Genomic DNA, 72,089 nt, shown 5'->3' on the forward strand with positions numbered 1-72,089 from the left:
CCTGGCCGTCAAGGAAACGATTAATGCTAGTCAGCTGGCAGATCTTTATATGTCAAGAGTTGTTTCACTTCACGATATTCCGTTGGTAATCAGTTTGGACCGTGGCAGTTTGTTCACTTCAAAATTCTGGGAAAGTTTTCAGAAGGCTATCGGGACTCATCTGTCCTTCAGCACTGCATTTCAACCTCAATCCCAGGGACAAGTTGAACGAGTGAACCAAATTCTCGAGGACATGCTTCGAGCTTGTCTCATTTCTTTCGCTAAGAAATGGGAGGAATCTCTCCCGTATGCTGAGTTCTCTTACAATAATAGCTATCAAGCTAGTCTGAAGATGGCCCCTTTCGAAGTATTGTATGGGCGAAGGTGTCGAACTCCTCTGAATTGGTCAGAAACTGGGGAACGATCACTCTTCGGTCCGGATATTATTCAACATGCCGAAGATCAAGTCCGCATTATTCATGAGAATCTGAAGGCTGCTCAGTCTCGTCAGAAGAGTCAGTATGACCATCATCATCAAGATATGGTCTATCAACCTGGCGAAAAGGCTTATCTTCGTGTCACACCAATGAGAGGTGCTCACCGTTTCGGAATCAAGGGCAAGTTAGCTCCTCGTTATATTGGTCCTTTCACTGTTCTCGAAAGGCGTGGGAGAGTGGCTTATCAATTGGAACTGCCGGCGAACCTTTCTCAGGTTCACGATGTCTTCCATGTTTCTCAGCTCCGTCGCTGCTTCAAGGACCCTATTCGAGCAGTGGATCACGATATGGTTGAACTACAACAAGACCTCTCTTATAAAGAGCATCCGGTCTGCATTCTCGACCAAGCTGAACGTAAGACTCGTCGCAAGGTCACTAAGTTCCTTAAGGTGAAGTAGTCAAATCACTCTGAAGATGAAGCCACTTGGGAACGCGAGGATCATCTTCGTGATGAATACCCCGAGCTTTTTCCTTCTACCTCTTAATTCTCGGGACGAGAATTCTTGTTAGTAGGGGAGAATTGTGACATCCTCGACTTTTGCAACAGTAATTATTGTAATTAAGCTAGAGTGATCACCCGCTAATGATGCCACATCATCGAATTCCCATCTCAGACCCGCGTTGATTCAAGTCTATCCGGATCCAAAATTTGAAAACAAAAGAAAAGTATTTTATAAATTCATGTTAAATATCAAAAGAATATATATAAAAAAAGTATTTAAAAAGAAAAATCAAATAGTAAAATAAATAAAGAAAAGAAATTAAAAAATAAAAAATAAACTCCCCCCCCCTGGCCGAGCTGGGCCAAAAGGCCCAACTGGCCAGCCCACCCCGCGCCAACCCCCCTCAAACCCTAGGGCGAGGCACCCCCTGCCCTGCCTCGCTCCCCCCTCCCCTTAGCCGCCGCCAGCCCCCTCCCGCTGGCCCCACCCCCACCGAATCTCTCTCTCTCTCTCGTATCCCACTCCCTTCCCACGCAGAGGCTCTCCCACCTCACGCTCTCATCCCCCTCCCCACAACCACGACAGAACCCCCCCCCCCCCACGAACCTCCTCTCCCCCGTCGCCCCCTCAGATCCCCCCCTCCCTGGCCGGCGAGCTCCCCCACCGGCCCTCCCGGGTTCCTCCCTAGTCGGCCGACCCAGGCCAGGGGCCTCCTCCCCCCCCCCCCCCCCCGTCGCCCCCCCCCCCTTCCTCCCGCTCGGTCCAGGAGGGACCGGGCAGGGAGACAGGCCCCCTCGGCCCCTTCACCACGCGGGTGAGCCCCTCCCCCACCGGGCCTCCCCTACACCTCTTCCTCGCCGGAACCGCGCCGTCACCGTCCCCTTCACCACCGGAACAGCGTCGTCACCGTCACCGCCTCGTCCTCCTCCTCGTCGTCACCTCCGCTTCCCGCGAACTCCGGCTTCATCGGGCCGTCTCATCAACGTTGGTGAGCCCCTCCTCGGGCTCCTCCCACCGTCGCGTTCCCCTCACCGTCCCGGTTCCGTTCCGGCAAACGGGACCCCGATCCGTCGACGGTAGCGACCGGTAGGAGGATTTGAAGTTGGCTCTCTCCTATGTTGAGTTAGCAGAGAGAACCCTCTGTTGAGTTCTCTGTCTCTGTGTTAACAGAGAGAGAGATGAGAGTGTTGTTGAGTTAAAAGTAAATAAAATAAATGATGTATTAGACGCGTATGTATGTATGTATGTATGAGATGCGATGTATGTGTTTGCGTATATGGATATTTAGAGGAATACGATATTCGCCCGGTTATGTATCTATAAAGAAATGAGTAAATAGCCTTAGGTCACTTACCGGTGGGGCCAACGCAACCACTGTCTATGACAGGGAGGCCCCATGCGATAGTTAAAATAATAATTAAAATAATAATTAAAAATATATTTATATATATATTAAATAAATAAATAAATAGATATAATAATTAATTAATGAGTTAATGAATTATTTAAATAAATATATAAGTTAATCTGTTAATTAGTATAAGTAATTAACATAATGAGAGAATGCCACGTGGGCCCCTCATTAAATTAATCTGATAAATCAATATTTAATCGATATTAAAACTTGTGCCTATGACGTTCGGGACCCACTGGTGAGTTGACTAGTCAACTGTTGATGTGAGCATGACATCGCGATGATGTCATAATAGGATTTTATTAAAATAATTAAATCTGTTTTTAATTCCTAATTATTAAATAAAACATTAAAAATTAATATTTAATAATCCGTAAGTCAGATCGAAATAATTTCAACATGAAAGTTGATCAGCAGAACGAGACGAACCCGGATACACGGTCCATTCGTCTGTCACGCGTCCCTAGCATAGCAAACATGGAACATTTCCATCGTTTCCAGTATAACCGGTAGTAGCCCAAGACCCGGAAAATATCGTCAGATATTCTTCCGACCCGTCTATGACGGATGTTGCTGCGTTAGCTCATGTCTAGCCTGCATCTTGCCATGTCATGCTTTGTGTTGCATCGGTGCTATTATTTATTGTTTCTTCCCCCTCTTCTTACCGATAGACCTCGAGACTGACGCTGTTGCCGGGTACATCTACGACCCTGCCGATCAGTCCTTTGCCGCACAGCAGCAAGGCAAGCAAACCCCCCCCCCCCCTTGATCATTCCTATATCACCTATGTCTTTCTTCCTACTGCTTGCATTAGTATTTTGCTACTTTTGTAGCTAGCTCCTATATCTGATGCATAGCCTGTTTTTGATGAACTGCTACTTTCAGTCTTGTAACTTTAATATGCTTAGCATAGGTGGAGCAGTCATCCCCTCTGACCCCGTAGTCCAGTTGCCCCGCTTGTTTTCAAATCTCGATCTCTGATCGACGAGCCAGACCCGACACAGCACATTCACCCCCTTCGTTGTACGATGCTACAGAGATACTATCGGGTACCGAGGGTGACACCTCACTAAGTACTCCTGATGATATCTCTGTAGTATAGCTAGTCGGTCGTGGTTATCGAGGGTGATTCCTCTTTCACCATTCCCGATGATGCCTCTGTCATGCAACCCCTCAAGTGTGGGACCCCCGAGGGTGATTCCTCCAAGCCACCTTGACGGGTACATCGTTCGGAGTCAACGAGGGTGATACCTCGGATTCCCCCCGATGTTACGACCACACAGTTACTCGACCATGTTACTGGGATCATTGGTGATTAGTTGTAAGATGGGTGGATTCCCGTGAGACTGTGTTGATGGCCTAATTAAAATGCTAATGGATTTGGGTATTTGATCTGGGTTGGTCGGAGACCTTTTCGCACTAACCGGCTACGCGGGAAGAATTATGGATACTCGGCGTCGCGGTATCAGCCGAAGCTTTTCAGATGCCAGCAATGTAGCGGCGCGCGCCCGAGTGGTCCCGAGATGCATCGCGCTTGTGATTAAGGGATTCTAGGACTAACGTCGGCCGCCCACGCCACGTGTAGGAGCGTGAAGGGGAACTGGGCCCACGAACCCTTTGTGCTTAGGATTTAGACCGGCGGGCTGGCCTCTCTGATTAGTCTTAGGTGGGGCTGCGACGTGTCGATATTCCGAGGCCGGGCAGGAACCAGAAAAGTATGTCCGGCCAGAGTGTTATCGAGCGTGACGGGACATGTGGTGCACCCCTGCAGGTATGAAAATTAACTATTCGGATAGCCGTGTCCACGGTTACAGGACGACTTGGAGTTGTGCCCCGATCTTTTACAACTACAATTGTTACTTAACTAGAATTAGTTTGCCTCGGGATTGCTTCCTCGCAGGGAGTCGAGGGAGGATCCTTAGGCGTGACCCCACTTTAATACTGCTGCAACAATATGATTATTAATGTTTTACCCGTGTTCTACTCTCGTCTATTGCTGCAAGACCCTGAAGATGCTACTCTTCGATAGGACTAGGCCTTCTCTCTATTCTCGCATTGCTGCAGTCAGTCCACATATAACCCCCCCTTCTTTGATACTGATGCATAATTAGAATAGTTCTGATGTAAGACTTGCGAGTACTTTGGATGAGTACTCACCGCTGGTTTGCTCCCCCTCTTGTCCCCTCAATCCGTTTGCTGCGACCAGATGATGGAGCCCGGGAGATGGAGGTCCCCGCCGCCGACGACTGCTACCCTGACGGTGCCTACTACTACGTGGAGGCCGCTGATGATGAGGAGTAGTTAGGAGGTTCCCAGGCAGGAGGCCTCGCCTCGTTCGATCGTTGTATCTTTCGTGCTAGCCTTCTCTAAGGCACCCCATGTTTATGTCTGTACTCAGATATTTTGTTGCTTCCACTGACTCGTGTGTTTTTCGAGCTTTCGTATCCTAGCCCTTGAGGGCCCTGGCTTGTAATATGAAGCTGATGTTATTTTTATTTGTGTCTAGAGTTGTGTTGTGATATCTTCCCGTGAGTCCTTGGGTTTGATCGTACGCATTTGCGTGTATGGTTAGCGTACGATTAAATCGAGGGCGTCACAGCACCCATCACCCTTGTTACTTGGCCCGGGACGATAATTTTATTTTGCTATGCTTTTAGTAGACGGGGTTTTGGATGAGTGTTTATCACGAGTGTTGTGAGAATTTAATAATCAAGACCGGAAGATTTCAAGACTTCTCAAGACCACCCGATGCAATATACCTCTGGGTGAAGGACGATTTTGATGGGCTCCCTGGGGAAACCAGTGGATGACCCGGGATGCATGGGGAAGCGCCATGACATCTTGTGGAAAGCTTCACCCAGGCACGAAGAGATGGATGGATAATTCAAGACCTGAGGCTTACCTGCAGAGCCACAAGTCATTATGGGCTCTGGCTTGGTTGGACATCGTGGTGACTCTGGACGGGCGGTGCTACGAGATGTAGAAGAACAATAGGATTAGATGGGCACCGACAGTGGCTCAGAGGAACCCTTTGGAAGACCATGTTTTGATCATCTGGTTCTCAAACACTCTGAAGTGCGAGGACTCCAACGGAGGCGATCAAATCTTGTGGGAAACGTGTGCAAAACTCTGCAGAGTACTCCAACCTAATCGATTAGCCGTATCCACGGTCATGGACAACTTGAGCCAAAGGAACTGAAACTATCAGGAATTCTCAACACCATTAACTTATTGATATGGGTAATATTGATAACTTGGGTATGAGAAATGGTTGGTGGAACCTTTCTCATTAACAACCAACAATGTAGTAAATTTTTCTTTTACCTCTCTCTTGTTGTAGGAAATTTTTTGCTTTACGCAAAACTTTAACTACAACCCCACTTGTCATATATGCATATAGTATAGATGATATTTTCACCCCTCTCTTTTGTGACTTGCCGGCATATTCAATATGCTGACCTACACGGCTGCAACGTCTTATGTTGCAGATACTTTCTATGACAAGTAAGAGTACGATTCAAGGTTACGGTCTGCACTCAACCTGCCGTTGGTGTTTATTGGGACTCCACTCCCTTTAACTGTTTCCGCTGAGATTTTTGAGGTATATATCAATTTAACGTTATTTACATGTGATTGCACTTTGATATATACATTGATGTATTGTGTGTGCCAGCATAATGATCTAGGGATGGCACAGATACACAGAGGCTTGACTCGTTTTTTAGTCAGGTCGCTACAGATATGGTATCAGAGCACATGTTGACTGTAGGACGTGACCCTAGGAAATGGCTTAGAAATAGGAACAACTTTTGTTTTCACTACTCTCGTACCTCTTAATTCTTTTACCGAACCTTCCCTATTTCAAAAATATAGATGGAGAGCTACACTGTGAACGAAAGAGAGCACTACGAAGATGTTCTCGGATTCCCATTTCTCATGGAGCTGGTGCATATGATGAAGTTGCTGATACCTGAGATCAAGGTGACCAAGAGGAAGTCTGGATTTTAGGGTGTGAGAACTAAAATTTTTGGACGTAAAGAAGACCCCAAGACTGAAGACATCAACTATGGCACATTGACCCTTGACTGTGATATGGGAATGAACACTGTTGTTCGTGATGCTATCGCACGTTTGAGCTATCGTCATCGTGTTGAGTTGGGTACTCTCTACTTTGGAAGGCTTGGATGGCAGAAGTCTGAGGGAGCACACATCATCCTGGCAGACGAGCAGAAGGTGAAGTTTTCACCTGTATTGGTGTATAATCAAGAACTGGAACATTATATCAAGAACCTTCAGATGGACCTTCTCTCAGAATTGTTTGAGAATGAGGCACTCCGTGAGAGTCTCAAGACCGAGAAACTAAAGGTAACCAATGTAAGAAACACGATCCCGAGATTTAGAAGCTTCGTCAAGACTTGAAGAATAGTCAAGCCATGGAACATGTTGGTGATGTTGAAATCTAGAAGCTCAAGAGCCAACTCCTGGAACTACAAGGACGACATCGGAAACTCCCGTCAACAGGGAATAACTGGCAGAAGAACTTGAGAAGATCAAGCCTGACCAGAAGAAGTCCACTAATGATGAAGACATGATATGAACTAGCTTAGTAGTAGTAGCCCCACCATGAGAGAATTAAAGATGAACGTTATTGCGTATTGTGTGATCGACCATACCAACCTTATGTGGGTGGCGATACTATATTATTGGTTGAACTTTATGAATGTGTGGACTTGAGTTCAGATACGTTTGTGTCTTTGAGATGTTTGTATCCTTTCCCTCTCTCTCTTACTCGTCTCATCCCCAGAACCTTGAACCCCGGGACAAGATGCCCACTAATCCTTTTTGGAAGACAACAATATTTCACCAAGGAGACACATACATTCTTCTGAGTACCCATTTTCTGACACCCGCAGATGACAACCCTCTACGAGTCCTTCCTTAAGGGCCCAGAAACGATCATGACCCTGACTAGTGATCATGATTACCCAAAAATCCTGAAGGACGTGATGAAGCACATTCATCCTGAAGGATATGCAGTCTACAAAGGCTACCCATTCATGGAAAGTGGAGTGGAACTTTGGTATGTGGACGTACACCTCCACCATGTGAAAGGATTTTGTCCAAAGACTATGCGGCAATACTTTTTCATTTCACGTGTACCACGAGCAACCTTCTTTGATTCTGTTCGTGAAGCTGTCATGGAAGCCATATGTCAGATTGGAGAAATACTTGAAGCAAGACTCCGTCATACCCAGTAATACCTGAGTGAAGTGCATGCGGAGATGATGGAGACGAAGCTCATGGTCACCATGATAAAGCAAAATATGGATAATTTCAAGGAGCACCTCGGAAAGTTCTAGTGGGACTAAAGTATCTCCAAGGGAGACAAATGAATAAAGTTGGCAGAAATACTTGACCATACCGAACAATATGGATGGCAGCATTTTTAATAAAGTACTTTTGAATTGGAGTTTTGAGAAGAAATTAAGGATATAATAAAGGATTGAATATGAAATGAATATGATTTATGGATGAACCAATACCTTTTAATGGTAAACACACCAATGGAAAAAAAGTATCCCACAGATTGGAGTGCGTACCAAAAATAAGTCTAAGGATTATTATTATATGATGGTTACCCCAAGAGTATGATGGAATGAAACACTATAGGATTTAAAGGCGGGGTAATTCTAAGTATGAGTTAAAGTGGGCTTGCAACCCACAGACCCCGGGACTAATAAGGATCAAGCACTACCTTTATGAAGAAAGAAACTTGGAAGAAGCTATGATGGATCAACAAACGTTTTCTGAGGAGCATACGAAAACCTGAGAGTGGTGAAGAACACGATAGATGTTTTGTTCAGCTTGTAGAACCAACGGATTCGTATGAACTTCGTTCTTGTACAAGAGAAATTCTGCAACGCTTGTGAGGATGCCCGAGTGTTAGAATACGAGATTCTCTAAACCTTATACAGAGTAATGATTTGTGTGCGGAATGGATTGATCACCATGACAACTTACTCTTATCATTCTCTTGCTATTCGGAATGGTAAATCTGAGAGACTTACCCATAGCGAGATATGATGCTCTTTGAAGCTTTTGTTTAAGCCTTAGAATGGTATGATGAAAGCCCATGTACATGGCAATTTTTGTCACGCATAGGAAATTTTACGGTGAGGATGAAGCCAAGACCCTTCTCACTGCAGGATAACCACACATGGTAGACCACCATGAGAATCATCGATATGTTATTTAGGATGATCACGAGAGTTATCAGATAAGAAGACTCAGTGACGGAAGCAGCTTATATCAACAGAAGAACCCTCGATTTTGATGGAAACATTATGAATATAATGGAAGAGCATCACCAAAGAAGTTACCATGAAGAATGTGAGTAGCCAGATGCCAAGACCCTTGAGGACTGTTAAAAAAATTGAGGCACCGGTAACTCTCATTTTAAGTGTGGTAGCACCCCACCTTGCACGAGACTGGATTTGTTAGAAGACCCCCAAACCCTAACCTTTTCTTTCTAACCTCTTCAAATCTCGAGGACGAGATTCCTTTTAAGTGTGGTATGTTTATAACATCCGAATTTTTGGTATTTTATAATAATTACTAGATTGTGATTGTTTGATTGAGTGATAGAAACTTGAGTGAAATTTGATTTTTTTTAAGTTTGGAATGAGAGGGAATAAAATGACTTTCCCATTTTCTTTTGAATTCCAATTTCATCCAATACAAATCACTGAGAGAAGATAACGTGACTTCTTCAAAATAAAGGACTTGGAAAAAAGGTGGTGTGTGAAAATAATTCCTTTTGCAATCTATTTTATATTTTGGTCCTATTTGAAAGTTTAAATGAATTCAAATCCCCTTACCCAAAATTAAAAATCTTGAGAGGAGCAATATGACACTCCAAACCAGGGGCCATTTGAAATTTAATTTTAACTTATGAAACTCACAAGACTATTTTGAAAATGTTTTATATTATGTTTCAAAAACAATTTTTGAAGTGGTTTTCAAATTTATTTTTCTCCAAAAATACAATACATGGAAAATAGGGTAAAATGATTCCCTTCAATATAAAAATGGAGAGAAATTGATTTGAATCCATTTTAGTATTTTCAAAATGTTTTCTTTGCCTTTTATTTAAAACAGTAGCACTATTTGAATTATTAGAATTTGTGAGATTTTTGTTTGGCCTTGAAAATATGTTCATATCGTAAGAAATCTTTTTCTGCAAATTTTGATATATAATATGTCTATATAAAAGTATTATAGATTTTTTATTTATAATTTCTTTCTTGTTTTATTTAATAGGAAATAAATCGTTTTTATTAGGAAAATGACTTGGGCCGAGATCTCTTTCTTCTTCCTCCAAACGATCTCGTTCCTCTCCACACTTACATAACCTTCCATGGCGAGGAGTAAATCAAATCGACCCGATCTCCTCGCTCCTTCCTTCTCCGACCCTCCCGAGGCCGCCTATAAATAGAGGATCCTCCCCTCTCTCCATTTTCCCCATAACCCCGCCCCTCCCCTCGCCGCAGCGCCCCGCCCCGCCCTCGCCGGAGTTTGCCTCCAACAGGAACTCCCCGGAGCTCCTGCATCCTCCTTGCATCGCCCCCACACCCCTCCGGCACCACCAAGCTTCGCCGCAGCTCCCCCTCCTCCGCATGTACCACTCCACCACCTCGACCGGCCACCGGAGCCACCTTCCCATCGTCTTCTCCAACTCCGGCGACTAACTCCGGTGAGGTTCAAAGATCCCGTAATAGTTTTTTTCTTTTCAGAAAAGAGCAAATTTAGAAAATTCATATCTATTAGTCTATAACTCCAAATTAGGTGATTCTTTTTGCGTTGGATCACAATTTTTATGTAGTTTCTGTAGATATCAAATTTGTCCATGTTTGAATATTTAAATTTAGAGTCTAAACAGATTTGGTTTAAACCTTGTTTTATGAATATCGGGAGTTCAAAAATAGCTTTTGAGTTGATTCTTTTTGCTACTGATCACTGGTGATATTATTTATTAGTGGGTTAAATTTCAGAATTTTTAGGATAATTTAAATTAGATTTTTAAGCAAAAAATATTTTGTTTAGTTCTTTTTAGGATTATTGCTAATTCTTTTGCTATAATTGTTTTTAATTTGTTTTCTTTTATACTTGTGAAAAGTTATATCTTGTTTTATGTTAGTTAACAGTAGGTTTTCAACAACAACAAAATTTTAGTTTATTTACTTTTATTGGATAGCATGAAATCAATTCTAGTTATGTAATAACTTGCAAATTGATCTCGTTGCTAGTTAGATTTCCTATTTGAAAATACTTTCAAATAATTTTGTTTTGTAAGTTTTACTTCTGTTTTTAGTTGTTTTATATTTTTATTTTCTGTTATTTTGACTATTTTAGTGTTTTATTTGGTATTAAGTTTAATTAGGACAAAAACTATTTTGTTTTGTTGAAGTAGAAGACTCCATAGTTTTCTTGGGAGTTTCTTTTTTATTCGTGTTTGATTTGATTTACTGGATAATTTTAATTGTTGTTTTGACATTGATTGTTAGAATGATTGTTAGTATGATTGCTTATATGAATACTATGTTTGATTATATAGATTTCATCGGAGAGTGACGAATAGTTCTATCCAGTTTTTCCTGTGAGCGATATCTATCTTCAACAACCTTACCAGGCAAGTCACGTTGATCATGTTTTACCTATGGATTTATATGCATTGTAGTTCAACCTTCTCCACCCATTGCATGCAAAGTAGGTACTTGGAAATTTGGATCTTGATGTAGTATCATGTGGAAGGCACCCATCACCCTTGTTACTTGGCCTGGGACGATAATTTTATTTTGGTATGCTTTTAGTAGACGGGGTTTTGGATGAGTGTTTATCACGAGTGTTGTGAGAATTTAATAATCAAGACCGGAAGATTTCAAGACTTTTCAAGACCTCACGATGCAATATACCTCTGGGTGAAGGACGGTTTTGATGGGCTCCCTAGGGAAACCAGTGGATGATCCGTGATGCATGGGGAAGCGCCATGACATCTTGCGGAAAGCTTCACCCAGGCATGAAGAGATGGATGGATAATTCAAGACATGAGGCTTACGTGCACAACCACAAGTCATTATGGGCTCTGGCTTGGTTGGACATCGTGGTGACTCTGGACGGGCGGTGCTACGAGATGTAGAGGAACGGTAGGATTGGATGGGCAGCGACAGTGGCTCAGAGGAACCCTTTGGAAGACCATGTTTTGATCATTCGTTTCTCAAACACCATGAAGTGCGAGGACTCCAACGGAGGCGATCAAATCTTGTGGGGAACGTGTGCAAAACTCTGGAGAGTACTCAAACCTAATTGAGTAGTCGTATCCACGATCATGGACAACTTGATCCAAAGGAACTGAAACTATCAGGAATTCTCAACACCATTAACTTATTGATCTGGGTAATATTGATAACTTAGGTATGAGAAATGGTTGGTGGAACCTTTCTCATTAACAGCCAACAATGTAGTAAATTTTGCTTTTACCTCTCTCTTGTTGTAGGAAAAATTTGCTTTACGCAAAACTTTAACTACAACCCCACTTGCCATATATGCATATAGTATAAATGATATTTTCACCCCTCTCTTTTGTTACTTGCCGGCATATTTAATATGCTGACCTACACGGCTGCAACGTCTTATGTTTCAGATACTTTCTGCGACGAGTAAGAGTATGATTCAGGGTTACGGTCTGCACTCAACCTACCGTTGGTGTTTATTGGGACTCCACTCCTTTGACTGTTTCCGCTGAGATTTTTTAGGTATATATATTAATTTAACGTTATTTACATGTGGTTGCACTTTGATATATACATTGATGTACTGTGTGTGCCAGCATACAGATCCAGGAATGGCACAGATACACAAAGGTTTGACTCGTTTTTGAGTCGGGTCGCTACACCCACACGCTGCACGAGGGAGCAACAAGATCATAAGGAACGCCCTATGAGCTTGTGGACCCCTTGTATGTCCTCTTGACCTAATTCCACTTCTATAAATCCTACAATATTCCAAAAACCCAAAGATTAACCAGAAACACTTTTTCCGCTATCGCAAGTCTCTTTTCCGTTGTGATCCCATCTGGAGACCTTTTTAGGTTCCTTGTCGGAGGGGGAATCGATCATAGAGGCCGTCTACATCAACCTTGGTACCTCCATGATGATGTGTGAGTAGTCCAGCACAGACTTATGGTTCCATTAGTACCTAGATGACTTCTTCTCTCTCTATGATCTTCAATACAATGTTTGCCACAATTCCCGTGGTGATCTATTCGATGTAATCCTCTTTTGCGGTGTGTTTGTTGGGATCCAATGAATTATGGGTTTATGATTAGATTTTCATTGAAAGCAATTGAGTCTCCTCTAAATTCTAGTATGCATGATTATTATAGCTTCATATTTTTCTCTTATCTATCTGTTTGGTTTGGCCAGCTAGATTGACTTATCTTCAATGGGAGTGGTGCGTTATAGTGGGTTCAATCTTGCGGTGCTCTATATCCAAGTGACAAAAGGTGTAACAGCCCAAGTGCTTTTCTTTCCCCTTTTGTAACCCTTTCCATGTTTGGCTACTCTGTTGAGGCAATATTATGGATGTGAGGCTTGTGGCATTGTCATTTCATGTGCATCTCATGCATTATGCATATCTTGTTTCTTTTTTCCTTTTGCCTTGATTGTTTGATCTTGTGTTGGATGCCACCTTGATGATCATGTGGTGATGTGTTGTTGGGATCTTGTGCATGTGATTGGGTGCAACAAAGCCAGTCAAAACCCCTTGTTGCACCATAGTTTAAAAAAAACTCCCTCCCTTTCAATTAATTGTGGAAAATTTAAGAGTTTCTAGGTTTGTCTCAATAAAATGTTCCTCCTCTACTAAAAATCATCCTAATATTGTGGAGGCAACCCCTCTGGTTTCCTTTTTATTATCCTTTTGAATTTATTTAATAACAGCGCCTCATTTTCAAATAATAGGGTTTTGTTTGAACTCTTTCAAAATTGCCCAATTTATTTTTATAAATTGTAGCATGATTTTAGAAGGCCTCCAATATATTTATTTTATTTTTTAGCCTTTTCCTTTTAGCCCTATGGGTTATTTTTTTTAACTGCTTGTATGTTTTTTTTGCCAAGCCCGTTCAACTGAGAGAGAGAGGAGACCAGCCTTTTAGGCCCAGCAGCTTTGGTCTAGCCCGGTAGCGCGATCGTCTTCCTCCTCCCGACATCATCTCTGTAGGAACAAAGCTCCTCCATCAGATCTTTCTCCCTCCTCCATTAGACGGCCCTAGCGCGTCTCCCGAGGGCCATAAGAGCAACCCCAGCCTCCTGTCAACCCTAGCCCTTCATTTCTCTCCCTCCTCTCTTCCCTAGTGCCGCCGAGGGCGAAACCCGAGTTGCTCTTGCCATGGCCAGCTCGAGCACGAGCTTGGGACTGAGGTGATCCGGCGTCTTCTTCCTCTCCGTAAGCACCAGAAGCAAGAGGACACTCGGGGGTTCCATTTTCGCGAAGAAATCGGCGCCAGGACCTCCACCTCGATGTCCTCGACGGCGGCAACTTCTTCAACTCGGGCGGGTCTTCTTCCGCTCCAGCTCGTCGTCCTCTTCATTTCCGGCGTTGGATCGGTCCTCTGCCGCTAGGTAAGTGAAGATCTGCTCCCCTCCGTCTTCTCCTTCCTCTGTAGTGCGTGCGTCGAGTAGGAGCATGGCTGTCGGTGCTCTGCTCTGTGACTTAGCAGCAGTAGCAGCAGCTTCAGAAGATAGCGGCGGCAGCAGTAGTTAGCATCAGCAGAAGTAGGCGGTAGAGCAGTGGCGTTGGCAGCAGACAGCAGCTTCGCAGTGCGGGCTTCCCTCTTGTAGTCGGCGTTGCTCCAGCGCGCAGGCAGCGTCGGGCAGTAGAAGCAGTAGCTTCAGGTCGTAGGGCAGCTCCGGGAGTAACAGTAGAGGCGAGCGCTGCAGCAGTAGCTTGCGGGCAGTAGCCGCGCAGCAGCATTCAGTAGCAGCAACCGCGCACCGATGCGTTCATGTGCGTGAACGTGTACATGTGCACCGGCGAGCTTCGCCGTTACCGGCATCTCTCTACTCCAGCAGGTAGACGCCCCGGATATTTAGTCTTCTGGCGTGCTTCCCTACCTTGAGCAGAATCTCCACGATATCGTAGTGGCAACCGAGTCGTGCTTCCTTCGAAGCGTCGTGGCATCGAATCTGGCTGCACTTTTTGTTTCTTCCTATGTTTCTTTCTATGGGTGCATGCATGTGGTGGATCTGGTGTGGTTGTGGTGTAGCCGTGTGTGGATATGACAGACCCACATGTCATCCACTGAGGGGCCACTGCCAGGTGGGTCCCCTCCTCATAATATTTTCCCTGTGTTTTTATTATTTTTTGTTTCTTCCTATGTTTCTTTCTATGGGTGCATGCATGTGGTGGATCTGGTGTGGTTGTGGTGTAGCCGTGTGTGGATATGACAGACCCACATGTCATCCACTGAGGGGCCACTGCCAGGTGGGTCCCCTCCTCATAATATTTTCCCTGTGTTTTTATTATTTTTTGTGATTTGTCCTTGTGCTAAATTGGCATATTTTCATTTCTAGAAATGTCCAGATATGGAATTGCCAATTTGGGCTGGCTCAAGAACAGTTCCTGCTCTTGACTATATGTTGTAGCTTGATCCTGTGCTATTTTTCTTTTGCTGTTTGTGGAGTGTTTCCGTATGAAAAGGTGGCAGTATGATATATGGATTTGGGGTAGAAAATCTCAATGAATCCAGTGGTGTAGTTGGTTTCTGATTTTGAGCATCTCTTTAGAAGGTCCCCTTGTGGTGAGGTGGCAATAGTTTTATCAATGTAGGGTTATTTTATGTGCTTGTTTGGATCAGTGCATACATGTGCTTGTTTGGATCAGTGCATACATGTATCAAGGAGTCCGGAGAGTTCGTGCAGGAAGAACAAGAGCAGCTCCAGTCTGAAGAAATCACACGCAAGATGATCGTGACCTTGACACCGTTTCTAGCTTTGTTATGCTTAGTGTTACGTTTCCTTCGTTACATCTCCGCTGCCTACCACATGATATATAGGCCATCAAACATTGCCATGAAACCTCAAACACCTCCCCTCCTAGCAAATATTGTTCGGCTAAGTTAGCCTTGCTCGACCACTAATTGATAGTGTTGCTAGTTGCAAGTGCGAGCTGGTCCATGTGAAAACATGTGCAATTTGATATCATCTTATATAATTGTTATTTAATTAATACACCTATATACTTGGTAAATAACATAAGACCTAGCCTTTTGTCGGGTGATTTGTTCCGTTGTTGTCACCTTAGTTTCGGCTATCGGTGTTTTATTCCATAATGAGTGCTCCTAACACGTTCGGGGTTGTTATGGGGACCCCCTCGATAAATCTTATAGTGTTAAGACTTGTCTGGCAGGACCCAACTTTGGTGTTAATTTGCTAATAACTTAATAATAAAAGCATAGGGAATAGCTACCCCGAGGAATTAAACAACAACCCGGGCCAGTGCTCCTCATGAGTGTTGGTCCAAAATTGTCAACCGCCGGTGGCTACCAGGGGAAACTATGCGATTGGCCTATCGGAAGTTTGGACAATCCGCCGTGTCCTGAGAACGAGATACACGGCTCCTATGAGGATCGTCGACGCGTCAGGAGGTCTTGCCGGACTTGTCTTACCTTAGCGATATATCTTGCGCATTGGGATTCTGGTGAGACTTTGGGTCTTCTCAGAGTTGAGGTTTTCCTCGAAGGAATCCGACGAGATCACGAGTTTCGTGGTAGAGGATTACTATGCGTCCTGTGGTAATTTGTGATGGACTAGTTGGAGCACCCCTGTAGGGTTAAATCTTTTGAAAAACCGTGCCCGCGGTTATGTGGCAAACATGGATATTTTTTTAACATCCGGTTCTAGACAACTTAAAGTAATCCAAATAAAACTTTCCAACTGAGTGTGTAACCGTGATTGTCTCCTTCAGAGCTCCTTCTTTGATCGAGAACACGGTGGGGTTATGAATGACGTAAGTAGGTGTTCAGAATCACTTAGTGATCATTCTAGTCTGCGACCTTCTTGCGTAGACCACCATATTTAATTGTTCTTCATCATAAGTTAGCCACCATATATGCTTAGGTCGCTGCAAATCCAAACATTTAACCTACCTCACCCATTTAACTTAGTTAGACTCTATACCAAGGTCATGAGATTGTTGAGTCCTCATGGCTCACGGTTTACTACAAACACCCACAGGTACAGGTACCCCTGATGCAGGAGTTCTCGATGATAGCCAGTTGAAGTGGGAGTTCAATGAGGACAGCGGCAGGTTGTATGTGACTTATCCCGAGGACTAGAGGTCGTGGTCGTGATCGTGGGACCAACATGCAGGATATCATAGTTTTTTCCGTTTATCTTGTCCGTAGTCGGACCATTCCATGTTTTGAATAATGTATGACTATATGACTATGTACTTTATCAGATGGCAAGTGTATGCCCTACTTGTTACTCTTTCAGTTATTTATATTGCTATGACCATCTTCCTTGCGAAACACGTAGATGCGCCTCTTTCCCCTTTTTGAGGTCTCGCCCCCAAATAAGGAAAGGGTCGCATCTTAGTCGTTACAAGTTGGTAATCAGAGCCTTACGACCATAGGAGCCTTTGTGTGATCGAACTTGGCCAAGTCGAGTCTAGCAAAACTATTTTGAGTCTTAGTTATATCGGAGAGTAGGTTTCTTTTTTGTCTTCTTCCATGCTCTGGTGAGGTTCACGACTTAAGAAATTTTGATTCTACTCCTCTTCTCGCTCAAATTTTTTTACGATCACGCGGATATTTTTGGAATCTATATGATGCCGATGTGATGGAGTTCTGTCTTGGTGCCTCCTGTCTAACTTGATTTCTTCCGGGGAGTTAAGCTCCAGGGGATTCTTGAGCACATCGCTATCATTATGATTTCTTAGTATCTCGGGATGGAGGATGTTCAAAATTGCTTCAATACTAGTAGTGACGAGAGGAGTCCGGCTTCCCGGTACTGGTGCAGATAGTTCCGGATGTATCGCCACACTTAGTATCATTGTGATTACGAGGGTCTGAGATAGATGAAGTTCCAAGGTTCTGGTTATGTGTTGATGGATGTGATACACTGGACGAGTTAGTATAGGAATTGAATGATATATTACTCCTTGTATCCGTGAACCAGATTGCATGACCAGAAATTTAGGGAGTTCTTAGGTGGGAACTCAGGTATTTACTTATAGCACAATCTTCCAACACATGCATGACGTGAGGTTGGGATTCGACATTCAGTGGATTCGTTTGTTCATGGTCATATTACATCGGTTCTCGTTGTGTCTTAAAAGAGTCCTTGTAGCTTGCTACGACTCAGGGACGCTTCGTATGTCGTGTGCACTGCCTTGTACATGATGGCCACTGTAGGATTGAGCCTGGGCGATCATATCCACGAAGATATCAGATGGAATCTATGTCATACATTTGTTCCGAGCAATCCTAGCTCATACTTGCTTTGTGAGTGGCTTTTAATCAGATGTTGTCGGCAGTTACCTCGAGAAAGCATTCTTACTAATTATTGTTCGAATGCAATTGCTAAGTATTCTTGTTCAGACGTTTTTGTCTATTGATTCATCTTAACCTTTGAATGTCAATCTCTGGTCTAACGTATTGTCCGTCTCCAGGATGGCTCCACCAACTCGCCAGAATCTGGGTCGTGAGGGTGTTGATCCTCCACCACCTCCTCAGCCACCTCCTCCGTCGTTGCCTCCTCCTCCAGGGGCATGGCAAGCGGTGATGGCTGCAACAAATGCTAACACTCAGATGTTACTTCAGTTGTTGCAAGAGAGGAACAATCAGTAGCAGGGAAATTTCAACCATGGTGGTCATCAGTTTGCAACTCTGAATCAATTCCTGGCGAACTAGCCGAAGTCCTTCACGTCTTATGACCAGCCATTTGACGTTGATGACTCGATTCGTGACATGAACAAGCACTGGAGTGTAGTAATGTGTGACCAGAGGATTTCATCAAGTTTGCAACTTTTCAACTCAAGGGACAGGCGGCAGAATGGTGGCAGTAGTTGAGGGACTCCAGAGGCGACAGAATGATCAGCTAGGATGATTTCTGCAGGGATTTCAGGGCTCACTATATTCCGTCTAACTTCATGGAAGAGATGTGTGAGAAGTTCAGACGCTTGAAGCAAGGAGGATCTTCTGTGTACAAGTACAATGTCGAGCTCCATGAGCTGGCTCGGTATGCTAAACAGGACATCCCAGATCAAAAGAGCGAGATTTATCAGTTCAGAGGTGGTCTGAAGGAAGACTTGCAGTTGGCCCTTGCCTTGCACGATCCCGATGAGTTCGATAACTTCTACAACTTGGCTCTCAGGGCTGAAGCAGCTTTGCTCAAAGTGGAGAATTCAAGGAAGTGTTTCAGAGATTCCAGTTCCTCGTCCTCAACTCAGGTGGTCTAGAAGCAGCAAAAATATTGGGTGTCTCCTCCTCCTCGGCAGATTCAGAAGTTCAAGCAGTCAGGTGGTCATGGTTCTTCCCACCCACCCAACCCAGCTTTCCAACAGAGGTTTCCGTGGCAAAAGCAAGGGAATCCTCAAGTGCAATTATGTCCCCTGTCAAAGGTGAGTTGTCACAAGTGTGGGCATAAGGATCACTACTCCAACAAGTGCACCACTCAGCAGCGTCTTCCGCCCCCTCCTCCAGTGAAGCCTCCAGGAAATGCAATGGTGAAGTTCAATCCAAAGTATGCAAGGGTCAATATGGTGAATGCAGCAGAAGCAGAAAACTCCTCAGATGTGATAATGGGTAATCTCCCAGTTAATGATATTCCTGCAAAGGTTTTATTTGATTATGATGCGTCGCATTCTTTCATCTCAACGCCTTTCATTTCAAAGCATGAGTTGTGTTGTGAAGAGTTGCCTAGGTCTTTAACTATGGTTTCACCGGGGTTGCAAATGAATTCTCGCTTCATCGTTCAGGATGTCGCTGTCAAGATGGGTGACTATTCCTTCACGGCTTCTCCAATTGTCCTTGGCAAGTCTGATATTGATCTGATCCTTGGGATGGATTGGCTGGCTATGAACAAGGCATTTCTTGATTGTCAAGCTAAAGAAGTCAAGCTAACCCATCCTTCGGAGGACGTGATTATCTTTGCTGCGTGTGATGACACGATCCGTCTGTTTTCCTTGAATGAGAAGGGTGAGATCTCTCTAATTTCTCAGGTCCCAGTGGTCTGTGAGTATGAAGATGTCTTTCCGGAAGAACTGCCAGGAATGCCTCTGCACTGGGCAGTTGAGTTCGTAATTGAGCTTGAACCGGGAACAGAACCATTATGCAAGCGGCCATATAAACTGGGTCCAGAAGAGCTAAAAGAGTTGAAGAAGCACCTTTATGAGCAAGAGCGTCTGGGTCTGATGAGACGAAGCTCATCTCCATGGGGTTGTGGAGTTATTTTTGTTAAGAAGAAGTATGGCATGGACCAACTCTGTGTCGATTACCGTCCATTGAATAAGAAGGCAATCAAAAACAAGTATCCACTTCCCAACATCAATGAGTTTTTCGAGCAGTTCAAAGGGTCTAAGATCTTCTCTAAGCTTGATCTCAGGATGGGCTATCATCAGATTCGCATTCGTGAAGAAGACATTCCCAAGACTGCCTTCAGGACAAGCTTTGGCTCATATGAGTACACAGTGATGTCTTTTGGTCTCGCAAATGCTCCAACGACCTTCTGTCGGATGATGAATTATATCTTCTCCCCATTCAAGAATGAATTTGTCTTGCTGTATCTTGATGACATTCTGGTCTTTTTTGAAACGGATGAAGAGCATGAAGAACATCTCTGGCTTGTGCTTGATAAGCTAAGAGAGCATAAGTTCTATGCTAAGTTTTCCAAATGTGAGTTATGGTTGAAGGAAGTTGTGTACCTAGGGCATCAAGGTTGATCCGTCAAAGGTGCAGGCCATTGTTGAGTGGAAACCTCCTCAGAATGTGATGCAACTTCAAAGCTTTCTCGGGCTTGCAAGCTATTGTAGAAGATTCGTTGAGAATTTCTCCAAGATTGCTAAGCCTCTCTCAAGCCTTCTTCAGAAGAGTGTGAAGTTTGTCTGGTCTCCAGAGTGTCAGTTGGCCTTCGACACACTCAAAGAGAAGCTCACTTCTACTCCAATCTTGACTCGTCTTGATGATTCCAAGTCTTATCAAGTGTTCTGTGATGCCTCTCTTCAAGGTCTTGATGCAGTTCTGATGCAAGAGAAGAAAGTGGTAGCTTATACCTCGAGGCAGTTGAAGCCAAGTGAGAAGAATTACCCCACTCATGATCTTGAGTTGGCGGTAGTGGTACATGCTCTGATGACTTGGAGACATCTCTTGTTGGGCAGACAGGTTGAGGTCTACACCGATCACAAGAGTCTCAATTACATCTTCACCCAGCCTAGTCTCAATCTTCGGCAAACTTGTTGGGTGGAAATGATCCAAGATTATAATCTGAGCGTTGACTACACTCCAGGCAAAGCTAATGTCATTGCACATGCTTTGAGCAGAAAGGCTTACTGCAACAGTCTCATTCTGAAGCCTCTACAGCCTGAACTTTGTGAATCTTCCAGGAAGCTCAACCTTCAGTTAGTACCTCTAGGATTTCTTGCTAATCTCCAGATTTCTCCTACCTTGGAAGACCAAGTCCGACAAGCTCAACTTCTTGATGTGATGGTGAAGAAAGTTAAGATTGGCTTGGCAAAGAGCATTCCGAAATATAACTGCTTTCGTGTTGATGACAGAGATACCTTGTTCTTCGAGGATCGCCTTGTCGTTCCGAAAGGGGATCTCAGGAAGGTTATCATGGATGAAGCCCATAATTCCCTTCTCTCGATACATCCAGGGAGTTCCAAAATGTATCAGGATTTGAAGCAAACCTTCTGGTGGACTCGCATGAAACGTGAGATTGCTTAGCTCGTGAACGAGTGTGATGTGTGTCGCGGAGTGAAAGTGGAGCATCAACGTCCAACAGGTCTTCTGCATCCCTTGCCTATACCCGAGTGGAAATTCGATCATGTTGAGATGGATTTTGTTACTGGGTTTCCGAAGTCCAAGAAAGGCAACGATGTCATCTTCGTCGCCATCGACAAGTTGACCTAGGTTGCTCATTTCCTACCGGTCAAAGAGTCTATCTCGGCAACTCAGCTGGCAGAGTTGTATACGTCAAGGATATTCTCGTTGCACGATGTTCCTATGCTCATTTCTTCAGATTATGGAAGCATCTTTACTTCCAAGTTCTGGGATTCATTTCAGTCTGCGATGGGTACTAAGATTCGATTCAGTACAACTTTCCATCCTCAGTCAAGTGGGCAAGTTGAGAGAGTCAATCAGATCCTTGAAGATATGCTCAAAGCCTGTGTGATTTCTTTTGGCATGAAGTGGGAAGACTGCCTACCATTTGCCAAGTTATCATACAACAACAGCTTTCAGGCAAGCTCGGGCAAGGCTCCATTCGAGATTCTATATGGCAGGAACTGTCGTACCCCGCTCAATTGGTCAGAGACTGGTGAGCGTTAGATTCTTGGGAGTGACATGATTGCTAAAGCAGAAGAAATGTGTCTTGTCATTCGGGATAATCTCAAAGCAGTGCAGTCCCGTCAGAAGAGCTACTACGATAGCAACCATCGTGACATGACTTTTCATCTCGATGATTTCGTGTATCTCAAAGTGTCTCCCGTGAAGGGCACTCAACGCTTCGGCATCAAAGGAAAGTTTGCTCCTCGTTTTGTTGGTCCTTTCAGAATTGTTGGCAAGAGAGGCGATCTTGCATATCAGTTAGAGCTTCCGTCCAACTTCTCAAATGTGCATGATGTGTTCCACGTCTCTCAGCTCCGGAGATGCTTCAAGACTCCCGAGCGCACAGTTGATCTCCAGGATATCGTCCTCGAACCCGACATATCCTACCAGGAGCATGCGATAGCAATACTTGAGGAGACTGAGAGCAAGACCCGCAATAAGTCAATCAAGTTCCTCAAAGTGCAATGGTCAGATCACTCAGGAAAAGAAGCCACTTGGGAGCGCGAGGACCACCTCCATTCCGAATTTCCAGAGTTCTTCCAGTCCTAGATCTCGGGTCGAGACCCTCTTGTAGTGTGGGAGAGTTGTAACAGCCCAAGTGCTTTTATTTCCCCTTTTGTAACCCTTTCCATGTTTGGCAACTCTGTGATGCAATATTATGGATGTGAGGCTTGTGGCATTGTCATTTCATGTGCATCTCATGCATTATGCATATCTTGTTTCTTTTTTCCTTTTGCCTTGATTGTTTGATCTTGTGTTGGATGCCACCTTGATGATCATGTGGTGATGTGTGGTTGGGATCTTGTGCATGTGAGTGGGTGCAACGAAGCCATTCAAAACCCCTTGTTGCACCATAGTTTGAAAAAAACTCCCTCCCTTCCAATTAAGTGTGGCAGATTTAAGAGTTTCTAGTTTTGCTTCAATAAAATGTTCCTCCTCTTCTAAAAAGCATCCTAATATTGTGGAGGCAACCCCTCTGGTTTCCTTTTATTATCCTTTTGAATTTATTCAATAAGAGGGCCTCATTTTCAAATAATAGTGTTTTATTTGAAAACTTTCAAATTTGCCCAATTTATTTTTATAAATTGTAGCATGATTTTAGAAGGCCTCCAATATATATATTTTTTAGCCTTTTCCTTTTAGCCCTGTGGGTTATTTTTTTAACTGCTTGTATGTTTTTTTTGCTAAGCCCGTTCAACTAAGAGAGAAAGCAGACCAACCTTTTAGGCCTAGCAGCTTCGGTCTAGCCGAGTAGCGCGATCGTCTTCCTCCTCCCGACGTCATCTCTATACGAACACAACTCCTCCATCAGATCTTTCTCCCTCCTCCATCAGACAGCCCTAACGCGTCTCCCGAGGGCCATAAGAGAAACCCGAGCCTCCTCTCAACCCTAGCCCTTCATTTCTCTCCCTCTTCTCTTCCCTAGCGCTGCTCGGGGGGAAACCCGAGCTGCTCCCACCATGGCCAGCTCGAGCAGGAGCTTGGGGCCGAGGTGATCCGGCGTCTTCTTCCTCTCCGTCAGCACCAGGAGGAAGAAGACACTCGGGGGGTTCCATTTTCGCGAAGAGATCAGTGCCAGGACCTCCACCTCGACGTCCACGAAGGCGGCAACTTCTTCAAGTCCGGTGGGTATTCTTCCGCTCTGGCTCGTCGTCCTCTTCATCTCCGGCGTTGGATCGGTCCTCTGTCTCTAGGTGAGCGAAGATCCGCTCCCCCCCTGTTGAACAAGTAATGCCCTAGCCCGGCGTAGTAGATAGGATTAGCTTTCCCTCCTTCAGTTAGCAGAATAAACGGGACGATGACCCGGCAGTAGTTCAGGTTAGTTTTTTTCAGTTCAGTTTCTGTTAGAGATCAGCTAGCTTTGCGCGCCCGTTTACTGAGCATGGGATGGCATGCTGCCGCAGCTGGCGGGCGCGATTCAGCCGCATCGCGAGGGTCGTGGGATGGCACGACCATTAGACTCGGGAAGTGGTTGATCACTTGATGTAATCCTGCTTTCAAATAAGAGAAATAGAAGAGAGAAAAGCTGCAGTTTTGCACGCAGCACAAAACCCTGTCTTCGTCTACCTTCAGCTCGGTGTGATCCACGAGAGAGAGAGAGAGAGAGAGAGAGAGAGAGAGAGAGAGCACTCTGACGGCTTCGGTTCCAACAAGTGGCATCAGAGCCGCGACGATTCTTGGAGACCATGGTCGGCTCGCGCTCCCCCAACGGCACACCCGCGACCGGCGACACTGCAACGGCGAGGCGCACCGGGAGGACTGATGACGCGGTCGACGATGGCGCGCGATCCGTAAGTCCGACACGTGGTCGGAGCCGCACACGCACGCGCGGGAAGGAGATCGTCGTGCACGAACGCACGGTCCAGGAGCGACTCGTCCCGGCCGGCTCTACGGTGTGGCCCATGCTCACCCCGACGAACTACTTTGAGTGGTCCATGCTGATGCAAATCAACATGGAGGCCAACTTGATGTGGGACGCCGTGGTGGGGAACCCGTCCAGCATCCCCAACGACAAGGCGGCGCTGGCAGCCATCCTGCGGTCTATCCCATCGGAGATGGTAGGGGCGATCGTGGTGAAGAAGACTGTGACAGCCCGATGCCGACGTTCCAAAAGATTCCCCTTTCTTTCCGTTTTCGTCGTATGGGTATTTTCATTTGTCGCATCATCATCGCATCATTCACATCATCTGCATTGCATCGGCGTCTCCGTTGCCGCCCGTTTTCAAAACTTGCATCCGTTGTTAGTTGTCGGTTCTTGTCGTTGTCCGTTCTAAGTCCGACCGCACACGCACGCGCCCGCGGCACCGTCGAAACCCTGTTTTTAAAGTGTGCGTAAAACTTTCTCTGATTGGGTTGATATTTGACGTGCGGTGTTATTTTAATTTAGGTAGGCCACCTGTCAAGTTTCGTCGCAATCGGAGACCGTCTGGTACCCGAACGGTCGCCCGTAGCGGCACCGTATTCGGTCTACCGTCGGACGTGATTCGGTGTTTTAAATCTTGTTGTCGTGCCGCGCTATTTCCCTCTCACCCCTACATAGCCCATCTACACAGGTCAGTAGTGCCACCTAGACACTTCCTCTGTTCGTGGTCATCGGATCGCGATCGGACGGACGAGGTCCACCCCACCAGAGGCCAACCCTATATAAGCTCCACCCCCCTAGAGAGACCTCTCTCACTCTCTAGGTTTTCCCCCATGTAAAATTGCAGCCACCCCCTAGCAAAACTCCAACTTCAAGTCCCACTTCTTCCAATCCCGAAATCCACTCCTCCCCTTCTTTTTCAGTCCTCAGATCCACAATTAGAGGCCTATTTTTACGTCTCCTAGCCCTGCCGGACATTATCCATGGCCGCCGGACATTGTCCGGGCGACCACAGGAGATCCATGCCTTGACCAGCTCATCCCGAGCTCCACCCATGGCAGCAAGCCATCCCGAGCCAGCCCCCGTCTCCCGCGCCTCGTCCCAACCTGCGCCAGAGCCCCGCGAGGACCTCGCCCGCCGCCGCCATCGCCCTGTGTTGCCTCCCGCCGTCGCCTATGACCTGCAACCACTGCCCTCTGCCAGATCCGCGTCGGCCACCGTCCTCCGCCCGGAGCTCGCCGCCGCCGCCGGGAATGGGGCTCCCGTGCCCGGATCCCCCCAGATCCGGCCGGCCCCCACCGATTCCCCTTCCCCTCGCTGGGATTTCGTCGGCGTCGCCCCGCATCCCGGCCGCCGCCATGGCGAGTGCTTCCCGCTTCGGCTCACGACGGGAGGGAGACGAGGCTCCTCCCGCGGGCCTCCAGTTGCTAGCGCCAGGTGGGCCACGCGAGGACGCCCTCGGCCTAGCTCGCCGCTCCAGCCGGCCTCCCCCATCAGCGAGCAGCGCCAGGCCCAGCTGGCCCAAGCCAGGCCGAGGCCTTCCCCTCTGCTGCAGCCTCCGGTTGGCCCATGGCCCCAGGTGAGCCCTTCTATCCAGCGCCTGTGTGCGCCTTTTGCTATGCTGCGCCACCCCCTGTTGGCCCAATTAGGTAGATTCGGCCCGTAAGATAATATAGATGATTTTAGGAATTATTATAAATTCCAGAAAAATAAGCGAATATACTTTTGTCCGTAACTTGTTAACCGTTAGTCGGAACGAGGCGTATTTGATATGGTTTTGGGGTAGTCTTGCGAGTAGAACACGATTTCATTACTTGCATAATTATTTGACGTAGTTTTACGTGCCGAACGCCTAGTTTAACGTGCTGTCCTATATTGTTTCGTCTCGTATTTATTGTTTTTCTTGCGGTCTGGATTGCTCGAATACCTTAGGTAAAATGCCCATGTTTTAGGGATCATTTTTTCATGCATTTTAGAGCGGTCATTTGTATTTTTGCGTGTAGGGAATTGCCTCTAGTTTATTTTCCCGTATATAGGTTATTTTCCTGCATTTATGTGTGGCTATATTTTGTGTTGCAACCCCACATATTTTATATGTTTTCGGGGTAGAAAAATCCATTGGATTTTTCTGTGCAATTTGTTTTAGCTTTTGAGTAAGTTAGTTCGCGCGATATTTTGCCGTGATGCCCTTTTGTTTAATTCGTAGGATTTATTCCGTGCTTCGTTTGATTAAGTTGTCAACTAGGGAGTTGTTCTTGGGTGTTTAGACTAGCCCCTGGTATTTTTGGTTGCAATAGAAATGCATGTTTAGGTGTGGTTTGATAGCCCTCAAGTTGCTAGAAATAGTGCTGATTTGGTGGAGCTGAAATATTTCTAAGTCTGGAATCTGTTATATTTTGTTGATGTCTTGTCTTGCTTCTATCTTTTGATCTGTAGCTCTTTTGAGGTTGGTCCAATGGAGTTAGTTGTACCCCTTGTGTTTCTATAGCTTGCTGTAAATTTGCATGCCATTTGGAGTCTTGTAGCTATTGGTTTTGCTGCTGTCAATATTGCTTCAGATCGAAAACTGCACTTCATGAGGTGTAATTTTCACTAAGTCTGAAATAGTGTGTGAGATGCCTTTTTGTGACTTCTTTCCCTAGTGATCCATGATGCCATGCTAGTTGTTGTTAGTTGTTTGTAGTAGTGCTTCTTTCCCTCTTCTGTGCCATGCCTTGCTTGAGCATGCCGGAGTTGTGTAGCCGTAGTTGTGGGGCGTAGAAAATGCTATGTGGCTGATTTTGGCAGATTGTAGTGATTTCTTGATTTGCTCGTATCTTTTGAACCGTAGCTCCGTTTTGATCGTTCCCTACATGAAACTTGCTTAGAATCACGTGTAGTTTCATTTTCTCTTACTGTTTGTATGTTTTGAAGTGCTCGTGACCGTCTTTGCACACATTTTACATTCATGCCATCATATCTTGCGGTGTCCGTATATTTTGATCCGTAGCTCCGTTGGAGATGTTCTTTATGTGTAGATTGCTTGAAATGACGCGTAGAATCACGTGAACCTATTTGTTTTGCTGTTGAACGACCAATTAAATGTGTTAGTTCAGATCTGGACAGAATTGTAAATTAACATGTGAGGTCGTTTCGGAGGTGCTATATGTTATTCTGCCAATTGGCCAACAATAATTTGTTTATCCATCGTGTGTGCTATGTTCGAGAGAGAAGTCTCTAGAGAAAACTATGGACCCCGAGTCTACTTAATCCTATTGTTAAAAACACAATTTACCTTCTTGCTATTTATTTACTTATTTATTTATATCATCTATCTATCAGAATTAATCATTGTAAGTAACAAGTTTAAGGGCTTTACAATCCTCTTGTTGGCCTTGGGTGCAAGTGTTTGGTTTTGTGTGTATAGGTGCTGACGCCGAGAGTTTTCTTAGTTCTCTTATTGGTTTGATAAGGTCGGTTCTCACCGAGGGAAATACTTGTCTCTACTATACTACGTCACCCCTCCTCTTTGGGGAAAATCCCAACGCAGTTTACAAGTAGCATCTCTATGCGTGAGAGCAAAAGTGCTCCTGCCGAGGTTCCTCCTCGAGACGATGACGCTTCGTCTGAAAGTCTTCTTCCAATTTTTTCTAGGGTAAATGACATCATATAGGAGACGATGGACATTGGTGGACCTCCATGGGCCCCACAAGCTCAGATGATGCGCCCCAGGGGGCGTGCCCCGTGATCTTGTGGGCCCATGGTGGCTCCTCTCACATATTTTCTTTCTCCATTATGTTTTATATATTCCAAAATAAACCCTCGTGACTTTTCAAGTCATTTGGAGCTTCGGAGAATAACCATATCTGCTCTAGCTCTTTTCACGTCCAGAATTTCAGTTGCCGACAATGTACCTCTTATGATAAAACTTACAAATTAAGAGAGAAAATGCATTAGAATTGCACCATAAAGTGAAATATGGCTTTAAAACATAATAAATAACAGTAGGAAAACATGATGGAAAATGGATGTATCAGCGAGCAGGTTGCGCTTGGCTGACTTCCCTTGGCGGCATCTTGATACGGTCGGCGAGGAGCTTGCAGAAGGAGGCTAACTCAGAGCCCGGTGGAGGCTTGAAGATTATCGTCGCGCGAAGACCTCAACAAGGGTAGGTGGCCTCGATGTTCGCCTGGGAGGAGTAGGCGGCAACGCAGTACTCGACCTTCACTTGAAGCGCACCTCCAACTAGTGGCGCCAATCAGAATCATGGAGGGTCGAGGTCCACCAGGGCCGGCGCGCGATGCAGATTCATGGAGCTGCAAGGAGCACTCATTAAGGCACTGAAGCCGATCACGGTTGAGACGGCCTCACCGTCTGGTGGCTGCAAATCCTCGGGGGCTGCCGAAGAAGATGAAGCACATCAGAGGAAGTGGGCATGGTCGGGCCGGTAAAAATTAGGGATGTGTGCGAAACTAAAAAATAAGGCCTTATCTTATTAAAATAAACTAATAGATAATTATAATTTACTCCCTCTGTTCAAAAATATAAGTCTTTTTAGACATTTCAATAAGGGATACATATGTAGCAAAATGAGTGAATCTACATTCTAAAATATATCTATTTACAATCGTATGTAGTCCAATAGTGAAATCTCTAGAAATACTTATATTTAGGAACAAGGGGATTATATGATATGATGTCTTATATAAAAATTGGATATATAAACAATAGAAGATAATAGCGGGAGCGGCCTGAATTGCTCCCAGATTAATCTTACGAGGTGTTGTTCTGGTGTGTTGGTCCTATGAGGACTTAGCACGACGACTTCCCGACAGTCTACTATAATAAGTTTTGCCCAACTCCGATGAAAGAGGGGCAATGATGGCGACACGCCTTCGGCCCGCTTCAGTGCTTGTAGTCGTCGTTGGGTGGTCTACGGATCTGGATGTAATTTTTATTATTTTTGATGTTCGTAGTACTCCCATGATTGAAGATGAACAGATCGGGTGTTTTCCCAAAAAAAGGACGACATGAAGGCAACAATCCCGATTCCTGTAGTGAGTACCGACACCGACGCAAGTGTTGTTGTAGTTTTGCGATCCTGGTTCCAGCCCACGATCCCATTTCTTTAGGAAGGATCGACGATCCCACTTCCGGATCAGGAACGATCGTGCGAGCACTAGCGCTGAGCGGCTGAGCGGCCCAGTGCGGCAAAGCCTAATTTTTTTTCTTTTTAAAATACTAGACCTGCATAAATCACAAAAAATACTAGACATATGTAGTTTTTTAGGGCCCTTAAAAATTATGGACCTTGTGCACGCCACACATTCTACACAGCTATAGGCCCGTCCCTGGAAATGAGTGTTGGGCCTTCTTGCTCGGGATCATGTGCTGCCGCTCGGTTCGCCGACCGTTCGGTGAGGAGAAAGTCGGGTCGTGGGATGGATAAGGTTGTCCGTAATGGTAGTATGATAAGTAGTATCATGCATGCCAACTAGGTAATTTTTATGATGTGACATAAAATTAAATGAAGAAAGAGATTGTTGAGTGTCATATTATGATACCGTATCATATTAAATGATATGCTACTATGTGTCATGCATGGCAATAAATAAACCATCTTATGATACTATGCATTACACATGTAGTATCACACTAGTATTATATGCATGATACTAGTATATGATACTCTCCATTACAACCAGCCTAAGGGAAACACGAGAGTGAGTGGGAAGTGTTCCGGACGGTTCTTCTCTATGATTTAAGCCCTGATGTGGCAATTTTTGTGGCTCCAAAATTGATGCTAAAGATTTAGTGGCCATGAAGGCATTCGGGGGAGAGCTTAAAAACGTGATGTTCGGAGTGGAGCTCCTATGTGACGCTCCTTGCGTCAAATAGCTGACGTTTCCCACAAGGGATGGCTGACCTGGGTCAGCCCATTCTATTTCGCCTTTTCCCTTTTTATATTTTTTCCTTTTTTCTTTTCTTTGCTCTTTCATTTTTAATGCTTCTTTTGTTTGCAAATTTCATAAACATGTTCTTGTTTTCAAAATTTGCTCCCAACTTAAAATGTGTTCTCATTTTCAGATTTTATTCAGAATTCTGAAATATGTTCGTGTTTCAAAATATCTTTCAGGATTTTCAAAAAATGTTCCTGTTTTCATTTTTTTCATAATTTCGAAAATTGTTCGCGTTTTAAAAAATGTTCAATAATTTGAAAAAAAGTTCTCGTATTGAAGTTCTGTTATGCACATGTTTCAAAAATTATTTAGGAATTTCAGAAAAATGTCCTCCTTTTCAAAACCTGTTCAATATGTCATTCATAAAATGTTCATGTTTTAGAAAATGTACAGGAAATTCAAAATATGTTCTCGTTTCAAACATTTGTTCACAATTTCTGAAAAATGACCGTGTTTCGAAAAAATGTTCAGGATTACAGAAAATGTTTCTTGTTTTCAAATAAATACACAATTTTCGTGTTTTGAATTTTGTTCAGGAGTTTTAAAAATGGCCCCAATTCCAAAATATGTTCGCGTTCTTAATATTTTTCAGAAGTTAAAAAAATGTCCTGTTTCCAAAAACTGTTTGCATTTTTTATTTTTTTCAGTAGTTTTAGAAGATATTCATTTTTTACAACTTTGTTCGTGTTTTTAAGTTTTGTTTCGGTGTTTCAATATTTTTTCCATTTTTAATGTTGTTTGCGAGTTTAAAAAATGTTCACATTTTCATATTTTGACGGAATTTTATAAAATATTCCTAATTTCAGTTTCTCACAAATCCTAAAAAGGTTTTTTGCTTTGGAATTTATTTAGAGTTTAAAAAATATCCCTGTTTTCATTTTTTTTGTGGATTTTCAAGAAATGTTCCTTATTCTCCAATGATTAAAAAACAATGTTTTCCAAAAGTAATAATGAGTTATTTTAAAATGTTTATTTTTTTGACAGTATTCGTGTTTGAGTAGTTTGTTTCTGAAAAGTGCGAACAATTTTTGAAGAAAATGAACATTTTTCAAAACTATGAAAATTAAAAAAAATCTGTTTGTTTGAAATATTTACAACTGTAAAATTCTGAACAAATTTTAAAAGCAATAATAATTTTTTGAAACACCGAACATTTTTAGAAAATCTCGAACATTTTTTGAGTATGGAAACAAAATTTGAAAAACAAGAACATTATTTTATATTTCTAAAAATAATGAAAGAATTCTTTATTTAACATTACCTTAAATTTTGTTTACTTATTTGACACTGAATAATTTTTCTCGCTATGTCACAACGAGTCTAAATTTTATGCACTTTATGATATTTTTATCCATTTTAAACCTAAATGACATCTAACTCTTTTGCCTTCATGTCATATGTGTGTACGGGACAATAACACACACAATAATCAATGCGGGGCAGTAGCACACACAATAAAAATGACACATGCGACAGTATATACACACGCAACAACATACAACATCATACGCACAACACACACGTAACATCACACAAACGCATGCACGCTCACACGTAACCACACGAACACAACACACACACGACGCGCACACACGAACACAACACACACACGACGCGCGCACACGAACACAACACACACGACGCGCGCACACGAACACAACACACACGTAGCAGCACATGCAGCAGCACGCGCACACGCATAGAAGCAGCACACGCACATGTGCACATATGCAACACCACATACACGTAGCAACACATGTAGCACGCACGCACACACACACAGCAACGCAGCACATGCGTACGCACGCACAAACACGCAGCAACACACATGCAACATCAGGAACATACATGTGCGTGCGCACATGCACACGCAACAGCACACACACAAACAGACTGTATGAGGGATAAAATGGTCTTTTCAGGTGTCATTTGAGCTTAAAATGAATAAAAGTATTATAAAAAACATAAAATTAAGGATTGTTGTTATATAGAGAAAAAAATAATTTATCGATGTTAAATAGGGCATAAAATTTAAACATGGTTAAATAAGGAATTCTCTCAAAAATGATACCAGAACGTTTTTTGAATTTGTTTTTTAAGGAACATTTTAAAACTTTTGAAAAATATTTCATCACATGATTTGTGTTGAAAATCCCAAACACTTTTGAATTTATGAACAAATTTAAAATATGAGCAACATTTTTTTTCAAATTTCTGAACAATTTTTTAAAACATGAACATATTTTGAAAATCTAATCATTTTTCCAACAGAAAGGTATTTCTCAATTTATGAACTAAATTTGAAAAACTGAAATTCTTAAAAAATCCGCATTTAAACATTTTCTTAAAACAAAAACAAAACAAGAAAAGTACAGGAAAATGAACAGAAATAGGAAAAGGAAAATAACTTGAAAAAAAAGAAGGAATTGAAATAGAAACAGAAGAAAATAAAAAGAAACAATCGGAAATCTTAAAAACCTAGTAAAAACCCGGTTCGGGAACTTTTTAGAAGGTTTCCAAAACCGGGATCCTATAGCACTTTAAGCCTTTCGAAAATGGGCCCATGTCGTTCTCTCGTATTCTTCTATGCGCGTTTCATCGACAGTTTTCCGTACTGAGCGTTCGATAGGATATTTCGTTTGAGGGAGCCACTAGTTAGCGAATGCTCCTTCAAAAACCTCCTAGTAAGCACTCCCGCGTGTTGTCACATGACGCGTTCTTAGCCGTCGTCACATGTCATGCTCTGAGCGCTGCCTCTGAGTTTTAATTTTTATTTTTTCGCACGTGTTTACGGTTTTTTAGTTCTTTTAGTTTTTTTGGTGTTTTGGTTTTTCACCAATCTTTATTACTTTTTTGACAAAACAAATTGTAAAAAAAATGTGTTTTCTGTTTTTTTGCGAGAGACACGATTTTGTCTTTGCGAGAGGCACATCCATGGTTTTTTACGAAAAAAATGTTTTTTTGCGAGAGGCGCGGTTTGCTTCCACGAAAGGTACGGTCTTGCCTTTACGAAAGGTATGGCTGTGCCTCTCAGAAAGGAAAAAAAACGCGTTTTCTGTTTTTTTCCCGTGAAAGGCATGGTTTTGCCTGCCTCTCACAAAGGAAAAAACACCATTTTTTTGCAAGAGGCATGGTTTTTCTTTCGTGAGAGACACGGTTTTGCCTTCGTGAAAGGCATGGTCGTGCCTCTCGGAAAGAAAAACACGTGTTTACTATTATTTTTTCTATCGCCAGAGGCACGATTATTTTGGTATGCTTATTTTGGTGAAAAAAAGTTTGTTAAAATCTATCAACATGGAATCTAGTTTTGAAGATCTCGACGCGAGAAATTCAACGATGAAAACGGTTCAAGATTTGGACGCACGGTTTAGAAGATAAAACGTTTTAAAAATATGAATCTACGAAAAAAAGAAAACTTTCATGTTATTACAAGTGACACGCATGCAGTACGTCACTTGTTGCAACCTGAAAAAGGTGAAAGTAACTTTAAAAAGGAATACATACTTATTAATTAGTGATTTCGTTGGCTTGGAGTTTATCTTTTTCGTTTGTCATTTGGGGGGCAAGACCGAAAACAATCCAAAGGCTCACAAGAAAGCATGTGGGAAGCCCATCAAAGCCGACAAAAGCCCAGCGCAGCGTGTATAAAAAAGCAAATTCGGAGGACGGAGCACCTCAAGCTCAAATCCCTTCCCCTGCTCGCCTGCCCCCCCTTATCCCCTTCAGTCACCATGGCCACCTCCGCCATGACACTCGCCATGTCTGCGGCAACGGAGGCCTCGCTCTTCCACCCCGCGTTCGCCGCCCAACACAAGCTCGCCCCGGCGTCCGCCTCCCTCCCACTCATTTTCTCTCGCGCGCCGCTCCTCCGCTCCACCCGCCCCCGCGTCCCCCTTACGCCCCTCGTCACCTCCTCCGACGCCGCTGAGGCGGGCCTCGACTGGGCCGACGCGGAGGAAGCTGAAGAGACGGTGACGGAGGAGGAGCCCGTGGTGGCGGCCTCCGGTGGGGACGCGGGGTACACAGCGGAGCCGCCCGAGGAGGCCAAGGTGTACGTCGGGAACCTGCCGTATGATGTCGACAGCGAGCGGCTCGCCCAGCTCTTCGACCAGGCCGGTGTCGTCGAGGTCGCCGAGGTGAGCCTACCGCTGCAACACCTAAAGTAATAGTAGCGGGTAAAATTAATAACAGCAATGCGTAAGTACGATTTCCCCCGGTTAATACCATTTTGCTACCTGTACAAGTTTGGGACTGTGTGTGTAATCAGATGTTAATTCGAGTGGTAAGCATATCAGTGTTGGCGTGAGTTTATGTAATCAAATACAGTAATATCAGACACTAGAATTCTCAAGCATACCAGTGTTCCCGCAATAAAAAAAAACCATTTTGGTCCTACGCAAGTTTGGGACTCTGTGTAATCAGATGTTCATTTGAGTGGTAAGCATATCAGTGTTGCCGTGAGTTTGTGTAATCAAATAATATGAGACACTAGAATTCTCAAGCATATCAGTGTTCCCGCCAAAAAAAAAAAACATTTTGGTACCTGCACAAGTTTGGGACTGTGTGTAACCAGATGTTAATTTGAATGGTAAGCATATCAGTGTTGGCGTGAGTTTGCATAATAAAATAATATCAGACACTATAATTCAAATGCATATCAGTGTTTGTGTAACTGATGCAATTTTAGGGTAGCTAATCGCAGTCTCTATTTGTTGCCATCCCATCTTCATATTTTCAAGAAACGACTTATTTTATATTTCCTTGTTGGCGCGAGTCCTGTTGTTTTTTCATTCACGTTCTTCTGTTGTCTATTGTTAAACCCTATAGAAATTGCATTACTTGTATAGGCTTGAGAATTACAGTGTCTGATATTATTTGTATAAACGGGCGTGCTGTGCTGTGCTCGATTGATTTTCTTATTTTGTTGACCTTGCTTTGTTCAACTCCAGGTCATTTACAACAGAGAGTCAGGCCAGAGCCGTGGATTTGGATTTGTTACCATGAGTACTATTGAGGAAGCTGACAAAGCCATCGAGGCGTTTAACCGCTACGTTAGTGCATATCAATCTTCTCATTTCTTTTTAGTTCTTTGAATTGTTTAGAGTTCACAGATAATAGAATTTTATTTCATACTCTGACTTGAACATATGAAATTGTTTAGAGTATTTTTCATCACTTGCATGACTTCAAGTTATTTATATATGTTGCCATTACGCATGAAATTGGATGTACCTTGAGACAACTTGAACATATCACTTGATAAAAAGGGATTATTATCACCTTGACTGGCATGTATCCCTTATCTGGTGTCCTAGATCGCACATTATGTTTGATGAACAAATAAGTGCAGTAACCTGAAAAATGTACAACATGATGTATAAGTTGCATATTTTGCTGAGTAGCCGGCTGATTACCTTCTGTTTAACAGGACATCAGCGGAAGGCTTCTGAACGTAAACAGGGCAGCTCAAAGGGGCTCCCGTGTTGAGAGACCTCCTCGACAGTTTGCATCTTCTTTCAGGGCTTATGTTGGTAACCTGCCATGGCAAGCGGAAGACTCTAGGTTGGTGCAAATGTTCAGCGAGCATGGGGAAGTAGTTAATGCTACGATCGTGTATGACAGAGAAACTGGGCGTTCGCGAGGATTTGGTTTTGTAACTATGGCTTCAAAGGAGGATCTTGACAGTGCTATTTCAGCGCTTGATGGACAGGTGAGAACATCATAAGCACCACTATATCATTTTCATAAACTACATAACTACAACATGGATGCAAATAATTTCTCCAGAATCATCGACTTTCATAGTGTGTATGTCAAACATTTAAGTTCCGAACTGATGCTAATTTGTTGTTGTCATGTACTCTAGGAGATGGATGGCCGCCCACTCCGAGTGAACGTTGCAGCAGAGAGACCACAGCGAGGGTTCTGATGCGGCGCAGCGGCGGAGAGCATGGCTTGGCGTTTCTCGTGGACACATGGGAACACTGCTGAAATGTTACTGCAGAAGACTGAAGCATGTCACCACTTGAAACTCCCGCATTAGCCTCCTGATGCTGGCTCTCCTCCCATCCCATATTTTTTTCATGCTTTCGTTCGCTGCTGATGTAATCATGTTAATTTCTTGTCAATACCATGAGTTCAACTTTTCAAGTAGGCTACTGTAATGATGCCCTAGTGTTCTCATGATAATCGAAGAAGCTTTTGTTGGTAATGCTAATATGATATATGTATTCAAAGGACAGAAAGCACGCCTTTTTTACTTTTGCAGTTACGTCTGCCTTGCAACGTGACAATTTTTACAGAACCAAAGATATGTTGGGTCGCTCGAATTTACAGGGCACGTTAACATATGCCACCCCAAATTGCCATTGACAAGAGAACAACATTGCGAGAGCAGTTGCTACGAGAAAGCATGATGCGCGCTCACAGATGCTACCAGGTACAAGAGGTAGCCATTCCTCAAGACGGTACAATAGATAGTCAAACACAAAACATATGCTTTAATACTTTGATGAAGTGCCAGTATCCTACATTGCCCATGAACCCCAGCGTTTTGCAGCGACAGCAGGATACATTTTATGCCCAATCATAACGCCTTGATAATGAGGTTTTAGGTTCACACATTGAAGATAGCATTTGGTTGGCAGAATGCGGCGATCAATTTGAGTGCAACTGGGCATCCTTGCTGGTGAGAGGCACATAGCGCACAGACGTCTCATCTCTTATGCTGACACCGCCATCTTGCTTCTTGTCAACCACCTTCAGCTCCTGGAAGATGGTCCCAACCGGGATCACCATTCTGCCACCAGGCTTCAGCTGCTCGATTAGCGCCTCTGGAATCTGCGGTGCTGCAGCTCCGACATGGATGCAGTCATATGGTGCAAGCTCGGGCCAGCCTTCCCTACCATCTGCATCATCAGTTGCAAACATTATAGTTTGAGATACACCGTAGTAATATGGGCACAATTGCTAAGGGATTCCATGAAAAGGAGAAATATACACATAAAAGAAATGGAGAGGGAACAACCGTATGGTATGGTGAAACAATAGACTCACTTTTCTCTTCTCTTCTCTACCTACTTACTTCAAAAATAAGCAGCGTTCCTTTTCCTGCGAGGGAGAACTCTTTGTTAACCGGTTGCCCACTCTCATCACGTCTCTCTATCGTTTTTTTTCATCCAGCCGGTTTGTTTTTCACCATGCCATATTTGACCGCACGTTCCTAGTATGCCGCTCAATCACATTGATTTACTTACCTTTTGCACCAATTCCACCTTAATTTACTTACTAAACTTCTCCTCAAACTATAAGGTAAATTGCGGGCAGAATTTGATAAACATTTATTTGAACAATCACATTAACATGGGCAGTTAGATCACGAACTAACATACTAGAATATTTATATCCTGTTGCAACGCATGGGCATTGACCTAGTTGAAGAATAAAATACTAGCTTGTTACTATGTTAACCACAACTGAAATAAGCACCCCATGTAGGATATAGCTGAATAAATCCGCATATCAAATTTGTACTATGTTAACCCCAACTGAAATAAGCACCCTATGTAGGATGTAGCTGAAGGAATCCTCATACCAAATTTGTATATGTATATATATACAAAACCTGATAATTACGAGTCTGTATGCCCATCTTAACATGGTTCTAAAAATACTACTTGCCATGATGGAAGCAAAGTAGATGGCAGAAAATGTCAGACTTGCTTTACTTACCAGCAATATGAATACTGAGGGATCCATCATTCAGCTGTGGGGCTGCTGAACTTTTCTTGATGTTTTCAGTAGAAGAAGCAACCAACTCTGGTATGTGTTCAACACCAACTGCTCGTCCTCCCGGTCCAACCATAAGTGCAAAGCAAGCTGTTAGGTACCCAGTGCCTGTCAATTTACCAAAACCAACCAGTGAGTTTAGGACCAAGGTGTTCATCATTTCAGCCACTAAAACAAGCTAGTATTATCATTCGGACAGGAAATAAATGATCTGACAGATATCAGCATTACTACAAAATCGTCAAATTTTAGTGTTAAAATCTGTGGATGACATGCCAAATGTGGCGAAATGCCCTCTCATATGTTTTTTTTAGCTAGGCCTCTCATACATGTATTTTGATAGACTTCATCACATTCTAAACTTTAAAGATACAGGTTGCTAAATCTGTGGAATGATATCAGACATGAACATCACCTTATGTGGCCGTACAAATTCAGATATTTCAGTTGAACTGATTGAACATACTCAAGTCTGATACATACCTGATCCAACATCCAGAGCCCGCATACCAGCCTGCAGATGATCCTCCAGGAGCTCCAGGCAAGCAGCATGCATGTGAGGCGCAGATATGGTTGCATTGTAGCCAATTGCCATTGGGCTATCAAAATAGGGAGAACCACCCGGAGGCACAAACAGACCCCTATCGATGGTCTCCATGACCTCCGCAACTTTGGTCGACTTGATTACCCCATATCTCTGCAGTTGCTCAACCATAGCCTTGTTCTTGTCGCTAGCTCCGCTTGACCACAATCCATGCTATCACAGTGTCCCCACCAGCAGAAACATGAAACACATATAATTAGTCGACTTTGCCATTCTAAGCGGTGTCAAATTCAGTGAACGAAACTGGTTCCCTGTGTTAGATTGATCTCTCACCGCGTGGGCCCAACGGCCCACCGGGCCTTGATCTATGCGCCCTGATCGGGGGCGCCCAACCCATTATGGTTGGTGGGCCCCTGTGACCCGCGCTATATAAAGGACGGTGGGGTGCCGGGGCACGAACTACGAGATTCGCCGCCGTCACACCCCTACCGACATACCTATCCGATCTAGATTAAGCGCGGTGCTCACGGAAGCTCCACCTACGCCTAACCCTTCTTCTCCATCACCGCCGTCGCTACCACACCGATGGAGAACGGTGCGAGCTCATCCGGCCCAGGACAAGGTAAAGTCACAGGTTTGTATCGGATCTATCTATGCCTAGTAGATCCACGTTCTATCAATGGTATCAGAGCCACTAGGCAAAAGATTTATTCGGTTGAATGAAATCGAAAAGAAGTTCTTTTTTCCCCACCCCGACATGAACCCTAGATGGGCAAGGTACCGAAGATGGCCTCGGGCCTCGTCGGCAAAGAAGCGCCGCCGCAAGGCCGCGCCTGTTCCTCTCGATCCCCACACGCTTCGGCAAGCCGGGGTGTGGAGAAGAAGAACCTACCTCCTCGGAGGCAAAGTAAAGATCTAGATCCAACAGGAAAAGGAAGAAAGGATTCGGATCGGATCCAAAACAGGAGAAAAAAAGGAAGAGGGGAACATGCAAAGTAAAGTATCAGCCCTTCGGGGCAAAGGGCACCATCACCGCGCCCTTGACGGTGGTGCGTTCACCATGAAGGTGCTCGCACGCGCCGGCAAAGGAACAAAGGCGGAGCCAACAAGTCATGCCGCTGCGGAACGAAAGGAAAAAAAGGCATCACGGTCAACCCACTCGACGGCGACGCGCTCCCGCAAGGGAGCGCGCCACCGGCAAAAGGGGAGGCCACGGTGCTCTGTTTCTCTCTCTCTCTCTCAGAAACAAGACAAGGCGCCAGCAGGGGAGAGGGCGCGGCGCGGCGCGGGACCCATGGTCTCCGCTGCCGGCGGCCAAACCCACCTCGCAGGCCAAGACACGCCACCGCGGCGGGGCCCCAGAGATCCTCCTCGGCAGGGCATGCATGCCGCCGGCGCGAGGGAGGACTTGGCCACCACGCACAGGGGAAGGCGCCATGAGGAGAGAAGGGCGACGGCGCGCTGCGCTCGGCGGGGCTCAAGGGCCGCCGCGCGAGGCAGTGGCTCGGCCACCACAGGTGCTCCTCGACGCGAGAGAGACGCCCGGTCGTTGCTCTCGAGAGATAGGAGAGGAGAGCGGCGCTGTGTGTGTGGGGGGGGGGAATGGAGTTAGGGTTTCTCCCCCAGCCGGCTCGCCCCTTTTGTTCCCACCGAAACGCGCGGGCAACCGTCAGATCCCATCCGACGGCCCCTATGAAACCCTATCTGCCACGCGAGGCCGGAGCGGGCCTGAAGGCCGAGGCCTTAGAGGCCAGAATTCTCCCTCAAAGCCACTGGGCAAGCTCCAAGTCAAGGCTCCCGCTTATTATCAGCCAAAGCCAATCACAGTAGACAAGGACACTTGTATATACTGCAAGGAGAAAGGGCACTACAAGAAGGATTGTGCTGCCTGGCTAAAGGCCTTCATGGCAAAGAGAGGTAACTATATTGTTTCCTTAGTAAATGAATCTCTGTATGTAAAGTTTCCAAAATCTACTTGGTGGATTGACTCAGGTGCAACTGTTCATGTTGCAAACTCTTTACAGGGGTTCAGTTCGACGAGGACCATGTAACAAAACGAAAGAAGTATTGAAGTCGCAAATGGTGTCCAAGCAGAAGTTGAAGCTCCAGGTGATGTCTCCTTGGAGCTAACCGAAGGATTCAAGCTTTTGCTTAGAGATGTGCTTTTTGTGCCTTCATGTAATAGGAACTTAATAAGTGCATCATGCTTAGACAAAGACAATTATCAATGTGTTTTTGGACATGATAAATGTACCGTGTAGTACAATAATGATTATGTAGGCAATGCCTTTCTTCATGATGAGCTTTATTTGTTATCAATTCGTGACAAAGTGAATTATGCAAATAATGTGAATGTGCAAAGTTCTTCGTCGAACAACGAACAAAAGAAAAGAAAGAGAACTCACGACTCCTCGAAACTATGGCACTGTCGATTGGGCCATATTTCCAGGGGGAGAATAGAAAAATTAATCAAAAGCGAAATTCTTCCAAAGTTGGAGTTCTCTGACTTAGAACAATGCGTAGATTGCATTAAAGGAAAATATGTAAACCAGATAAAGAAAGGTGCAAACCGAAGCACAGGAACACTGAAAATTATCCACACTGATATTTGTGGACCGTTTCCGGTGAAAAATGTGGATGGTTACGATTCATTCATAACATTCACAGACGATTACTCCCGCTTCGGTTACATTTATCCAATCAAAGAAAGAAATGAGGCATTGGATAAATTCAAGATATATTCAAAGCTGAAGTTGAAAATCAGCTTGACAAAAAGATTAAGATTGTGAGGTCAGACCGTGGGGGGGGGGGGGGGAGTACTACGGTCGGAACACACCATATGGCCAAGTTCCTGGACCTTTTGCAAAGTTCTTGTAGGAGACTGGCATTGTCGCCCAGTATTCAATGCCGGGCGAGCCTCAGCAAAATGGAGTAGCTGAAAGGCGTAACCGTACCCTCATGGATATGGTGCGCAGCATGATGAGCTACTCCGACATGCCATTGGGATTGTGGATGGAGGCACTTAAAACCGCCATTCACATTCTCAACAGAGTACCAAGCAAGTCGGTGCCCAAAACACCACACGAGCTATGGACAGGAAGAGTGCCATCCCTGCAACACTTCAGAGTGTGGGGATGTCCAGCTGAGGCCAAAATGTTTAATCCAAACATTGGAAAGTTAGATCCAAAGACAGTGAGTTGCCATTTCATTGGCTACCCTGATAGATCAAAAGGTTTTCGTTTCTACTGTCCTGACAGATACACAAAGTTTATGGAAACGAGACATGCTGTCTTCTTAGAGGACGAAATGATGAGGGGGAGCATGGTAGCTCGGAAAATTGATCTTGAGGAGAAAAGGGTGCATGCACCCATTCCGATGATTCAAGAGCCATTTTTCTCGCTACCAGCTGTGACTCCAACGATGACAACTATGGGAGAAGACCCGGAACCTGTCCTTCAGGAGCCGGCTGAACCCGTTGTTGATCATGAAAGGGAATTGCAGCAAGAAAAAGTAGAAAGTGTGCCAGACAATGAGGCACTTAGAAGGTCTAATAGAACAAGAAGACCTACTATTTCTACTGATTATAAAGTCTATAACACGGAAATGGTTCATATGGATGGTGATCCCACCACATACGAAGAAGCCATTAAAAGCCCTCACTCATCAAAATGGCTAGAGGCAATGGAAGATGAGATGAAATCGATGAGTTCCAATAATGTTTGGGACTTAGAGATTATTCCTAAAGGAGCAAAGACAGTAGGCTGCAAATGGGTCTACAAAACAAAGTATGACTCTAATGGGAATGTTGATAAGTATAAAGCCCGACTTCTGGCAAAAGGATTCACGCAAAGAGAAGGAATAGACTACAATGAGACTTTTTCTCCAGTCTCTTGTAAGGATTCCTTCAGAATCATAATGGTACTAGTTGCTCATTTTGATTTAGAGCTGCATCAAATGGATGTAAAGACGGCATTTCTAAACGGAGATTTAGAAGAAGATGTCTACATGAAACAACCCAAGGGTTTTATCATGGAAGGCAAGGAAAATATGGGATGCCGCCTAAAGAAATTCATTTATGGGCTAAGGCAAGCCTCTAGACAGTGGTACATAAAGTTTAATGATACTATTAAAAGGTTTGGATTTCAAGAAAAAGTTGAGGATAACTGCATTTATGCAAAGTTTAAACATGGGAAATATATTTTCCTAATCTTGTATGTGGATGATATCTTGCTTGGAAGCAATGGTATTAGTCTACTACAAGAGACAAAGAAGTTTTTATCCTCGAACTTTGACATGAAAGACCTTGGTGATGCATCATATGTTTTGGGCATTGAAATTCACCGAGACAGGAAAAATGGAGTCTTAGGACTCTCACAGAAAGCATATTTAGAGAAAGTTCTCCAAAAGTATAATACGCATAAGTGTAAAGCCACACCTGCTCCAATAGTCAAGGGCGATAGTTTTGGGAATCACCAATGTCCCAAGAATAAGTACGAGCTCGATGAAATGAAAACAATACCGTATACTTCGGTTGTTGGAAGTTTACAGTATGGACAAGTGTGCACACGCCATGACTTGGCGTTTATCACCGGGGTACTCGGTAGATATCAAGCAAATCCAGGCCAAGAGCAATGGAAGATGGCAAAGAAAGCTCTGTGTTATGTGCAAGGCACAAAAGAAATCATGCTAACATACAGGAGATCTGAGTCCCTAGAGATAAAAGGGTACTCAGACGCAGATTTTGCGGGAGATAGAGATGATAGAAAATCCACGTCAGGGTACGTGTTCACTCTCGCAGGGGGAGCTATTTCATGGAAAAGCTCCAAACAGACCATAGTTGCATCGTCCACGATGCAAGCAGAGTTCATAGCATGCTTTGAAGCCACCGGGCAGGTGATATGGTTAAAGAAGTTTATACCCGATTTGAAAGTGGTAGATTGTATTCACAAGCCACTAAAGATATACTGTGACAACCAGCCCGCAGTATTCTATGCTCACAACAACAAGTCCAGCAATGCTTCCAAGACAATAGATATAAAGTATTACGTTGTGAAAGATAAAATCCAGGATCAAACTATAAGTCTCGAGCATATAAGTACGAAGTATATGCTTGCGGATCCGCTAACGAAAGGCTTACCACCCAGTGTGTTCAAGGAACACTTAGCCGGCATGGGTTTGTTGGAAAGCCTATGATTCCTAGATCATAAGAGGCCCAAAAGTAAATGAATTTGTTTCAAAGCAAAAGTGTGTTGTAGCTGTATGATTCTATCGGCAATTAAGTTGTGACGATGAGACATGCTCTACATGCCTATATGTGATGGAACAAATAAAAGGTATAAAGTCATAAGTAAAAGTCGAGATCAAGGGGGAGAATGTTAGATTGATCTCTCACCGCATGGGCCCAACGGCCCACCGGGCCTTGATCTATGCGCCTTGATCGGGGGCGCCCAACCCATTATGGTTGGTGGGCCCCTGTGACCCGCGCTATATAAAGGACGGTGGGGTGCCGGGGCACGAACTACGAGATTCGCCGCCGTCACACCCCTACCGACATACCTATCCGATCTAGGTTAAGCGCGGTGCTCACGGGAAGCTCCACCTACGCCTAACCCTTCTTCTCCATCACCGCCGTCGCTACCACACCGATGGAGAACGATGCGAGCTCATCCGGCTCAGGACAAGGTAAAGTCACGGGTTTGTACCGGATCTATCTATGCCTAGTAGATCCACGTTCTATCACCCTGTGATTGACAAATTAAATAAAGTTCATATGGATCATGCCATAAGAGAACAATCTTAACTCGCTTGGATGATGGTAGTTGAAAATGTTTACCAACCAGATGCCTAAAATAGCCTAGCAGCCTGGCGACCTTTCCATTTGGATGATTCACACCATCCACATTCCAAGCCTCAAATATGATCATCACACTTAAAATTGAGTCTACGGGTCCACAGGGACTGAGTCAGATCCAACCAAAGCCCCTCAGAAAGATGATCTCAGCAAATACAAAATATATTTACCTAAGGAAGTTGGCACTACGAAAACCAAACCATGTGGTCTAAAATTCTCCTCTAATTAGGACTTTGACCCCCCCCCCCCCCTCCCTCAATTCTGCACAGACACTTCTTACATTACAGATGAAAGGTGAACCAGATCAAAATTAACTAGCCAGCTACAGCGCAATCAGACGATTCCAGGAAGAACTTACGGAGCGGGGCGAGGAGAAACAGGAGAAGATGGAGCGGACTACCTCCATGGCGAGGAACTGTGGACGCGGAGAGGCTCTGGAGCTGGAGGAAGAAGTCTCTACGCTGCTGCAGCGAGGAGAGGCGGCTTGGAGACGGTGGATGCTCGTCGGCCGGTCGCCGCGGTGCGCCAAGAAACAGGGCCGGAATCTTTCCCGTAACAACAAGACGGCTCGCCTCTTGCTCATCTTTTCTCTTGAGAATAATCTTTTTTTTAGGTGCTCATCGCTTCTGTCTCACTGCTCGGCTTGGCGAATGATTGGGCTGGAATGGCCCCATGACTTTGGGCTTATATGGGCCCGTGACGACACTGTGTAGGCCATAATAAAGTCGCTTGAAGAAAAAGAACGCCTAAAAACAAATTTGCTTGTTTCTAAAAAACATGCTTCAAGGTTGCTAACGTGACTGAAATGTGGCCATATGAATATGCTTTTTTCTAGAGTACGTAATTGCGTAGATGGAGATGCGTTGCATCACCGATATACCTGTGTATGTACTCAGCACGTCTTGGTCTATACCTTTAGCAATCATAGCTTTGAGGGCCTCAAGAGCAATGACGAAGAGCAACGGAGAAATCAGATCTCCTTGCCGAAGTCCCTAGGCATGCGATATGCGCCTTCCTCGCATTCCGTTGACCAATATGCATGTGGAGGCCGATTGCAATAGTATACTCATCCATTTTAACCACTTCTCTCTGAAACCTTTGGCTCTGAAGATCTTAAACAAGAAAGGCTAGGAAAGGGAATCAAAAGCACGTGATATGTCGAGTTTGTGGAAGACACGTGGACATTTTCTCGTCGAGATCTTCCTTGCCACTTGTCTAACCAACAAGAAATCATCGTGAATATTCCTTTCCTTTACGAAGGCCGGCTGATTGTATGCCACCAGATTCTTCATATGGGGTCTTACCCGAGTAGATAGAAGTTTAGCGAAAATCTTGGCCATAATATGTGGCAGGCTTATAGTCCAGAAATCCACCACGAGCTCTGCATCCACCTTCTTAGGAAGGAGCACAATCAGTGACCCGTTAAGCTTTGTGAACCCTCTGCCATCACCAATGGAAATCTTAATTATAACATCCATGATGTCGTGCTTGATTATCGGCCAAGCACAGTGAAAGAACTTTCCAATATCTCCTCAATATCATTCATCTCCACCATAGTCAGCCCCAAAAAGTCCAAGACCAAGTCCAAGGTGTGATTTCTAGCGCGAGTCATCCCAATAAGATTGAGAAAGGACTCTGAGAATACCTCTTCCATCCTAGCCTGATCTGTGATGGTCTTTAAAAGTGCGTTATATCGACTAGAGAGGGGTGCATAGGCAATTTTTATGAATTTTTCACTGAGGAATTTGGCGGTGAGGAAATTGCTCAGTCACGATCAGTTTGTAGCGGAATAAATAGTCAGCCGTAAGCGGAACACAGTAAAAACATAGTCATCTTGATGAAATGGAACATGCACTTAGCGCGAGAAGTGTGATGAGGACACACATGTGAAGAACAAGTGAAGTGAAGAATTTGAGATGAGGAAATTGTGAAAGTCTTCAGTCAAATTCTTCAAACAGTAACGATCAATTTCATCAACACATAAATGAGGAAATAGAAGGGTTGAGGAAATAGAACCAGGTACTCGGTGAAGTGAATGATTTGATGACATAGTTCCAACTCATGTGACACTCGTACGCCTGGTTTGGAGCGGCTTGGTATTTAAACCAAAGGACACACAGTCCCAGGACACTAAGTCCTTACCGTATTCTCCTTGAGCTAAGAACACACAATCCTCGCCCAACACTCGTGGTAAGTCTTGAGGGCAGACTTCCAAACCCTCACAAACTTGGTCACCCGGCAATCTACAATTTATTGCTTGATGCTCTAGACCAGTGATGCCTAAACATCTGGAAGATGCAGAGTATTCAAAGGTAACAAGCATCAGTTCCACATAGGAACAATCTCTTTAGTGATGCTCAATCACTTTGGGTTTTTGGGTTATGGTTTGGGTGTTTGGGGTTTTTCCTCACTGATGAGTTTCTCTCAAAGTCTTCAAGGAATGGGTTGCTCTCAAATGACAAGTGTCAGTTTTTCTCGCGGAGCAGCCAACCAGCTAGTGGTTACCGGGGGGGGGGGTGTATTTATAGCCTCAAAGCAATCCCGACATGATTTGACATAAATGCCCCAATGGTATGATCGTTATGTGGATAAGGTTTGGGGATAGCTAGTGCGCGGCGCAACAACGGTCAGAACTTTCAAGCTGTGAAAGTCCTCATGTCTCTCATATTCGTCACTTGTAGGTAATTCTCACTCGCGAAAACCTAACTCCTCAGTCAGAGCAATTTCCTCAGAGACGAGAAGATCTTCGTCTCTGTCACTAAAGAAATTGACTAACTGTAAAAGATTTCCAAAGGCTTCACTCGAAGAATTGGTTATGTGTAGGCTTTGAGATGAGCATCATTTGGAAACTTTTCCTTAGTTTTACCTCTACCCCCTTTAACAATACGATGATCCTGTGACTCAAAAGAAAGGAAATGAAAATATGAAAATAAAAGTATTCACGCTTCAAAGTCATCGCATCAATATCTTCAAGGACACACCAATTTCCTTGCTTTCAAAGTCTTCGAGGAATTACCAAAGTCTCCAGCCGAAGACATACATTTTTAGGGGTCGATATTCTTAGAATAACTCAAACTCCCCAGCGATTTATAGAGCTTGTGTGCACTCATAAACACATTAGTCTCTTAACCCGTAAGTCTTCAATACACCAAAATCACTAAGGATCACTCGATGCACTTACAATCTCCCCCTTTTTGGTGATTGATGACAAATAGGTTAAGTTTTCAACCGGGATACATATATGAGGTGTAAGTACATAGTTTGAGGAATTTGATTGCAAGATATAGAGAAACTCCCCTGAAGATGTGCATATTTGAGGAATTTTCTTTGGACTGCAAATGCACATTGTAGGTTTATACCATGGAGATCTCCCCCTATATCTTGTAATCCATGCACGCATTTAACATATATCATGAGGAAATTGAAATGCATGATGGAATGTGGTGTGTGACGAATTTCAGCATGCGTGCATGAATCATTGTGAGGAATAAGCATGCGAAACAAATGGTTAAAAAGTTTGAGAACACCACCGAGCATACATTTACAACTCATACAACCAAACACTTCAGAAAAATGAGAGTTGAAAATTAACAAAAAAATAGCCCATAAGGTAAGACCCGCTTGAAGACTAACTCAGATTTCTCCCCCTTTGCCATCAAGTGACAAAAAGGGACATACTGAGTATTGTTGGAAATATGCCCTAGAGGCAATAATAAAATAGTTATTATTATATTTCATGTTTCAAGATAATCGTTTTTTATCCATGCTATAATTGTATTGAATGGAAACACAAATACATGTGCAGATATATAGACAAAACAATGTCCCTAGTGAGCCTCTAGTTGACTAGCTCGTTGATCAAAGATGGTTAAGGTTTCCTAGCCATAGAAAAGTGTTGTCAGTTGATAACGGGATCACATCATTAGGAGAATGATGTGATGGGCAAGACCCAAACTATAAACATAGCATGTGATCGTGTTATTTTGTTGCTATTGTTTTGTGCATGTCAAGTATACGTTCCTATGACCATGAGATCATGTAACTCACTGACACCGGAGGAATGCCTTGTGTGTGTCAAAAGTCGCAACGTAACTGGGTGACTGTAAAGGTGCTCTACAGGTATCTCCAAAGGTGTCCGTTGAGTTAGCATGGATCGAGACTGGCATTTGTCACTCCGTATGACGGAGAGGTATCTCGGGGCCCACTCGGTAATACAACATCACAAACAAGCCTTGCAAGCAATGTGACTAAAGAGTTAGCCACGAGATCTTGTATTATGGAATGAGTAAAGAGACTTGCCGGTAACGAGATTGAAATAGGTATGGAGACACCGACGATGGAATCTCGGGCAAGTAACATACCGAAGGACAAAGGGAATGATATACGGGATTAACTAAATCCTTGACATAGAGGTTCAACCGATAATATATTCGTAGAATATGTAGGATCCAATATGGGCATCCAGGTCCCGCTATTGGATATTTACCGGAGAGTGTCTTGGTCATGTCTACATAGTTCTCGAACCCGCATGGTCTGCACACTTAATGTTTGATGACGTTTCGGTATAGTTGAATTATTAATGTTGGTAACCGAATGTTGTTTGGAGTCTCGGATGAGATACCGGACGTCACGAGGGTATCCGGAATGGTCCAGAGACGAATATTGGTATATAGGAATGTTACATTTGGCTTCCCGAAAGATTTCGGGTATTATCGGTAAAGTACCGGGAGTGACGAATGGGTTCCAGGGTTTTACCTAGAGGGGACACTCACCCGGGAGGGGGCCTAATAGGCCTATGGGTGGTGCACCAGCCCGTAGTGGTCTGGTGAGGCCAGCCCAATAACCTATTACGACCAAAGGCAAAAATAAAAGGAAAAGGAAAAAAAGATGGAGGTGGACAAGTGGGAAGGGAGCCCTCCACCAAACCGAATTGGAGGAGGAATCCTCCCCTTGGCTCGGCCGAAGCCCTCCTACTTTGAGTAGGAGGCAAGGCAACCCTCCCTCTTGTTCCACCTATATATAGTGGAGGTGAGAGAGGCTTTTGGGACCCCAAGCCATAGTGCAGCCCTCTCTCCCTCCACCACTTCGTGACACCCCGTAGCTAGTTTGGTACGACACGACAAAGCCCTATCATAGTAGCTCCACCACCATCACCGCCACGCCATCGTGCTGCCGGAGAATTCAGCTACCTCTTCGTCTCTCTTGCTGGATCAAGAAGGCGGAGATTGTCATCGAGCTGTACGTGTGCTGAACGCGGAGGTGCCGGTCGTTCGGTACTAGATCGGGACGGAGTTTGTGGGACACTTACGATTTGGATCGCGAAGATGTTCGACTACATCAACCGCGTTTCTTAATGCTTCCCACTTAGTGATCTACAAGGGTATGTGGATCCGATCTCCCCTCTCGCAGATGATCATCACCATGATAGGTTTTGCGTGTGCGTAGGAATTTTTTTGTTTCCCATGCTACGTTCCCCAACAGTGGCATCATGAGGTAGGTTCATGCGTAGATGATATCTCGAGTAGAACACAAATGAGTTTGTGGGCGTTGATGTTCAATTTTCTGCCATCCTTAGTCTTTTCTTGATTCAGCGGTATTGTTGGATTGAAGCGGCCCAGACCAACATTACTCGTACGCTTACGAGAGACCGGTTTCATCGACTAACATGCAACATGTTGCATAAAGATGACTCGCGGGTGTCTATTTCTTCAACTTTATTTGAATAGTATTTGACCGAGGCGGTCCTTGGAGAAGGTTAAATTGCAATTTGCATATCACCGTTGTGGCTTTGCGTAAGTAAGATGTGATCATACTAGATACCCATAGCAGCCACGTAAAATTTGCAACAACAAATTAGAGGACATCTAACTTGTTTTTGCAGGGTATGCATGTGATGTGATATGGACAAAGACATGATATGATATATTGGATGTATGAGATGATCATATTGTAATAGATAAATATCGACTTGGACGTCAATGCTACAACAACCAGCAGGAGCCATAGGGTTGTCTTTAATTATTTTGTGCTTGGTGATGCTTTGCTTTATCGCTAGTAGTAGCTTTAGTAGTAATAACATAGTTAGGATGACTGTTAGAGCATATATCTCCATATGTGGTTTTGGTAATTGATGACAATTCCTATGGACTAATGGTTGCCTTAAGCCATATTTATAGGATTTGTCCATAGGCACTTCTTGAAGTCCATCTGTTGGGTTCAAGGAGTTTATATGATGACCAAGATGGTATTCAAGGTATTATCCAAAGAATGGTCATAGAAACACTAGGTTGATCAAGATCTCAGACAAAGAGTAAATCAAGATGATCAACACACAAAGCGTATAAGATGTACCGAGAGGGATCAAGTGATCCCATGGTATGGTAAGCATTGTCCATTACGTGTTTGTGTACTAACCCATGGTCTTTGTGAGAGTCCTATGTGGGGGTTAGGTGTGCTTCCATGGGCTTGCGTCAAAAGGAAGATCTCATACAACCCATGAAGGATGACGTCAAGTGGTGATCGTCATCAACATTGTGGTGTGCAAGTTCAAGTGGATCAACACGAATATATCACTGAAACTATTGTTAATGATCATGTGTTGATAAGGACAAGCTCATGTGCTAACAAGGACAAGATCAAGATAAGCATTCCAGAGCACTACATGCTTGATTCTTGTGGATGTTCACATGATGGACAAATGAAGATGAATACATAAGCTAGGCTTTCCACATTGTGTATGGGAGAGCTACTTGAAGACTTCATCATGTCTTGCTTTCAACTTGAGCCAAGAAGGAACAACAACATCAAGCTCAAGTGAAAGGCTAACTCAAAGGTATCAGTTCCTTTGACGTTAGTTGTGCGGAGTGATGATCAGCGAATAAAAGTATACACTCAAGTATGGATCATCAGTACCCCTTTTATGATTCTTGAGTCTTTAGGGACCCCGCACTATTAAGAGGGGATCACAGGTTTTGCGATGAACTTGCTCAAACTACATCTCCACTGTTCTTCTCAGACCACATCTCCACTGCTCTGCTGTTATCTAAAAACAGAACCAGTGCCTCGGACATCCGGCTTCCTCCGGACGTCCGAGGGCCGGACGACCGACTGCTTCAGAAATCCGGAATCCTATACCAGAGAAATCTGAGCCATATAACTCGGACTTCCGGCTCCCTCCGGACGTCCGAGGCCCGGATATCCGACCAGCTTCGGCATTCCGGAACTATGCACCAGAGAAACTTGAGCCATATAACTCGGACTTCCGGCTCCCTTCGGACGTCCGAGGGCCGGTCAAGGGTCGGACGACCGACAGGCTTCGGAAATCCGGAGCCCTGCACCAGAAGAACATGAGCTCTATAACTCAGATTTCCGGCTCCCTCTGGACGTCCGAGGGTCGGACGTCCGTCCCCTTTCGGAAATCCGGAACCTCCCACCAGAAGAAGTTGAGTCGAATAACTCGGATTTCCGGCCTTCTCCAGACGTCCGGTGCCTGTTCAACTCACAGTGTTTCCAGACATATCTACAGCTCTCGGACGACCGACCCGAGTCGGACGTCCGACCCCTCGCGGACGCTCGGACTTCCGGAAATTGTCGGACGTCCGGACCCTGTGTGGCTGAAAGTGTCCCCAACAGCTGTTTTTCTCTCCCCACTATAAATACCCCCTCCCACTTCGTGAGAGGGTCGCCCAACACAACCTTATCCTCATAAGAACACACTTCTACCTCACACACATTTTCTCACACCAAATTCTTAGATCCCAAGAGCATTTGTGAGCCCCTTTGAGAGTTGTTCCAATCAAAAGATAGATCGTCTCCCTCTCCTCCTCTCAACCCAAGCTATTTGAGATTTGAGCAAGTTTTGAGCATTCCCCGTGATCTTGTTACTCTTGGAGGTTGGAGACTCCTATGCGGTAGGAGTTCTTCGGAGAGGAATCAATTCGTGTGATTACCCCCCGGAAAAGTTTGTGAGGGTTTGGAAGCCACCTCAAAGGCTTACCACTAGTGGTTGAGAAACGCCTTCGTGGTGTTATCTCAAAGGGAGAATAGGGTGAGCCTTCGTGGCGTTGGTGTGCCTTTGTGGTAACATCCACCTCTCTAACGGTGACTAGCTTCCCTCCAAGGAAGTGAACATCGGGATACATCTTCGTCTCAGTGACCTTGGTTATCCTTAACCCTAACTCCTTACTTGTGGTTTACTTGTGTTACTTGAGCATACATACATTACATATTGTTTGTGCTCATTATATTGTGTTGGCTATTTCTTGTACAAGATTAATCATTCAAGCATACCCTCTATATCCACACGTTCACACTTGCAGCTTTTGATATATCGTGTGCTATAGTGTGATCTAGTACCTTGTGTCGTTCACCTACTTGTCATGTGATATAGCTCAATTAAGTTTGTGTAACTTACTTGTGCTTGTTAGTAACTGTATTGTGTCCATCTTGGTAGATTGTGTTGTTGATACACGTTGCAGTGCCTAGTGCATTTAGGATTTGTGCTTGACAAGTACCCTCTTAGTTTATTTCCGCATTAGGTTCAAGCCAAATCTGAAGAAGTTTTTAAATAGCCTATGCACCCCCCCTCTAGGCGTCATCGAGGTCTTTTCAATGACAACCTCGATGGCAGCACATTGATGGAGATCATGGTGTGGCGCCGGTGACAATGGAGATCATGCCGGTGCTTTGGTGGTGGAGATCAAGAAGCACAAGTTCATGGCCATATCATGTCACTTATGATTTGCACGTGATGTTAATCCTTTCATGCACCTTATTTTGCTTAGGACGACGGTAGCATTATAAGGTGACCCCTCGCTAAAATTTTAAGATAAAATTGTGTTCTCCCCGATTGTGCACCGTTGCGACAGTTCGTCGTTTTGATACACCACATGATGATCAGGTGTGATAGACTCTACATTCACATACAACGGGTGCAAAACAGTTGCACACGCGAAACACTCGGGTTAAACTTGACGAGCCTAGCATGTACAGACATGGCCTTGGAACACAAGAGATTGAATGGTCGAGCATGAACCATATAGTTGATATGATCAACATGGAGATGTTCACCATTGAAACTAAACTCAACTCACGTGATAATCGGACTTGAGTTAGTGAATTTGGATCATGCGACACTCGAATGACTAGAGGGATGTCAATTTGAGTGGGAGTTTATTAGTAATATGATTAGCTAAACTCAATTATCTTGAACATAGTCTAAGTAATCTTTGCAAAATTTTATGTTATAGATCAATGGCTCGCGAAGTAGCAACCCTGGATTTTAATGCGTTCCTAGAGAAAGCTAAGCTGAAAGATGATGGAAGCAACTTTGTTGACTAGGCCCGTAATCTGACGCTTATCCTCACAGCTGCCCAAAAGCAATATGTCCCTGATGAAGGGCTAGGTGATGCACCACCAAAAACTACGATCCAAGATGTTTTGAACGCTTGGCAGTCGCGTAAGGATGACTACTCATTAGTTCAATGTGCAGTTTTGTATGTCTTAGAACTGGGACTTCAAAGACATTTTGAATGTCATGGAGCATATGAGATGTTCCAGGAATTGAAGTTTATCTTTGAGAAGAATGCCCGGATCGAGAGGTATGAAACCTCCGATAAGTTCTATGCTTGCAAAATGGAGGAGAACGGGTCTGTCAGTGAACACATACTCAGAATGTCTGGGTACTCTAATCGTCTAGCTGAGCTGGGGATTGCTCTCCCGCAAGAGGCTATCACTGATAGAGTTCTTCAGTCACCGCCACCTAGCTATAAGAGCTTCGTGTTGAATTATAACATGCAAGGGATGAATAAGTCACTTGTCAAGCTGTTTGCAATGCTGAAAGTCGATGAGTCAGAAATCCAGAAAGAACATCAAGTGTTGATGGTCAATAAGACCACTAGTTTCAAGAAAAACGGCAAGGGCAAGAAGGGTAACTCCAAGAAGAGTGGCAAGGCAGTTGCCCCTCCGACGAAGAAACCCAAGGCTGGATGCAACCCAAAAATTGAGTGTTATTATTGCAAGGGGACTGTTCATTCGAAGCGAAACGGCCCCAAGTATTTGGCCGATAAGAAGGTGGCCAAAGCCAAACAGTTGTGGTACATGTTATTGATGTGTACCTCACCAACTGTGGTAGTAGCGCCTGGGTATTTGATACCGGTTCTGTTCCTCACATTTGCAACTCGAAAGAGGAACCGTGGAATAAACGAAGGGTTGCGAAGGATGAAGTGACGATGCACGTGGGAAATGGTTCCATGATTGATGCGATCGCCGTCGACACGATTTCACTTCAATTACCATCGGGATTAGTGATGAATCTAAATAAATGTTATTTAGTGCATGCGTTAAGCATGAACATTATATATGGATCTTGTTTATTGTGAGACGGTTACTCATTAATTCAGAGAATAATGGTTGTTCTATTTATATGAGTAATATCTTTTATGGTCATGCACCGAATGTGAGGGGTTTATTCATGTTGAATCTCTATAGTGATGATACACATATACATAACATTGAGACCAAAAGATGTAGAGTTGATAATAATAGCGCCACTTTCTTGTGGCACTACCGCTTAGGTCATATTGGTGTAAAACGCATGAAGAAATTCCATGCTGATAGACTTTTGGAGTCACTTGATTTTGAATCACTTGACACATGTGAACCATGCCTCATGGGTAAGATGACTAAGACTCCGTTCTCCCGAACAATGGAGCGTGCAAGTGACTTGTTCGAGATCATACATACTGATGTATGCGGACCGTGAGCATAGAGGCACGCGGTGGTTATCGTTATTTTCTCACCTTCACTAATGATTTGAGTAGATATGGTTATATTTACTTAATGAAGCACAAGTGTGGAATGTTTGAAATGTTCAAGCAATTTCAGAGTGAAGTTGAAAATCATCGTACCAAGAAGATCAAATTCCTAAGATCTGATCGAGGAGGTGAGTATCTGAGTTACGAGTTTGGTGCTTGCTTAAGACAATGTGCAATTGTTTCATAGTTGACACCGCCTGGAACACCACAGCGTAATGGTGTGCCCAAACGTTCTAATCGTACTTTATTAGATATGGTGTGATCTATGATGTCTCCTACCGATTTGCTGTTATTGTTTTGGAGCTATGCATTGGAGACAACTGCATTCACTTTAAATAGGGCACCATCAAAATATGTTGAGACGACACCATATGAACTGTGGTATAGCAAGAAGCCAAAGTTGTCATTTCTTAAAGTTTGGGGATGTGCTGCTTATGTCAAAAAGCTTGAACCCAAAGTAGAAAGTGCGTCTTCATAGGTTACCCAAAAGAGACAGTTGGGTATACCTTCTATCTCAGATCCGAGGGCAAAGTGTTTGTCACTAAGAACGAAGCTTTTCTTGAGAAAGAGTTTCTCCCGAAAGAATTGAGTGGGAGGAAGATAGAACTTGATGAGGTTGTAGAACATTTGCTTCAACTAGATGGTGGCGCAGGACAAAAACAAGTTTATGTCGAGGCTACACCAGTTGAAGAGGAAGCTAATGATGATGATCATGAAGCTTCAGATCAAGTTGCTATCACACCTCGTAGGTCGACAAGGGCACGTACTGCTCCTTAGTGGTACGGGAATCCTGTCTTATCAATTATGTTGTTAGACAACAATGAACCTGCGAGCTATGGAGAAGCAATGGTGGGCCCGGATTGCAACAAATGGTTGGAGGCCATGAAATCCAAGATAGAATCTATGTATTAAAACAAAGTATGGACTTTGGAAGTATTACCCGAAGGCTGAAAGGCCATTCAGAACAAATGGATCTTTATGAAGAAGACGGACATGGACGGTAATGTCACCGTCTATAAAGCTCGACTTATGGAAAAGGGGTTTTCACAAGTTCAAGGAGTTGACTACGATGAGACTTCCTCACGAGTAGCGATGCTTAAGTCCATCATAATCATGTTAGCAATAGCTGCATTTTTCGATTATGAAATTTGGTAGAAGGATGTCAAAACACCGTTCCTTAACGGGTTTATTAAGGAAGAGTTTTATATCATGCAACCAGAAGGTTTTGTTGATCCAGAGAATGCTGACAAAGTGTGAAGAGTTGTATATGATGCAATCAGCGCTTTGATGAGGTGTTCAAGGCGTTCGGGTTTATACAAGTTTTTGGAGATGCTTGTATTCACAAGAAAGTGAGTGGGAGCTTTGTAGTTTTTCTAATATTATATGTGGATGACATATTGCTGATTGGAAACAATATAGAACTTTTGGGAAGCATAATGGATTACTTGAATAAAAGTTTTTCAATGAAGGACCTCGGAGAAGCTGCTTACATATTAGGCATTAAGATCTATAGAGATAGATCAAGATGCCTAATAGGAATTTCACAAAACACATACCTTGATAAGATTTTGAAGAAGTTCAAAATGGAACAATGCAAGAAGGGGTTCTTGCCTGTGTTACAAGGTATAAAGTTGAGTAAGACTCAATGCCTAGTGACTGCAAAAGATAGAGAAACGATGAGTGTCGTCCCCTATGCTTAAGCCATAGGGTCTACCATGTATGCAATGCTGTGCACTAGACCGGATGTCAGCCTTGCCATAAGTATGGCAGGCAGGTTTCAAAGTAATCCAGGAATGGAGTACTATAAGCGTAGCATGTGATCGTGTTATTTTGTTGCTATTGTTTTTTGCATGTCAAGTATACGTTCCTATGACCATGAGATCATGTAACTCACTGACACCGGAGGAATGCCTTGTGTGTATAAAACGTCGCAAAGTAACTGGGTGACTATAAAGGTGCTCTACAAGTATCTCCGAAGGTGTTTGTTGAGTTAGCATAGATTGAGGCTGGATTTTTCACTCCGTATGACGGAGAGGTATCTCGGGGTCCACTCGGTAATACACCATCACTGTAACGACTAAGATGCGGTCCTTTCCGATTTAGGGAACGAGGTCCCAAAAAGGAAAGAAGCGCATCTAAGCGTTTCGCAAGCACGATAACATATCACATACATAATAATAGAATGACAAATAGGGATTAATATGCCATCTCATAAATAATATCAGAGTTTACATCACGCATTTATTCAAACAAGGTAGTTCCGCTACGGACTACATAACATGAGAAATGGATATGCTACCCTGCATACTTGCCCACGATCACGACCATGCCTCAGTCTTCTGGATAGTTCATGTACATGCGGTCGTTCTCCTCATTGTACTGCCACGCCAGGTGCGTTCCATCAGGATCACCTGTGTCGGCCGTACCTATATCTGTTCGTGTGTTGAAGTAATCTGTGAGCCACGGGGACTCAGCAATCTATGACCTCGGTGCCAGAACTAGTCAAGTTATTAGGTAAGGAAGGTTCGGTGTTTAGGTTGCAGCATCCTAAGCATTTATAGTGGCTAGCTTACGAAGAACCAGATATTGATGGTGGTCTATGCTAGCGGACGGAGACTAGCTGATCAGTAAGTGATCCTGAACACCTACTTACGTCAATCATAGCCCCACCGTGCTCCCGAACAAAGAGAGGTCTTCGAAGGGGTCAGTCACGGTTACGCACACAGTTGGCAATTTTATTAGATTAGGTTCAAGTTATCTATAACCGGATGTTAACAAATATTCCAAGTTGCCACATAACCGCGGGCACGACTTTCTGAAAGATTAAACCCTGCAGGGGTGCTCCAACTAGTCCATCACAAATGGTCACGGGCTGCAAAGTAATCCTCTATCACAAATCTCGTGATCTCGTCGGATTCCTTAGAGGAAAACCTCAACTCTGGGGAGAACCAAAGCTTCACCGAGATTCCTATACGCAAGATATATCGCTAAGGTAAGACAAGACTAGCAGGACCTCCCGTCGTGTCGACGACCCCGATAAGAGCCGCGTATCTCAGTCTCACGACACGAGGGATGAGCGACGCATACAGTGGCCAGATAGAAATCTCTCAAGTTGCCCTGAGTTGGCCCCACACAGTGCTTTGGTTTGGACCAACACTCATGAGGAGCACTGGCCCGGGTTGTTGATTATTTCCTCGAGGTAGCTATTCCCTATGCAGATTATTATCAAGTGATTAGCAAATTAACACCAATGTTGGGTCCTGCCGGACAAGTCTTAACACTACACGATTTATCAAGGGGGTCCCCATAACAACCGTGAACGTGTTAGGAGCGATCAGTTATGGAATCAAACACAGGTAGCCGGAAACTATGGCGGCAATAACGGAACAAAACACCCAGCAAAAGGCTAGGCCTTTCGTTATTTACCAAGTATATAGGTGCATTAATTAAAATAACAGAAATAATATAATGATATCAAGCTCATGTTATCACATGAGACAAAGCACATGCAACTAGCAACGCTAACATTAGAAGCTGAGCAAGCCTACTTAGCCATTCAAGATTTGCTAGGAAGGGATAAGTGTTTGGGTTTCATGGCAATATCAGGAGGCAACTACTTGATTGGTAGGCAGCGAGCATATGACGAAGGAAACGTGAATCTAGCATAACAAGTCTAGAGATGGAATCAAGGTCATATCATCTTGCCTGTGATGTCCTCAGCTTGGAACTGCTCTTGTTCGTCCTGCACGTACTCTCCCGAATCCACGTACTCGTTCTCCGATCCTGGTTCTACCCAACATAAAATAGCATCCAATGAACAACAACACAACAAGATGCAACAAGCACATGATGCGTGAGATGAAAATGAACATGCATCTCTATTCTAGTCACTTGCACATGCATGAGAAGAAAATACAAGTTCCTGGACATAAATGCACTCTAAGCTATCTTGACATGCATGAGGATGTCATGAATAGATGCGTCACACGAAAACGATGCAAAAACATATAAAGAACATTACGAACGGAGCTACGGATCAACCGGAAACAACGAAACAAGAAATGGAGTCCTACGTATCAAATCCTTCACAACACACTCCAATGGCTTACTTCTGGTATTCCCAGGTTGCCAAGACATAAAACAAACTAGTATGGATGGGGTGGTGCAAGGAATATGACCGCACCATCAACTATGCACTCACAAGCATCAAAACATCAAAACTACACAATCTGCCATAACCAGCATCATAGCAGTTTGAGAGCTGCATGCAAAGCACCTACAACCACCCAAATGTGCCAAATAGGATATGTGGCAGAAGCTATTCAAAAGCTATACAAGCATGAGCAAAAAGATAATACAAAGGAATTTCACACAGAAAGTTCTACAGCTGCTAACTTGGACAAAAATATCAGTTTTTCAGGGACTTAGTGAAAATCTCAGTTTCTCACTAGCTGTTTATGCTCTGAAGCATTTTGACAACACCCAAAACAATATCTACAGGGATCCAAATGGAATGAAAATTTACAGAGAGCTAGACAAACACAAAATCTACAACTTTCTAGTTGATAGTATGGGCTGATTCCCAACACATGAACTTCTACAAGCACAACTACAGGGGAAGAAAATATAAGCAGATTCTCAGACTTTGTAAAAATCACAGATTTTCACTAAATTGGAATTTTCAGCCACATGCCTACTTTGACCAGGCACATCTTGCACATATGAACTACTAAGCATGAAACAAAACTAACATGCTATAGAGGGGGTCACCCTCTAATGCCACAACAAGGAATCAACCTCTTGGGCTCCTCACATCACATGGAACCAAGCTCTAAACATTGAACAAAACAGAAATATGACATTCCCAGAAAGTGTTCCAAAGTTGAATCTAAACCCACCATTGGATTCCTGGGATGATTCTACCCCAAAACCATATATAATACCTATGCACTTGCATAGAACAATTGGGCACAAAGCTAAGACGAAAAATAACATGGAATCAGATGAGGTGAATAGTGCATCATCACATGTGCTTCTCACTAGAACACCACCTACACAAGCACTTGCACACTCTTACAAGTCCAATGGTGTACATGAGGGGTGGACCTCGTGTTCATGTGCCTTAGAACACCACCACACACACACATACATCAAGCACATGCATAATAAGCACCTACACATGCTAATTATCACACACACCTTAGCTTACACTCACATATGCATTCCTACACCTACACATACAACTTCTACATGTCCTCATCAAGGCACTCCATGCCTTGGGCATGTGTGAGACACCACACACAAGCACACACAACATCACTTGATCCACTACCACAACCACAAGGTATGTGGGGGGAACCCCCCCCCCCCACACACAAGATCACACACTAGCACAAGCTAGTGCATCAGCTCTACATCATGCACATAAGTATCACACACACACACATGCATAACTATTCTAGTGAAAAACCCACAAGCTAATATACACACACATACATGATATCTAGCTCACATAGCACATATGCACTCAATCCTACACATGCACATACAACTTCTAAGCTAGCAAAAATACTAGCAACAACATGCTGTTTGTGAGCTAAAAATAATTCCCACATGAGGTTCCAAGCTGTAGCATCAAACTAGCAAGCAGAAGAAGAACAACAAAAGAAAAAATAGGCAAAATAATAAAAGGGGGCTGCCTGGAATCGAACCCACAACCTGCTGTTGTTGCACACACTTGAAAACCACTCTGCTAGTGCAACTTACTCGACAGATCAAGGGAGTCATACAAGGTAAGACACCCCCTGCGCTACTGTGCCCGAGAGGAAATATAACAAAAAGGGGGTGGCACCGCGGGGACTCGAACCCACGACCGCGTGATCAACAACGACACCGCAAACCACTAGGCTACGATATGAGACTCGATAGAACAGAGGTATTCTACAAGGTAAACTACCAAGAGCCGCCCTGCTCTGCCTGCACACAGAGAGACGACGGCGACACGTACACCGAAACATGGCCTCTACCACTACGCTGCTCTGCGTGGAGTACCTCTGCTACCACTACTCCTGCGAGGGAAGCCGTTGCCCTAAGCCACGACGAGCAGAGCACACACACAAGAACAACACACATGATCTGCCGAACACTTCTCCGATCAGAGAGGCCGACCACGAGCTCCTACTTCCATCTAACGAGGGGGAAGGGAGGAAGAGAGCAGGCTCACCCTAGGGGAAGAAGAAGAGGGCGATCCGAGGAAGGAGCCGCCTGAAGATGAACGAAGACGATCTGAAGAAGACTGTATGCAGAACCGAAGCAGGGGGAACAGGGCCGCCGGGAACACGCCGGAGACGTGGTCCTGCCCGTCAATGTGGGAACACGCCGGAGACGTGGTCCTGCCTGTCAATGTGGTCGCGCCCCGATCTCAACGACGACGGGAATGGAACGCGTGCGCCTTCCCCAAGCTCCCTGACATGCTGGCCGGCGTCGGAGGCGGGGGATGCGCGGTGGACGACGACGGCGTGCTACCTCTCTCTCTGCTACCTGATCTATAGAGGTCTTACTTGGGGAGGAAGAAGGAGATGGAGGAAGGTGGCGGCGCTAGGAGGGGGAAACACAGAACCCTAGGCCAAGGGGGAACGCACGCCGAGGATAAATAGGGCCTCAACGTCCGTGAGCCTCACGGCGTCGCTCGCTCTCTCCTGAAGTCTGACGGAAAGCAGCGCACGGGGTCGACGCCGTCTGAAGAAAGGAGAAGGACGCGCTAGGTGGGCTCTCGCTGGGGAACAGAGAGAGAGTTGGGCCTCGGGAGGGAAAGAGGCCCAACGCTGGCGACAGGTAAGAGAAAAGAAACCCACCGGGGTTTCTTATTTAAACCAACACTAGACAAAGAAATAAAAACACAGGCTAAACTAAGATGCTAAAAATAAAGCAAAAAATACCCCTGGTCATAAGGAATTATGACCTATTTGAATAAAATATAAAAGGAATATTTGGAGAAACTAAATATTTACAAAACAGAATATAATCCTCTGTTTTGTGAATATTTGCACCTCACAAACAAAGTTTCAAAAACAACAAAATCACATCCTCACAACCACCACAATACATACTAAAACAAGGGCATTTTCGAAATAGGGATGGGGCAAGTGAATATTGGGTTTGAGATAAATGAGAGGAAGAAGGTTTTGAATCCTATAAGCAACCAACATAGTGCTCTCTACTTTCAAATGCACTACTCCACAACATTCACTTAGCATCACCTATCAACACACATCACCACATCACATGGTATCACAAAGGCACAACCACAAATACATGGAATGATAGTGATGCATGCATGCAAAGAAAAACAAAACAAGTTGACACATGAAATAACACATGCAATATGCTCTCATTGCAATGACAATATGGACCCACATACAAGAAGGTCCCAAATAAAGGCGAGTTACACTCTTGGGGCATTACAATCACAAACAAGCCTTGCAAGCAATGTGACTAAAGAGTTAGCCATGGGATCTTCTATAACGGAACGAGTAATGAGACTTACCAGTAACGAGATTGAAATAGGTATGGAGATACCGACTATCGAATCTCGCACAAGTAACATACCAAAGGACAAAGGGAATGATATACGGGATTAACTAAATCCTTGACATAGAAGTTCAACCGATAAGATCTTCATAGAATATGTAGGATCCAATATGGGCATCCAGGTCCCACTATTGGATATTGACCAGAGAGTGCCTCGGTCAAGCCTACATAGTTCTCGAACCCGCAGGGTCTGCACACTTAAGGTTCGGTGACGTTTTGGTATAGTTGAGTTATTAATGTTGGTAACCAAATGTTGTTCGGAGTCCCGGATGAGATCCCGGACATCATGAGGGTTTCCCGAATGGTCCAAAGATGAAGATTGGTATATAGGAATGTTGCATTTGGCTTCCGAAAATTTTTGGGCATTACTGGTAAAGTACCGGGAGTGACGAATGGGTTCTGGGGTTTTACCGGGAGGGGCTACTCACCCGGGAGAGGACCTAAAATGCCTATGGGTGGCGCATGATCCCTTAGTGGGCTGGTGAGGCCAGCCTAATAACCTATTTTGGCCAAAGGCAAAAATAAAGGAAAAAAAGGAAGGAGGTGGAGAAGTGAGAAGGGAGTCCTCCACCAAACCAAATTGGAGGACTCCTCCCCTTGGCTCGACTGAAGTCGTCTTACTTTCAGTAGGAGGCAAGGCAACACTCCCTCTTGTTCCACCTATATATATACTGGAGGTGAGAGAGGCTTTTGGGACCCCAAGCCATAGTGCAACCCTCTCTCCCTTCTCCACTTCGTGACACCCAGTAGCTAGTTCGGTACGACACGACGAAGCCCTGTGGGAGTAGCTCCACCACAATCACCGCCATGCCGTCCTGCTACCGAAGAATTCAGCTACCTCTTCGTCTCTCTTGCTAGATCAAGAAGGCGGAGATTGTCATCGAGTTGTACGTGTGCTGAACGCAGAGGTGTTGTCCGTTTGGTACTAGATCGGGATGGAGTTCATGAGACGCTTGCGATTTGGATCGCGAAGACGTTTGACTACATCAACCGTGTTTCTTAATGCTTCCCGCTTAGCGATCTACAAGGGTATGTGGGTCCGATCCCCCTCTCGTAGGTGATCATCACCATGATAGGTTTTGCGTGTGCGTAGGAATTTTTTTGTTTCCCATGCTACGTTCCCCAACAAGTACTAACGCCCGTGAAGAAATTCAACTTGTTGGTGGAGGAGGAGTGTCAGCGTTGAAGGGGTCATTTGTCGTTGTCGGGCCGGTAGCAGTGTCGTCAACATCCTCAGCTTCATGATTTGAGAGCGATGAAGAAAATGAACTAGTCACTAGGAGAGGAACTTGAACTTTCTTGAATTTCTTCTTGGGAGGCCACAACCAGTCAAAGTCTTGCTGAAATTCCATATCATTGAGTTCTTTAGGAGTCTTGAGGTGAGACAGAATGACCCATGTGCGATAAAAAATTTCGTGAAGATAGTAGTGATTCTTCCTCACGGTGTTACGCGTTGCAGACATATCATGCACAATGGCACCAAACTGATGCTTTACCCACTTGTGATTGCGATTGAACTTTTGATGAAGACTTAGAAGAAGCTCACGGTCAGTCATCACGCGCGGGGCAGACTCACTAGAAGAACAATTGCTCCCTAAGGTGGTTTTGGTAATTAATCACAACAGATGCATGCTACTTGTAAACTGCGTTGGAGTTTTATCCCCGAAGAGAAGAGGATGATGCAACACAGTAGAGTAAGTATTCACCTCAATTAAGAAACCAAGGTTATCAATCCACTAGGAGAACCAAGCAATACTGGCACCTGCACACATAATGCAAACCTTCACACCCAACGCAGACGAGAGGTTGTTAATCTCTCAGCGGTTGTCGATGTTCTAGGAATGGGGGTACCCAGACCTGCCTGCCTGTGGCCCAAGGCAGGCCCACTTCATCAAGCAAGCACGATTGGGTGTGGGACCACTCAAGGCAAGGCCCTCACGAGGGTCCAAGCCTCGCGAGGAGGAATGGCATCAAGGCCCGCAGGGGGCCTCATCAGGACCCTCCAGAGCGACGGATATTCCGAGGCAAGGCCCAGCCTCAGGTGTCAATGATGATATGTAGGAAGGACATGCGAGAAGCAGACAACAGGGCGGAGCAGTTTCCCCTTTAGTGCAAAGGGGGCAAGGATGTACCGGGGTTCCCAAGGCATCTTCTAAAGGTTTCCCTTCTGGTGCAACAAAGCCATCGCTGCCCGCCAACAGGACAGACGTCATCCCTGGACCCGTCCCTGCTGCGCGGGCAGCCACTTTGCAGGCGAAGACCACCTTTGGGCAGGAGAGCATGTTCCCGTGGTCCCCTTCAAAATTGGCCATTGTGGGATCCCTTCCCACCGAAACGGTAAGGGAAGAGAACCGGGGCCGCCACTATATATAGGGGATCGGTTACTCTGTAGAAGGGAGATTGATTCATTGGCACACCGACACCACACAAAGGCCACCCAGCCTTCGGAGGCCCTCGAACACTGTACCGGTTCATCCACCAACCTCCATGAGAGGCAATCCACCAAAGCAGGAGTAGGCTATTACGCTTCCCAGCGGCCCGAACCTGGGTAAATTGCCGTGTTCTGTGTCTTCCTCACCATCGAGTAAGTTCTCTGCCGTCTGTAGCGAGTAGTGGGTTAGGTGAGGCGAGCCAGCGAGAGATCTTCATACACGCCCCGAGTTCGAATCTTTAGGGTTTTGCGGAACCCGAAATCCGACATTTGGCGCGTCGGGTAGGGGGCATGTCAAGCTTTCCTCCAAGCTCCGCCTTCACCAAGCTTCGCTGCTCCGATGGCTGACGCTCGCCGGGCTCGTGCTGAGTGTCGCGCCACCCGCGTTGCTCAGACGGCGCCTGCAGGCCTAGCCGGCGCACACGTGTCACCATCGCCCGTGGTGAACGCTGCCACGGGCCCTGATGCTCAAGAACAACAAGGTTCCTCATAGCCGGCTACCGATCACCCCACCGGCCGCACCGCCACTCCGTCCCTCGTCCAGGCTTCCGGGTCGGCCTCGCGCGCCCGGCGGGAGATGCTGCACAACCGACGCGCACTTGCCATGTCCACCGAGCTGCTCCGCTACCGACCCACCCCTGACCGCCACGACGACTGGCTCCAGCGCAACGAGGAGCACGTTGCTGATGCCGGTGATTCCGCGGCGCTCTCGTGCTCATTTCGACCCCAATCATCCCTGGCGAACGACGAGGAGCAAGACGCGCCACCCCCACCTCCACGTCCCGAGCCTAGGCAGGAAGCTCGTCCCCGCGATCGACCTTGTGAGCCCAGTGCGAGTCCAGGAGACGAAGTAAGCTATCAGGTGGTTCCACGGCCATGCGCCGACGCACGCGCGCTCCCAGCGCTACAGGTCCCGGGCTGCGAGAGCGCCCCGCTTGAAGCAGACCCGTTGGAGCAACACGACCAGGTCGCCCCAGTGCGCTCTACACCCGTCGGGCCGGTAGGGTGCCTCGCTATCGCCCCTGAGCTCTACCCAACTACATGGCCCTGCAAGTTCAAGCATGACCTACCCCCGCGCTACGACGGCACCCTGGCCCGACCGAGTTCCTGCAACTCTACACGCTGAGCATTAGGGCGGCAGGAGGAGGCGACAAGGTCATGGCGTGTTGTTTCCCCATGGCGCTCAAGGGCGGCGCACTCTCTTGGATCCTCAACCTCCCAAAGGCGTCCATCACCTCCTGGGATGGTCTGCGCGAACGCTTCATCGCCAACTTCCAGGGCACCCTCGACCATGCTCCCATCGTGAATGACCTGCGGTGCATGAAGCAGCAGGAGGGGGAGACCCTGCACAAGTTCATACAACGCTTCACAGTCATGCGCCTCAAGATCCCCAAGGCATCAGACGAGGCCGTCATCTCGGCCTTCTCCGATGAAGGAGGAACTCACCATGAGTGATGAAATGAGCACTGCAATGGAGATGTTCAACCTGGCAAACAAGTGTGCGAGGGCTGAAGAAGGTCGCCTGTCACTCCTCAGGCCTCCGGCGGCGGAACCAGAAGAGAAGAAGACCAAGGCCAAGGAGACAAAGCACAAGGCTCTTGCGGTGCTCGCAGCCGAGCTTGAGACGAAGTATGACCGATGGGGAGAGAGTCCGTAAGGTGGGGGGCCAACGTGCATCTTCCATGGCACCAACGACCATGATACCTCCGAGTGCCAAGAGCTCCGACTAGTCCGTTCCGATCACTTCAGCAGGCGCCCTGGACAGGGTGACAGAGGTCCCGCGCGTGGAGGTGGTCGTAGTGGTGGCCGCTGGGATGACCAGGAGCCGCGTCAGGGGTGGCGTGAACAACCCCATGAAGACCGTTGGCGCGGCCAGCCTCAGGAGGATCGCTGGCACGACCAGGCCGGGGACGACCGCTGGCGTGACAACCCTCAGGAGGGGCAACGACGCGGTCAGCCTCATGAGGCTTTCCCTCGGAGGCTGGGCTACCTCCGCTGCCTCCGCCACCCAGAAGGACTGATGAAGACAGGTAGGGCAATGGGGCTAGGGGCTTCCAGGAGGTCAGGGCGGTAGCCTCCATCCTGGGCGGCGCCCAGACCCCGGCTTCCAACTGCTCCTTCAAGCAGTTCACACGGGAGGTGAATGCCACTCTCCCGAAGTCTGAAGCGATGCACCCCCACAACTGGTCCCAAACCACCATCACCTTCGACCTAAGTGATCAGCTCAGGTGCTCGTTCATGCCGGCAAACTCCCCATGATGTGCACCCCGACCATCAGCAACGTCCTCGTCACCAAGACCCTTATCGAGAGTGGAGCGGGGCTCAACGTCCTCTCGGTCGAGACCTTCGAGAAACTCCAGATGCCGTACGAATAGCTCATGCCAACCAAGCCCTTCTCAGGAGTCATAGAGGGGTCCACCGTGCCCATCGGGCCGGTGCATCTGCCAGTCACCTTCGACGAGCACAAAAATTACCACACCGAGATCATCGTCTTTGAGATCGCGCACATCCACCTGCCGTACGACATGATCCTTGGGTACCCGACTCTCGCTAAGTTCATGGCAGTGACCCACAATGGCTACAACATCCTCAAGATGCCAAGGAGCCGCGGCGTCATCACCATCACCTGCGACAAGAAGGATGCCCTCTGTACACTCGAACGCGCCTACCGCACGGCGGCGGCGGAACACTCAGACGACGAAGAATATGAGCCACCTCGCGAGGACCCACGCAAGAAGAAGAAGCAGCTCCTCCCCACGGAGCGCCCACGGGCTTCGGGCTCCGTACCCCGGGACGGGGTCATGCCTCCCATCGCATAGGAAGGCACGCTCGGCGCCCCCCTTGGGTCAGGGCTGTGGGCTCCCACCGGGGAGGTTCCGAGCCTGACCAGTGAGGCGAGGGTGGTGCTCGAGCACAACCCGAGGCGAGCCCCGACGCGCGTCCGCCCAGCTCACGCGAGTCCATCATCAGAGCAATCTAAGAACTTCGAGAGGCTCAGGCTGTGCGAGGCGAGGACTGCCCTACATCGCCAATCGCAGTTGTCGGCGTTCTGGTAATGGGGGGGGGGTACCCAGACTTGCCTACCTATGGCCGAGGGTTGGCCCACTTCATCAAGAAAACTAACGGGCCTGGCATCACTCAAGGCAAGGCCCTCGTGAGGGGCCAAGCCTCACGAGGAGGAACGACATGAAGACCCACAGGGGGCCTTCGCAGGACCCCTCTTGATCGGCGGATATTCCGAGGCGAGGCCCGGCCTCACGAGTCAAGGATGACGCAAGGGAGGGATAGGCGAGAAGCAGACAACGGGACATCATAGTTTCCCCTTTAGTGCAAAGGAGTAAAGGACGCACCAGACGTTCCCAAGGCATTTCCAAAAGGTTTCCATTCTGGTGCAATAATACCATGGCCAACCGCCGGGAGGACGGACGTCATCCCTGAACCCGCCCCTGCAGCGCTGGCAGCCACTTTGTAGGCGAAGACGAGTTTTGGACAGGGGAAGCATGTTCCCGTGCCCCCTTTGAAATTGGGTGTTGCGGGATCCCTTCCCGCCAAAACGATAAGGGAAGAGGACCGGGTCCACCACTATATATAGAGGTTAGGTTACTTCGTAGAGGGATCCGACTAATTCATTCTCCCGCGGGCACAACACCAAGCCTCCGGAGGCCCTCAAGAACACTGTACTAGTTCATATACCCACCTCCAAGAGAGGCAATCCACCAAAGCAGGAGTAGGGTATTACGCTTATTAGTGGCCCAAACCTGCGTAAACTGCCGTGTTCTGTGTCTTCCTCACCATCAAGTGAGTTCCTTGTCGTGTCCATCGAGTAGCGAGCTAGGCGAGGTTAGGCCGCGAGAGATCTTTGTACACGCCCCTGAGTTTGAATCTTTAGGGTTTTGCGGAGCCCGAAATCCGACATTTGGTGCGCGAGGTAGGGGCGTGTCGAGGTATTCTCCGAGCTTGATCTTCCCTAAGCCCACTGCCACGATGACCGACGCCCAGCAAGCTTCTTCGAGCATCGTCGATCTAGCCTCCAACCGTCATACCACAACAACCACAACATGTACCGGTGTTGTGGTACCAGGCGACCCTGACATCCCTGACGCGCCGCATCAACTTGGCGGACCTCGGCACGCACGACGTGTTGCAGATGGCGGGCGAGATGCTCCTCCAACGACCGACGCAAGGGGGCTTCGACGCCTGGGCAGACCACATCATTGAGCTGATTGCCATTGCCCAGAAGGCCATCCAACCCCACTCTCCTTCAAGGCTGCAGGCGTCGATCGCCGAGGGCTTGCACCTCGTGTCGGTCCCCGGGCCTGCAAGCGACGGAGCTCCTCCTGCGCGGGGCAGGGCCGAGAGGGACGCATCTCATGCTGCCCTCCTCCTCCTTCAAGTCCCGGCGTCCGGCCTCAAGGCGCAACATGACGGAAACCACCACAGGTGCGAAGAGAACGACAGGGCATTCGATGCACACGCCAGCGCACACCGCCAAGACCAGGTCGGTCCCCGACAACCCGGAGCGGCCAGGCGGGAGCACTCCCTCAGGCGCAGGCAACAGGCGACGAAGACGTCGGTGCGAGCATGCTACGGCAACGGAGACACGCCAGGGCACCAAGGGGACAGTCTGCACCGAGCAATACCAGGACCGACCAACAGCGGCAATAGGAACAAACGACTTCGCGTGGAGGCCCATCGCAGGAAGATCTTCAAGCAACACGGTGGGCGGACTCCCCTCCGCCACTGAGAGGGACTGACACCGCCACGCTACTGAATGTCTTTGGAGGTCGATCGAATGCCTACATGGAGCCCTACGTACCAGAGTATGTGATACCACCTGACCCTCTCGAGGAAGAAGAGCCTCAAGCGTCCACCCCGGGCGCCTACTGTCCTCAGGAGTAAGGAGCGCCCAGGAGGCCCCAGCGCCCCCAGGCCACGGGGCGTGGCGCCAGCCGTCACCCCCGTGGAGGAACTGCGAAGAACCAGATTCCCGGCCTCAAGAGGACAAGTCATACGAAGCAACGAGACGCAACTCGCGCGGGCCACCAGTGGGAACCACAGAGCTGGAGCAGGCGTCGAGGGTCGGGCCTCACGAGGCGCCCCTCATACACGTAGAAGCTATGCGAGGTAATTTTTTGGGTTCACTGCTCTAGGGAGTGCCTGCTGACCGCAGGAACTTCAAGTGTTCATGCCATACCCCTGTCCATCATATCATTTACTCATGTCTCTGTAACTTCTGCAGCATCCATTTGGCGACCTGACATCTTGCCTTGCTTGCATCTTCGGGCGATCTACCACCCCCCCGCTCGGGGGCTCCGGCCAGTGCACGACACCCCGTCACGGGACCTGGGGAGGCCTCACGGCTTCCCAGGGCCACAATCAGCGGGACGAGATGGGGGCCGCTTGAGCGTCAAAAGGGGGCTCCTGAGCATCATGCCTCAGGGCCTTACCGGTTGATACGTCTCCAACGTATCTATAGTTTTTGATGGTACCATGCTATTATCTTGTCAACTTTGGATGTTTTGTATGCATGATTATGCTATTTTATATCTTTTTTGGGACTAACCTATTAACTCAGTGCCAAGTGCCAGTTCCTGTTATTTCCGTGTTTTTGACCTTTTTCAGAGGATAATATCAAACGAAGTCCAAAGGGAATAAAACCTCCGAAAAGTTTTTTTTCCAAAACAAAAGATACGCAGGGAGCTTGTGAACCAAGGCAAAGGGTCCCAGGGGAGGCCACAAGCCCCCTAGCCGCGGCCTAAGGGGGGGGGGCGCCTAGCAGGCTTGTGGGCCCCCCGTGGCTCCTTTGCCCTACCTCTTCCGCCTATAAATTCCCTAAAAATCTGAAACCACGGGAGAGAGCCACGAAAATACTTTTCCGCCGCCGCAAGCTTCTGTCTCCGCAAGATACCATCTGGGGACCGCTCTGGTGCCCTACCGGAGGGGGGATTCGGACACGGAGGGATTCTTCATCAACACCATTGCCTCTCCGATGATGCGTGAGTAGTTCACCACACACCTTCGGGTCCATAGCTAGTAGCTAGATGGCTTCTTCTCTCTCTTGGATCTTCAATACAAAGTTCTCCATGATCTTCATGGAGATCTATCCGATGTAATCCTCTTTTGCGGTGTGTTTGTAGAGATCCGATGAATTGTGGATTTATGATCAGATTATCTATGAATGTTATTTGAGTTTCCTGTGATCTCTTATATGCATGATTTCGTATCCTTGTAATTCTCTTCGAGTTGTGGGTTTCGTTTGGCCAACTTGATCTATGATTCTTGCAATGGGAGAAGTGCTTGATTTTGGGTTCATACCGCGCGGTGACCTCACCCAGTGACAGAAGGGGTAGCAAGGCACGCATCATGTTGTTGCCATTAAGGGTAAAAAGATGGGGTTTATATATATTGCATGAATTTATCCCTCTACATCATGTCATCTTGCTTAAGGCGTTACTCGGTTTGTTATGAACTCAATACACTAGATGCATGCTGGATAGCGGTCGATGTGTGGAGTAATAGTAGTAGATGCAGAAAGTATCGGTCTACTTGTCTCGGACGTGATGCCTATATGTATGATCATTGCCTTAGATATCGTCATGACTTTGCACGGTTCTATCAATTACTCGACAATAATTCATTCTCCCACCGTAATATTTGCTATCATGAGAGAAGCCTCTAGTGAACACTATGGCCCCCGGGTCTACTTCACATCATATTTTCAGCTCTACACTTTTACTTTGTTGCACTTTCCACCTTCAGATCTTACCTTGCAATCAATCGTGAAGGGATTGACAACACCTTTGTAGCGTTGGGTGCAAGTTTGTTGTTTTT

The 72,089-nt window shown here is 45.7% G+C and overlaps 2 protein-coding genes across 3 annotated transcripts; one reads left to right on the top strand and one right to left on the bottom strand.

The window, feature by feature from the left end:
* The first annotated feature begins 33,909 nt into the window (after positions 1–33,909).
* Positions 33,910–36,457, top strand: LOC123410630 (28 kDa ribonucleoprotein, chloroplastic-like). The gene is made up of 4 exons (XM_045103574.1): positions 33,910–34,376; positions 35,190–35,291; positions 35,669–35,950; positions 36,107–36,457. The coding sequence occupies exons 1-4, from the start codon at positions 33,972–33,974 to the stop codon at positions 36,167–36,169; spliced, it is 852 nt and encodes a 283-aa protein (XP_044959509.1). The 5' UTR covers positions 33,910–33,971; the 3' UTR covers positions 36,170–36,457.
* Positions 36,458–36,717: 260 nt separating this feature from the next.
* Positions 36,718–45,033, bottom strand: LOC123410629 (protein-L-isoaspartate O-methyltransferase-like). Of its 2 annotated transcripts, none has more exons than XM_045103571.1 (4): positions 44,782–45,033; positions 38,512–38,785; positions 37,972–38,136; positions 36,718–37,148 (listed from the first exon to the last, which is right to left on the bottom strand). In XM_045103571.1, exons 1-4 carry the CDS (start codon positions 45,004–45,006, stop codon positions 36,898–36,900), a joined length of 915 nt encoding a protein of 304 aa, XP_044959506.1. In that variant the 5' UTR covers positions 45,007–45,033; the 3' UTR covers positions 36,718–36,897. The 2 variants fall into 2 exon arrangements, with proteins under 2 accessions (XP_044959506.1, XP_044959507.1); XM_045103572.1 differs by having other exon boundaries at positions 44,824–45,032.
* Positions 45,034–72,089: the final 27,056 nt, after the last annotated feature.

This window comes from Hordeum vulgare, chromosome 7H, assembly GCF_904849725.1.
Source record: "Hordeum vulgare subsp. vulgare chromosome 7H, MorexV3_pseudomolecules_assembly, whole genome shotgun sequence".
Taxonomy (NCBI): Eukaryota; Viridiplantae; Streptophyta; class Magnoliopsida; order Poales; family Poaceae; genus Hordeum; species Hordeum vulgare.

What these genes read in the sequence shown, in the direction of transcription:
- LOC123410629 (XM_045103571.1), bottom strand. Translation starts at nt 45,006, where the DNA reads ATGAGCAAGAGGCGAGCCGTCTTGTTGTTACGGGAAAGATTCCGGCCC. An exon ending in GGCTCTGGATGTTGGATCAG is followed by an intron (nt 38,137 to 38,511) that starts GTATGTATCAGA and finishes GTAAATTGACAG; the next exon opens with GCACTGGGTACCTAACAGCT. An exon ending in CCTCAGTATTCATATTGCTG is followed by an intron (nt 37,149 to 37,971) that starts GTAAGTAAAGCA and finishes CTGATGATGCAG; the next exon opens with ATGGTAGGGAAGGCTGGCCC.
- LOC123410630 (XM_045103574.1), top strand. Translation starts at nt 33,972, where the DNA reads ATGGCCACCTCCGCCATGACACTCGCCATGTCTGCGGCAACGGAGGCC. An exon ending in GTGTCGTCGAGGTCGCCGAG is followed by an intron (nt 34,377 to 35,189) that starts GTGAGCCTACCG and finishes GTTCAACTCCAG; the next exon opens with GTCATTTACAACAGAGAGTC. An exon ending in TTTCAGCGCTTGATGGACAG is followed by an intron (nt 35,951 to 36,106) that starts GTGAGAACATCA and finishes CATGTACTCTAG; the next exon opens with GAGATGGATGGCCGCCCACT.